The sequence below is a fragment of the Symsagittifera roscoffensis genome, chromosome 9 (genome assembly GCF_963678635.1).
Source record: "Symsagittifera roscoffensis chromosome 9, txSymRosc1.1, whole genome shotgun sequence".
NCBI classification, from domain to species: domain Eukaryota; kingdom Metazoa; phylum Xenacoelomorpha; order Acoela; family Convolutidae; genus Symsagittifera; species Symsagittifera roscoffensis.
This window is the reverse complement of record NC_087070.1, coordinates 46,165,234-46,237,322: the sequence shown is the minus strand read 5'-3', so window position 1 is coordinate 46,237,322 and position 72,089 is coordinate 46,165,234. Positions and strand designations below refer to the sequence as shown.

The following is a 72,089-nucleotide window of genomic DNA, read 5'->3' as shown; positions in this document are numbered from 1 at the left end:
GAAAGTAAATTGTTCAGTCTATAAAAATCCACAATTTTTTTGAGCCGCTCCTAAGTGAAATATATTTTATCTCATTTGAAAAGGTTATGGTTGATCGTCAAAAATTGGACGTCATTATTGACAGCTGAAAGGAGCAATTTGGATTGCGAGGGTGTCGAAATCTTAAGGGAGGAGCGTTGGCTTCTATGTTATTTATAACGTATAAGCATTGATAAACGATACACAAACACCGTGATTTTTTTTATTGAGTAATAATTATAATCACACGCACCTAAGTTTTTTCTAATAAATCTTCTCGGAATACCGATTAGAGTTTGAGCTTACCTGCATAATAGTTGACGCTTGTATGGTTACTATTGAACACTTCAGCGTATCTTGGGTTCAAAGTTTCATGCTTTCTGTTGTGTTGGTCACGTGGTTCGTGTTCATTGATATCCGAGGCCCCAAATCTAAGTAGAGATTCATCAGAGTGTGAAGTGTCGACAATTGTTTCCTGGGAGCTATGGTAATCCTGATATTCAGAACAATTTTGTTCGAAGTTTTCTTGGTCTACGTCTTTTTTGCCCTCGAAAAACTGTTTTCTCTTTTCTTCAATTCGGTTTTTCCAGTGTTGAGAAGATTCGTTGTATTTTGATGGCATAAAACTCTTCAAACTTAACGCTATTGAGCTTTCCAAGGTGCTGTGAGAGAACTCCTGGATATTAGGCGCTATATTCGCTGCACTAGGGAATCCGCCGCCCAAAATTGACGATTTTGGGTTTCCGTGAGTCCAAAATTTGTGAGCAGTTAATGAATCATAAGTAGCATTCCGCTTACTTTCTGAGAATCTCAGCAAGAGTTCACTTTGGCTGACAGAGTTAACCTCTTCCTTTCTCGGCGGAGTGGAACTTGAATAAGTTTTTGGTTTGTTCATCACTTAATAGAGTCAATAATTGGCTGAAACAAAAGTAACTTGAGTGTAATTTTGAGCCGTGGATAAATACTAACCCATTTAAAGACCATCGAAGTTTTAAATGGAAGTACAATCAAATAAGGCTTGCCTAATGTAGTCGTTGAATAATTATAAATTCACAAAACTACACTAGTGGACAAAAATTAAGGAAAATTTCAAGTTTTTTTTTCTAAAATCCGTGTTTTCAAGAATTATTTTGGCCAACATACAATGGGAAATCCAACAACATCTTGGATATACCCAGTGCAAATGATCAGAGCTACGCTCTATGAAGAAAACTTAGTTTTCAAAGACTTAAAAATATTGTTTTTGTCTGAAAATGCCAGTTTTCACCATCTTAATGGTTTGTTCAAAACGAGTGAAATTTTAAGAAACAGTTGAGTTTAATATAGTTGTCATACTAAACAATTCACAAACATTGCAAAAGAGTTCGCTCCCATGCAAAACTTAGTGCAGTTGGTGCAAACTGGCCTTTTCAGACACGAAAAAAAAACTGGTAAGCCTTTGAAACCAAATACTGATAGTTTCATGGAGGGTAGATCTGAGCAGGGCAGGACCTAGGATATTTCGAGCTGTCCTAAATTACTATGAAGAACCCACCCATTTTGACCAAATTTTCTGCGCCGTAGGTAAATTTTTCACAAAACAGGCCAAAAAAGGTGTTTTTAGGCACTTTTTGGAAAATTTCTACCAAAAAATTGCGTTTTTTCGGCGCGCGCTCCCCTCTCAAAATTAGCATAGATTGAAGCCGAAGGCGCCTCCTGAAATTTTTTAAGGTCAGTCAGCCAGCCAAAAATGGATATCTCAAAATAGTACAAAGGGGAACCTTTGGGTCGGCAGGGGGTCGAATTCCTGAAGGGAAAGGCGTCCCCCCTCCTAAATCCGCTGGTGGATCTAAGGGTAGTTTTTCTGGTCGATGTAAACTTTTGCTGAAAATCGAAGTAAATGTTGTCTAAAACAGATATTGAAAAAAAAGCGTTTTAGAGAAAAAAAACTGAATTTGCATTTAATTTTGTCCACAGGTGTAACATATCTTTAAATGAAACAGCAGCTGTAACTTCAAAGATATTATTAAAAATCTGTTCAAACTTCAAAGAAGTTTGTTCAAAACTTGTTCACATTGTAAGCTTGAAAGCTTAACTGAAAAAAAAACATTACTGCGGTTTACATGCCAAGTTGAGATCTCAATTTGTACTTCTATGCGTGAAACGTATGAAAACAAGCAGTTCGATCTAGTTCATCACGACGGCAGTCTCAGCCTTGCAACAGTGCACGAAAGTTCCAGAGACACACCCTTTATATGTGTCAGAGGCTTTTTATATGATGCATACGTTTTAACAATTAATTTTTTGTTATATAATGAATCTGACGATAAAGTTGTTTTGACCATTGAATCGAATTTTATTTAAAAGAGAGCTATTATGCTGTTTTTATCGCTGAAGTCCAGAATTTTTATTGGATTTTGGATTCTAGCATTTTTCAGTGGATGTCAGAATTTGTTATGGGTCACATAGGCATACTTTTGAATTATGAATATACTCGTGCAAAATGGCTTTGAAAACCAATGAAAACTGCTAGAATTTAGCTACTCTGAATAAACATTACTTCAATTGAAAAACGCGCTTACCCGTGGAACCCAATACAACCTCGGCTAAGCATTTGTCTTTAAAATCATTTTTATATCTGTTTCCTGATTGTGCTTGCTTGCCAAAGCCTTTGACTTGCTTAAGCATTTGACTTGCGATTCTGCTTCTCGATATTCTATGGAATCCAAACCTCTTTCAAAGTACCCGCATTTGGCATCGTAATATTGTAAATGTGAATTGTATTAGAAAGTAAATTTTAGCGAAAGGTTTTGTATTTGAGTTTAAGCTATCACCAGAACAAAACAGAATTTGTTTTTATTAAAGATGTATTTATGGATTTCATAAACTAAGAGTCCTCGTGATATTAATGACCAAAAACTTCTACTGGCTCAATGTGAATGAAACATTCCGTGAGATTTGGTTCCATATTGAAGCCTTTTCATCCACAAATATGGTTTAGAAAAGACCTTCTATGTAGTTTAATGGATAACAAATGAACCTATTGGATTCAAAATTTGAATCTAATCGACTAAAAATAGTTTTTAATGCGACATTTTGCAAAGCAGAACATGCCATTACGACTATAATCATTCGTTCTATTGTACGCTCACTTTCTCGATTTTAATCAATTACAGACGATTCCGTTCAACGTTTTTGTCATTTGTTTTTTTTCTTATAAATAATTTTAAATTAACCGGAACAACATGTTCTGCTCAGAAATATTTGAGCAATTGATTTGATCAATTAACATCCTATAAAAAAAAGTTAATTTAGTAAATCAAATATCCAGGCAGCAAATAAATGCTCGACTTTACAAATAAGTTAATTTACATAGTATATACTTTATGGGCAACACATTTTCTTTTTACTAGTATAACTACTTACATTTCTATAAAATAAAGTTCAAATTAAAACCATTGTTAAAAGTTACATCATTGTTAACCTCGAAACTACTAAGAATCGTCAGCTGAGTTGCGAATTAAAAATACAAAACTATCGTCAAATTACGATGTCTTTAGAAGAAAACTTCGAGCACGTCATTTGCACCTTGTACATAGTTGTCTGAAATTTTTTTAAGTGTCCGTTTTTTGATATATTGGGATGAGCTAGCCAACGGCAAATTTTCTAGTCCGTGGAAATTGTTGAAAACTTTAACAGCTCTATGTGCACTTCCTTTTTTTCCTATTCCAGTTCAACAGTAAAAACAAGGTTGCATACACAATTTACAATTTGGAGGAACAAAACAATCGGAGTTAAAAATACGAGGTGTGATCGTTTCTGCTGTGTTTTGTAACTGTTTACCAGCATATAGTTCAAAAATAGTGTACATTTTTGATTGCTGGAACAAGCTGTCAGTTAGAAACCTAAATGGTTTATGGTAAATTATGCGTTGCGTGCGTTTTTGGCAAAAAAATAGGTTCTAGAACATTTTTAGAAACGTTACCACAGACAATTATACCATACTCTATAATTGGTTCAATGTAGCAATTATAGTACTTGAGTCTCTGAGGTTCATTTAGATATTGTTTGGAAAATCTTAGAAATCCTACCAATTTCGAAATTCTGTTGCACCAGTTGAGACGTGGCAGTAAAAATTCACTCGATTATCTAGATGTAACCCTAAATATTCTACTCAATCCACTTCCATTATTGTGTATCCATAAATAACATTTTTATTTTTTGAGTGTTTTCCATTAAATTTCACAAATTAAATTTGCAAAATAATTGGACTCAGAAGATTGACTTTTAACCAAGTAGAAAAAATTGAAATCACTTCTTTCATCAAAATTTACGGGTCCTAGTTTGAATAAACAGTTACACTGCTATCAACTGCATACAAACCCACATATGCATTTGTTGTCGAAAAGCCATATCATTATTGTATAATAAGAAAAGTAGATACCCAAAATTGAACCCTGCGGAATCCCGATTGATATTTGTGAAATCTTAGAAGTTTTCTTCTCAATAGCAACGAATTGTTTACGTTTACTGAGATAAGAACTAATTAGCTCGCCAACAATTCCTCTGATGCCCAACATTTAAGTTTAAATATCCGTGTTTTGTGGTTGCCTGTATCAAAAGCCTTACTTAAATCTAAAAAAGTTGCAAACTTTATAACCTTCGTCAATTGTCATATTGATGGACTCTGACAATTTCAGAACTGCTTGACCCGATGAACAGTTTTGTCTAAACCCAAACTGGGAATTAAATAAGATTTTGTTCTTATCAATAAAGGATGTTATTCTGAGTGATATTGATTTTTCTAGTACTTTACTGCGGGCAGTCAGAAGAGATATTGGAAGGTAATTTGATATCTTCGACTTGTGGCCAGGTTATTGAATCGGAAAATTTTTGCAAATTTGAAAAAAGCGGGAAAACAACCTTGACTAAAGCATTTATTAAGAAGAACAGATAAATATTCCGATAAAACAGGAGACGAAAGTTTCAAAAATATGTTGTTGATGCCGTCAACACCTTCAGCGATTGAGTTATTTGATGAATTAATTATTTCAAAAATTTCTGTAAATCCTACAGGGAAAAGGAACATGGAGTTTGTTAGTTCTGGCATATTGGTTGATAACGAAACATTTCAGAATTTTTTGTTCATGTCCTTTCCTACGCTTGAAAAAAATTCGTTTGTTTTTTCTGCATCTAACTGACAGTCTTTAATTCTTATGTTAGGTTCACGCAGTCTCATAACATATTTGAAGAACTTCTTGTTTTTTCTTTAAGTACTCTATCATTTTTAACAGGCTGATACTCTTTTTGAGCATCAGCTATCAGTTTAATTGTCTGACTTCGAACGCTTTTGCAGCGTTCATTGTTAGCCCTTAGTTTACAACGAAAAAAAATTTATGCGTTTTATGCCTTTTGCGAACAAGGTTTTATCGCGCTGTTGAACCAGGGATTTTGGTAAAAATTTGGTTTTGCATTATATTTTCTGATAGGGAAAAACCTATTTATTTTGGATTGCAATTCCTTTGTTGTTAAATCAACTAGACAATCTATATCATTAAAATTCCAATCAACTTTTATCCAAACAAATCTTCAATTTGTACAAAAATTTGCAGACTGTATCATCATCCGAATTTTTTCCAATATTCCTACGCCAGACAAAAGGAGGTCTCTTTTTGTCAGGTATTAGAACTAATCTCATTGGTCAAAACACGATTAGTTATAACATGGTCAATGCAACTCTCTCGAGTTTCCCTCATTCTCGTCGGAGCTTTTAAGTTAGTTATAAAAACACCCATAAGACTGATTCAAATGGATAAGACTGCGTGTTACTTTGTTGTCTTATTTTGTGCTGATATTAAAACCTCCCACAATATAACTTTAATTTTTTTTTTTCATTTTATTTCATTTGTAGTAAGGTAAGGTCAAAACATACATTAAAGCCCAAGTTGACATCAATTACATCTAAGTAATTTTTGACAAAAATTGCTACAACGCCCGCGATGCTTTGTTTTTAAAAGATGATGAAAAGAATGATTGATAGCTATCGTCTTTTAAAGAATTTTGTTTCGTTTGTTTGCCAATTTTTACTCGAAACAATAACTGTCGGGTTAAAACTATTTGATTGCAAATAGCGCAAGGATTTAAAATGTGTTTTCTGAACTATACCAAGGTGTTTTCATAAGTTTAACAACTATGTTATTATACAGCTTCGATACAACACAAACACAGATTTTAACCGAGAACAAGAAAAGTTTCAATAGAGGAAAACACATCGAAAAACAGAATAGCCTTCGTTAAAAAAGTTTCAGAAACATTCATGGAGAAACAAATTATCTGACAAACTTTAAGATAAACTCCGGTTGAGCGGGTGGCAAAAATTATACAAGGCAAATTTTCGATTGTTCAGATATTCAGAAGTTTTGCAAACCCGGAACTTTTTTGAACATTTCCCGTTGAAGTACGCAAAAATTTATCAATAAAGCTATGAAACACGAACTGAAATTGTTGAGGTAAATGTCGAAAATTCCTCTAGCCCATATTGACACCTTAAACGCGTTTTGTTTTTCCATTGAATTGTCATTGGACGAGTGTTGATAACAACAGTCGCTGAGACCTTCATCAGTGTTAATTGAGGCTCAAAATTTTACCATTGAATAGGGTTTGTGTTAGAATCCTCTGCTGAATAAAAATTACGGCAAAGCAATCAGATTAAATACTGAGCAAACAATATTAAAATGAACCGTTCATGTAGCTTAATACGGCTGAAAAAAGTTTTAAAAATTCCACTTTTCGTGCAAAACAATTTCTCTTATGTCAATTCAATTTGAGAAACACGCGCTTCAGGCTTACAATGTTATTCGTTTTGTCCTATTAATTTAAATCAGCACTGTATGTTAAACAATCGACGTTGAGCAGTGTCCGGAAATGTCAAGAAACAAAGATAAAGAAACTACTTTCCGGAATTGTGATTCAAAACCAAATGCGTACAATTCTTCATATCACGGTGTTCAAAAACGGGCAACATTCGAATCAACAAGTCAAAAAAGGACACTTTCAGTAGTTTTGGTTTTAAAGTCGACAAAATATCAGCAGACTAGCAAAAGCGCAACAATTTCTGGAAACGGGTTGTTTAATTTTTGAAAAAGAAACTAGTGTTGGTTAGATTCAAACCCACTAAGGCTTTGCCGCTCAAAAGAAGTTCTTAGCCTTTGGTCCAAGAGTTCCAGATAAGCTGAGAACATTGAATTTTTGGTAAGTCAAGCAATTATATGATTTTGTTAATTGATGTCAAAAAAGTCTACAGCCCGATTTGATAACGCTTGCTAGTCATAAGCACAATTGTTCTAGTATGAATTTAAATTATTCAAGCAACATCAAAAATAAAAACGCGGTTTTTTTAAAGGGGATCTGTCATTGGATGTGTGATGAGAACAACTGTCGCTTAGACTTTCATCCGTGTTAATTGAGGCTCAAAATTTTACCTTGGATTTGTTTTTTTTAAGCCCTCTGATGAATAAAAGTTACACTAAAGCTACCAGATCAATTACTGAGCAAACAATGTTAAAATTAACTTCTCATGTAACTCAACAACGCTCAAAAAAGGTTTTAAAAATGCTATTTCGTGCATATCAATGAAAAGTTGTTATAAAAATTAAAAAATGTGTTCTAAGATTTAATGGGTTCTTCACTTTTTGTCTCTAATGTCATTCCAATTTGAGAAAATAATGTTTGAGGCGTACAATGCTATTCATTTTGTTCTTTAGTTTAAAGGTCAAGAATGTAAAAGCTATTCGTTACTAGTCAAGAAACATAGATAAAGAAACCCCTTTCCGGAATTGTGATTCAAAACCAAGTGAGTACAATTCTACAACGCACAGTGTCCAAAAACGGGCAACATTCGACACAAAGAGCAAAAATGGACACTTTTCAACATTTTGGGTTGTAAAAATTTTTGAGAATTTTCGCCTGGGGGATTGAATCGTTTAATAACCATCGCCATTCATTGCAAAAACAGGGAAGGAGAAGATTCGTTTGAAGGTTTAGTATTCGACTATGCATACCGATGAATGAGTTCAAAATCATTTAGTTATTCTTCCTTGTGTGAATTTTAAACCATGTATTTGATAATTCAGCCAAAAGAAGACTGCTCGTATCAGGGCGAAACCCTGAATGATCCTACTGCCTTTTAAGGTCTATGCAGCAGTAATAACATGGAAATTTTAAATGTAATCAAATAAAAATAATTTTTTTCAATTAGAGATTTTTTGTGAAAACATCCCCCCACACCTTATATTTAGTACAAAGTGATAGATTTTGCTCCTATTAACAAATCAGTTATGGCATATAATTTTCCTTGAACCATTTGGAACGATTTCTAAGACGTACTAAACCTCGCTTACGCGTTAATAGCTCGAAATATATCGCGAGTTATTTGTCATAAATTGGCCAAAATGGTAATCTTTAAACCCCCATAACTTTACGAAAAATGATCACCGGTTTCAATTTTAAGCTTAGGACAACAATAGCTTTCGAATGATCTTAAAAAATCCCGTCAAAAATGGCTAGTTAAAAAGTCAAAATTTGTCTGAAGAAAAAAACCCACCCCGAGCACAACTAGTCCGTGACTTTCGTTATTTTTCTAGAAAAAAGAATTCTGCCAAGTTTAATTATCAAGTAAGCATGCCAGATTCAGATACAAGTCAAAGACAACGAGTCAAATTAAAATATAAATTTTGCTGAAATTCTTGAACATTATTTCCCAACTGACCTATAGTCGAATTTTAAACGTGTTATTACAGTTCCTATTAATAAATAATGTGTATATTATGGTTTTGTTTTGCTCTATTTTCCTTAAAACATATTTTTGACAAGATTTTCCTAGGGAGAATGTATTAACCGAAATTGACAAGTGCTTTGTTTGCTCGGTCGGCTCTAAGAACATTTCTTCTTTTAAGTCAAAATCAACCAGAAGGTTTGAAAGAAAAACAGAGTAACTAAGCTGTGAGTTGATTCAAATATGAGATTTTAATTTCTTAGTATCGAATGTTCTTTAAGCGAGCACGGTACTAAGGTACAAAAGAAGCGAGAAAACGTCCGAAAAAGAAGTGCTTTTTACAATTTTAGAGCCTAATATTTGCATGTTTGGACTTAATTTGCTAATTTAAAGTCATCTTGTGTCCCAAGATGACTTTAAATTGCTAGCAACCTTTGATAACGGTTGCTAACAATTCGTTTTGGATCCGTGTTGATCTCACCCAGTCCATCGGTTCCAACGGAGTCTTAAATTTTTATGAAAAAATTCAAGTTGACTTTACCTGAAAATGAAAACTCTTTTTTTTTTCAATAACAAATAAACCGATTGTTACAGTAAATTTTTATACTTTTCTTTTTTGTTGGAAATATGCAATAAAAGAATAACATTTTGCTCTTGGTATAAAATTGAGAACCAGGATTTTAATTCAATGACAAACTTGAAGAAGGATTGTTGGTTATTCGGTTTTTTCAATAAAATGACTCATAAAAGTGGACCAAAAGTGGTCTTGAAAAAGTCAATTAGGACTCAGTTGACGCACTTGGAATTCATTTCCGGATCGACCAGCGGGTGACCCTTAGAATTGAATCAATTACGATCGAATCAAATTCGGAGGCCCCGTCCCATTAAATGAGGATATTATATTTACTTATGGTCAATAAAGACTCATTTATTTGCAAGGAAAAGGTTCAACATACGAGCTACTTGGCTCACCTGTAAAATACATATGCTTTATTCTTCCCCTTTGTTAAAATGCATATTAGGTTTTTTTATATACTTTTACTAGGGTCTTTTTGTATTCGAATCAAACTTAATAGCTGCAAGTTAACTGCGGTTTACCATTGCGTAAATAAGGCGCAGACTTTCAATTCTTTTTTGAAAAAATTTTTTTGTTCCGGTATTTGAGAACCATGTGATTTTTCTTCAGTCAAAATTCAATTTTCAAAAAAAAACTAATTTTTGAGAGAATTTGGTTTTGGTTAGGTTATGTGATCAATCATACAATCTTCAGCTTAAGTTAAACAAGATTGCTCGTATGGCAAAGCCCTGAATGTTCCGACTGCCTTTTAAGGTTAATGGAGCAGTAACAACCTTAAAAAGTTAAATGTAATAAAACAAAAAGAAATTTTTCTCTCTATAAATTGAAATTTTTTATAAAAATCATCCACCCACACGCCATCATAAGCACAAAAGGATAGGTTTCGCTGTTTGTAACAATTCATTTATGGCAAATAAGCTTCTTTCAACCAATTTAGAACAATTTTTAAGACAGGATAACTCTCCGCTTACGCGTTAATAGCGCGAAATATATCGCGTTAATTGTCCCAAATTGGCCAAAATGGCAATCTTTAAAACCCCATAATTTTACAAAAAATTATCACAGGTGAAACATCTTTTCAATTTTGAGCTCAGGACAACAATACCTTTCGAATGATATTTTAAAAGTTCCGTCAAAAATGGTTAGCTAAAAAGTCGAAATTTGTCTGAAGTCAAAAATCCCACCCCGAGCACAAATAATCCGTTTCTTTCGTATCGAAATTCGGAACAATTAGCAAAAATCCCAAACATGATTTAAGGCTGAAAAATCATACTTTATGAAACATGAATTTTATACAAAAGCACAGAAAAAAATCATTTGGAAGTTAATTAAATAGTTTGTGTTTCATAAGCTATACAAATGAAAAAAGACTGCTCGTATCAGACCGAAATAAGTTCTATGGAGCTGTGTTCTTTTTATAACAATTAAAGAAATTTTCAAAAAAAAAAGATTTTTTTAACTTTGAGATTTCCTTAATAAAAATCACACCATATAAAATTAACAGTGATAAAATTCGCTCCTAATAGCCTAGCAATTATGACAAATAGCCTGCTTCAACCAATTTGGAACGATTTTTATGATGGATTAAATCTTCGCTTACGCGTTATTAGTGCGAAATATATAGCACGTTAATTGTCCCAAATTGGCCAAAATGGCAATCTTTAATCCCCCATAATTTTACGAAAAATGATCACAGGTAAATTATCTTTTCAATTTCAAGCTCACGACAACAATAGCTTTCGAATGATATAAAAAAGTTTGTCAAAACCGGCTAGTTAAAAAGTCGAAATTTGTCTGAATTCAAAAATCCCACCCCGAGCACAAATAATCCGTTTCTTTCGTATCGAAATTCGGAACAATTAGCAAAAATCTCCAAACATGATTTAAGGCTGAAAAATCATACTTTATGAAACATGAATTTTTACAAATGCACAGAAAAAAATCATTTGGAAGTTAATTAAATAGTTTGTGTTTCATAAGCTATACAAATGAAAAAAGACTGCTCGTATCAGACCGAAATAAGTTCTATGGAGCTGTGTTCTTTCTATAACAATTAAAGAAATTTTCAAAAAAAAAAGATTTTTTTAACTTTGAGATTTCCTAAATAAAAATCACACCATATAAAAATAACAGTGATAAAATTCGCTCCTAATAGCCTAGCAATTATGACAAATAGCCTGCTTCAACCAATTTGGAACGATTTTTATGATGGATTAAATCTTCGCTTACGCGTTATTAGTGCGAAATATATAGCGCGTTAATTGTCCCAAATTGGCCAAAATGGCAATCTTTAAACCCCCATATCTTTACGAAAAAAATTCACAGCTGAAATTGTTTTCTTAAGTTGAGCTCCAGACAACTATACTTTTCAGATAGCATTTTTAAAAAAATTTTGCAAAAAGGCTAGTTAAAAAGTCGAAGTTTTTATCAAAAGAGAAAAACACCCCTAGCACAATTATTTCATTACTTTCTTTGATTCTTCGAAAGTCGGAACAGAAAATTGTGCACAAAAAACTCATATTCCAATCATATTTCATAACTGATATTTAGATTTAATTTTGAATTTTTGCAGTCAGACCACTTTCATTTTGACAGAAATAAAGTTAATTTCTCACTTATTGTTCCGACTTTCGATACGAAAGTAACGGAATATTTGTGCTCGGGGTGATTTTTTTTTCTTCAGACAAATTTCGACTTTTTAACTAGCCGGTTTTGACAAACTTTTTTATATCATTCGAAAGCTATTGTTGTCGTGAGCTTGAAATTGAAAAGATAATTTACCTGTGATCATTTTTCGTAAAGTTATGGGGGATTAAAGATTGCCATTTTGGCCAATTTGGGACAATTAACGCGCGATGCAGACAAGTAAGCGAGATTTAATCCGTCTTGGAAATCGTTCCAAATTGGTTCAAGGAAGCTTATATGCCATAATTGATTTGTTAATAGCTGCAAAATCTATCACTTTGTACTTAATATGACGTGTGGGGGGATGTTTCTTAAAAAAATCTCAAATTTTTTCAAAATTTTTTAATTTTTTTTATCACATTGAAGTTTTTCATTTTATTAATGCTCCATAGACCTTAAAAGGCAGTCGGACTTTTCAGGGCTTCGCAATTATAGTACTTATTAGAATTTTTTGAGGCCTAAAAATAAAATTAACAACAATAAGATAAACTTTACACTGAGAAGTTGCACAAACTTATCCCTACGAAAATAGATAGCATAACTAACAACGGCGTACTTTATCTGAAATTACTCAATGAGTTAACCATGAAACGGTTGAAACTCAAATTAGTTTGTTATTGGCTTCTTTGCTTAATGAGTAGGCTGGTTGATTAGGAGATTTATAATTCTCTAGTCAATTTTTACTCGTATCTCATCTGTTTGTTTTTAGCATGTTATGTTTCTGTTTCCATTGCGTTATAGCTTCAGCTTCCTGTGAATCTGAGCACGAGATGTGAGTCCGTATAACTTTTACTTATTGAACTCAAAATTGTTTATCAACTGCAGCTTTTCAGTGGCTGAAACATATGGTTTTTGACATGAAACAGTCAAGTTTTCGAAACTTGTTTTCAACAACCTTTATGCTTGTTTTACACAACAGGTATCCAAACAAAGTCGATCACCTTTTTCTTAGACTTCCATTCAGAACCTAAATTTGTAAGCAAGCAAAAATTATATCGGTTTATTTCATTGGATCCAGTGGCCCTGGCTAGTTCAACCAGTCCGTTCTGGAAAACGCCCCCGGGTTTCTTAGAAAAAACCATTGGCTGTGGTTGGTTCAACCGACCTGTAAAAAATTCTCTGGATTGTAAAATATGAGGCAGTGGCTCTGACAAGGTCAATCAGTCTGATTTGGGAAACCTCGGAGGTTTGAGGCACCTTTTCCTTCAGCGATTGGACACCCTGATCATCCAAAGATTTTTCAATTTCGTACTACTTTTCGATATCCAATTTCCGCCGAATGAACCTATTTTTTTATCTGGAAGTGTCTTTGACGCCAAGATTTACCCTTTTTGAATTTTGTTCAAAATCCGACATCACTCCATCCCTCCTTTCCTCTTCGATACCCGGTTCCTTTGGACTTAAAACAGTTTGCGACCCAGATTTTAATTCGCTGGATTATCTCATTTTCCAGCCAAAACAGCTTGACGACCCTGGCTCTCAATCAAGCGCTAGTTTTTTTAAAATTCACAACAAATTAAAGTTCTCAGTGTCCATTTTTCCAACCAAAGCGACTTGCAAAAAGGTTCTAGGTTTGTTAAAGGTGAAACATAGACCCAGAAAAACGTGCCTGGGTTGATAAATTTCAAAGAGTAGCTCTGGCTAGCTCAACCAGTGTGACCTCTAAACGTTCCCGGTTCGTAACTGTGAATTACTGGATTTCGCTATTTCCATTCTAACATCTCAAACGTCTCCAGGTTGTTAACTGTGATCTAGTATACCCTCTGGTGGTGAGGGTATGCAGCGTAGCATTTATTTGGAAAAACTTTTGGGTTTTTGGGTTTGTACGTTTGGGAGCACGTTTGGAGATTAAAAAATAGGCCGTCTAACTTTTGAAAATGCGACACTCCTCTATTGAACTCTTTTTTCAAATCTTACTATTCAGTTCATAAGTTATAAACATTATTAAAAATATTGCAGGGCATTAAAAAGTTAAGTAAAGTCTTCTCATTTTCAAGACTAGCTCTCATTTTTATAGCTTATTGTGCAATCAAGCTGAAATTTTGTCTGCGAGAAAATTACCTCCAGACGACAAGGGAAAGAAGGCTGGACTTTTAAGATAAAATATCAGGGTTTTCAACAGACTGGTTTTTCCGGCTCAGAGTAAATGATGCCAAAGCTGTAAATGAGATTTCTTCTGATCATTAGTAAGAACTAAATGCCATGACATATGGTCGTTTTTAAAAAATAGTGTCAACTTCATTGAGCACGACTATTAGCACAGCAGATTAATATTGTGATTTAACTTGCTAGTTGTGCAATAGAAGTAACCATACGTTGCCCTTTTTGGTTTCGTAGATTACATTACATGAACAGGAGAAAGAAGCAATCATAAACTGGGCTACCCGGGAGACTGTCCATGTGAGCCCATCCCTGGAACCATCCCCGGAGCCAGGCCTGGCCAGGTGAAAAACCATATCAAAGTCTTTTAGGGATTGCCCTGGACTAACTGGAGCATTCCAAGAGTGCAGGGTCAGTTTTCAAGGAAGTTTTGCCACCAACCAGGCCTGTATTTTCATTTTGTTACATACCAGAAACTGCCCATAAACAAAAGTAACCATGGATGTTCTCATGAAACAAAACCCACAAAATAATATGCAATGATCCGATAAATTGTTATGGTAGATTCACCATTGAACATAATTTTTGAACTTGTACAGATTTATGATTATAAAATCTATTTTTTTTATGTGGCTAGATAGTTTCTTCTTCAGGAAATATTGGAGAAATTTTTGCGTCATATTTTAGCTTATTTTACCATTTAAAAGAAAAAAATTAAAAATATGGTTTCACACGAAACATTTGCTTAGGTTTTTGGATATTTGTGTGCAAAAATTTGAGTCTGTGTAACGTTATACACAGAAAAATTACATTTATGCATGGAATTTTTTATTAAGAAAAGTTTATTGGAGCAGAAAAATGATTTTGCGTTGAATAAAACTTTAAGGAAACTTTTTGGTAAGAAAATGTTGATTTTATGGAAGGATAGCTAGCAGGTGAGCAGGCCTGGTACTCAAGAAAATAAATTTTTATCTAGCCAAGTAAAGTGAAATTGTAACAAGCACGAGCATTATAAAAACCCAACAGCTTTTTAAAAAAATCCTGGCGACTGGCCTAAAAAATCTCGCATAAAAAATATGACTACTCAATGCAAACAAAAAGTCCAGCTTTGTAACGTTCTCATATAAAAAGTCAACTTTGCTGAAGTTTTCTGCTTGATGAAACCAATGTGTGAACCTTTTTGTTCCGACTTTCGAAGAAAGTGAGGAAAAATTTGTGCTCGAAGTGCTTTAATTTTCTTCAGACAAATTTCGACTACACAGGTAGCTGTTTTATATCATCCGAAAAGTATTGTTGTCTTCAGCTAAAACTTAACGGAAATTCCCCTTTGACTAATTTTTGTAAAGTTATTACGGCTTAGAGGTTGCTAATGTGGTCAATTGGGGACAATTAACACGCGATATTTTTCGCGCTATTAACGCGTAAGCGGACGTTTATCAGTCTTAGAAATTGCTTCAAAACTAAATTGGGTGAAGCAGGCTATTTTGTATAGTGGCTAGGTTCCCAGGAACAAAATGGTAAGTGGCCTACATGCGGCTATCAGTGCATATATAATTGATTTTTTTTTCTCAAATTTGCTACTAAAACTCAAATGGTTGCATGCCGCTTCGAAGTGAGTACCTAATTCAAAAGCGCGTGCTTTGTGGCGATGATGAAAAAAAAGATTGTATAAAAAATATTTTGGATAGAAAACAATTTATGTTTAATCAAATTTCTGGCCAGAGTTTTTTAAAGAAGCTCATAAAATTATAATTCTATTGTGCTCTCAAATATAGACTTATTAAAGGTATCAAGCTTCAACTGACAAACTTTCTTAAAAAACAGCATTTTGATTGATCAACTACCGAAAACAACTAGATTGCTCCAAAAAATTACTCCACGAAACCATAGCTTCATAGCTTACCTCTTTTCATCAAAACCTGAAAATTGCCACGTCACGCCAAAGAAAAAAAATTCCAAGTTATAGGTCTTTTTAATACGGAAGAACCAAAATTCATAGATTAAATGACGTATGCGCTGTGGAAGGGTTTCTACGAGAATCTAAAATTAACTCACGATCGCAAGTTAAAGAAATGTCAATTTTGGAGACTGAAAAATTTGCAAAATTATTTTGTAAATAAGACTAGAACTCGAAGTTTCTTGCAGGCAAATTGAATTCTCTTCACCATCTGCTTAAAAAACAAATTTTTATGCCACAAATTTTTATGCCAGTTACAAATTTTTATGCCAGTAAAAAGTTTCAGTTTCGAAGAAATGGAGGCAACAGTTCATTGATTTATTCAAAGAAAATTCTTAAACAAGAATTTGGTTTTCTATTTTAATCATCTGGTTCATGAGTGAGTTCTTTGGTCTGATTTTTTTTTCACTGATACACACGAAACTGTACGAACATTTGAATAAAAGACGAAAATCAGAGATGACGAAACATAAGGATAAAGTCAATAAACGAACAGGTCTGCAAAAATTAAACAAATATAGAGATTACTGACCCAGCAAAAACATACAAATCAAATGAATTGCAAAATTCTGATAATAACTTCTCCAGCTCTGTAAACTTGGGCAAAGAGGGTAGGGCGACAATTGTCATTAAGCGACCCAATTGGTAACAAGCGATAAGTCGTAACAAGGCATTGTTAAGTAGAAAACGCTTGCTCCGCTTCGCTCCACTGCGCTTGCATCCGACACTAGAGGAATACTGCGCGTGAATCATTTTTATCCGCTTCATCTACTGTTCGAATTGTCGCTTCTTACGAATTGTCACCGGTTACGAATTGTCGTCTGACTGGGAGAGAGAATTGGAATTTTGACATAAGATAAGCTGACATTTGAATCCGCTTAGGCATGCGCTTGCCTCCAAAGCCGCTTTGATAGACACCAATGATCCTTTATCGTTCGGCTGGTGCAGATTCTAGTGGAAGACAAAATGCGCATTGAACCCGTCATTAATTCGCTCTCGCTTTCTTTAACCCGTTTTGTAGCTCAAAGTTAATTTATTTTTTCGTGCATGTTAACGATCATTCCTTCAAGCAGGCTCAATTCTGACACCATCACGCTCAAACTGCTTCGCTCGAAACCGGCCTGAAACTCGATCGAAATTTCTGTCTGGTCTTCTGTAGTGCAGATCGCCATGTTGTGATTGTATTTCTATTGTTTTCTAATGGACACTGCTAAGTATTACTCAATTTTCTTTAAGACCTCAGAATTCGCGCTGAATTTTACCATACTCGGCTCAGCTGCCCCGTCCCTTTTGATTTCTTGATGCGAATATTTCTTCCCACCGTGGGAGTTTCCCGTGAGCCGCCAAAAATTTCTTCACAATTTTAAAACATCAGCAATTTTCTTCGCCATTATTCGATATGTCATTCGGATAAAAATTCTTCATACGTGTTGTGATTCTGTCTAATGTACGACATGTAACATCGTTCTTCTAGTGTTGTGCCTGGTCACATTGATGCTTTTCCAAGTCAAATTTCGGATTGCCCCAGCTTAGCTACAAAAACTGTGAATCTGCTTTCTCGACTGCATTGGATGCGTCCGCTGGGCTGCTCGTTGCTTCCCTCTGTGGTCTTCTTATTGGCTTCCTGTGGGTGCAGGCAAAATCTTCATCTCGACGACCGGCGGTTTGTCTCAGATTCGGTCTATAACACTTGATCTCGAAATCAAAGTCATATGATAATCCCTCAAGTTGCTTTCAAATGGAACTGCTTTTGTTATTTCTTAGGAACTTCGACCAATCGAGATTGAACATTTTTTCATTTTTTGCAATTTTAGTTGCTTTCAAATAAAATTTTGTGCTCGGTCATGCTCTGATCTTTTTGCATGAACTGGTTAATTTTTTGGATTATCGGATGAACGCATCATATTCTTATTTGAAAGGTTCTATGCCAGCCTTCTAATGATTCATTAGTCTTCTGTCGGCCATTCTTTGCGTTTTCGAATTGATTCCAGAAATATTGGGAAAACTGCGTGTCCTATGTGAGAGGACCGAGGTGGCTAAAGAGCGGGCTGAGCTTTCTCTTTGATAGCCCGTTAGACACTGAACAAAAACACTGATGAACAACCTTACGGGAAAAACTTTTTAGCCCCCCGGAAAATGTTATTTTTATGTGTGGCAGCGGAGAACTTTGAAACCGTTTGTAAAAAGATTTTCGAAAAAAAAAAAGATTTTCGAAAAAATTTATTAGTTTTTGTAATTTTTGCTAGCTTTCTAACTTTTGTGCAACTTATTCTGCCCGCCCGTATTTAACGAATTGAGTATTTGGCTGAGGATTCTCCTCGTAAATAAACATAGATCAAGGGGTTTAGAAGTAGCTTGATAATGGAATACTTGGTTTTTCTATCAATTTTTTTTAGAAAAACGCTCAAAACGTCATTTTTCACCTATAGTTTTTTGAAAAAATTGCGGGCGGCGCACAAAAATGGTGTTTTTGACGAGCCAAGAAAATCAAATTGGTCGACTTAAATAGTTCCCTACCTTTTCCGAAAAAAAAAACACCACGGCATTGGGCTTGTGCAAAAGTTTCATATTCTTTGAAAGCTTAGCGCCAAGGGTTAAGTAATCTTGCTCAAAAATCAATCGAAATATAATGACTATGGTGATCCTAAGTCATCCTAGGTGTGCGTGAATAGGAGCAGAACGTTTATGACTCTAAACAGGGCATTACGACATCTTTCTTACAAAAAAAGTGAGACTTTTTTCGACGCTCAAATTATTAATTGGCAGTTGAAACATTCAGGGCCTCACCTTTGACGAAAGAATATAAAATTCAACATATGAATTGCTGAGTTCTTGTATGTTTAAAATTTTCAGGTCTGGTTGTATCGACTATATAAGAAAGGATGAAATATTTGTGCACGATTTAGTTTTCTTTCAAAAACAAACCTACGATTTGTTATCAAGCCTCTTTTGAACGTAGTCTTTTAAAACTATCTGAAAAATTCTGACGTCTTGAGCAAAAAAATATTTAAAAAATTATTATTGATCATTTTTTGTAAAACTTTTGATGTTTGAAAATGGTTAATTTCATTATTTTGGGACAGTTAACGCCCGACATATTTCATTCTCTTGAACGGTGAGCGGCGACATTTTCCGGGTCTAAAATTGATTAAATTTGGAGTTGAGGCAAGCTATCTGTAAATATTTACACGTTGCTGAATACTAATTACATATCATTGTACTCAAAATGGCACGTGAGGTCTTTTGAAAACAAATCTGAAAAAAAATCAAAATTGTTCAATTTTTTTGAATCTTTATTAAAATCAAGGTTTTTTCAAGGTTTATAAAAACATTTTGAGAATAAAAATGCAAAAAAAACTCTTTTCTAGTTCCCCCCCCCCCCCACCTTTCAAAATACCGAGTTTTATGTTTGTTTTACGGGTTATTACGGCTAAATGAGTGATGTTACGCTTTAAAGTATAAGAACAAATCTGTTCACAGTTGTCGATTTGTTTACCACGCCAAATTTCATTGCATTCTGACAACATTAAATAAGCTTTTCAAAGTTGAATTTGAAAGGGGGGGAAACCGGAACAGAAAAGTTTTCGTAACAAAAAATCTTATCTTACAACTTTATTGTAAGAAAAACTCCACATTTTTGAAACATTCAAAGAGCTGAACTTTGTAAGAAGTTGTACGATTATTATAAAAAAAGTTCTACGACGCAACTTCTGGTCAACCCGGAAAGGGTTTTATAAATGTTTTCTGCTGTAGTATATTATTCAGTATCTTGTTGACAGGAGCATTTGAAGAAAAGAAAAAAATTAACCACAATTTTGTCAGTTAGCTTTTTAGTTTCACGCTCCCCCGTAATTTGTATCAAAGTTTTCTGATAATGATTACAAAAGACCGTGAAACTAAAAAGCTAACAAACCAAAATATGGTAAAATAATTTGTTTACAAGTTTTTGAACAGTTTACTACAGCAGAATTATTTTGGAAAACCGTCCCTCGCTGACCAAAAGTTGCATCTTAGAACAATCTTATAAGATTCTTACAATTTCTTACCAAATTAGGCTCTAGGAATGTTACAAGATAGGAACTTTTTCTTACAAGAAAGTTGTAAGGTAGGAATTTTTCCTTCAAACACTTTTCAAATATATCTTTTTTCGTTTCTTTTCTAATCAGTTTTGACTTTTTGATTTTTTTTTTCAAAATTTTTCCAAAGTTTACCGTTCCAATGGTTCAAAACTAAATGGGTAAAAGCGTTTCTGCAACAAAATGGAACGAAAGCCGTAGTTTCTGTGGAATCACTTATCTTTGATTTTTAACATTAAATCCGCGAATCATTCGAGCTACAAAGCGGTAATATTGTTTTTGAGCATAATGGGCAAGAAAGAGTCATTTCAATTTCAATGATTTGTAGTACTACTAAAACAGCTTTTGTGAAATAATTACTTTGCCAGATCAAATGCTATTCAAAAATAATAAATTTTAGAATTTTACCGAAAAAATTGGGCTTTTAAAATAAATTGTCTTTCTTTTTTTCTCTCTCTCTATCTCTATTTTTATCTCTCTCTATTTTTATCTCTCTCAAGAAAAAAGGAGGTGCAGAATTGCACATAAAATTACTTAGAATAAGGAAAAATAAACCTTAAAGGAAGTAGTGAAGAAAACAACGAAAGCTCACATACAAACTTTAGCAATGAAAAGAAAAAATAACAAAGTGTTGTAACTGATAACGATTTAATACAGATCGCATAAATTTTCCATTGAAGGGACTAGAAATGTTGTTCCGGAACACATGCTTTGTTTGAAACGGTAAATGTCATGAAAGCCTATTTTTTGAGTCGACATAAACATTGATTTGCAACACCTTAATAAGGCAAGGGCTCTAAGCTTGCTTGACAGAGAACCCTACGATGGAAACAGATAGGTCAAAACATCGATCAACAAGCTTTCACAAAATTTGAATGCGCAACTAACCGTATAGTCAATGGAACGTCAGACCACCAAGAAGTTGAATTAAATGTCTACATTTTGCTTTCCAAAAAAAATGAATAAAGAAAAAAGACAAACAGACCTCGTTTTACTAATAAAAAGACTGCCTGTATCAGAGTTAAGCCTTAAAAATACAGAATGCCTTTGGAATTTCATGGTGCAGTGTTCGCTCGAAAAAAATGATGAAGTTTTCAAAAAAAAAGAAACAAATGTGATACAACGAGATGAATTTTGCACTTACTACCGTAGCATTTTTTCTTATGACAAATAGCTTGTTTCGGAAAAATTTGAGCGAACTCAGGCGAATTAAATCTCATTTTACGCATTAATAGCGGGGAAAACATTGCGCGTTAACGGTTGCAAATTAGCCGAATTGGCAATTTTAAAACCCTCGTAACTTCACATTCAAGATCACAGGTGATTTTGTTTTCAGCTCAAAAGAATAATCGTTGGATGATGAAAAATAGTTGGTTAGAAATTCAAAACTTGTCTGGCTCAAAAAACACTCCGAACACAATTATTTGTCTTTTTTTCGTCAAATCCAAAAAACAAGATGCAACAAAACTGAAGAGAGTAAGAAACAATCAAGACAGCGGATCATAAGCAGTTCAACGGGAAAACGTGAGTACTATTTTAAAACATTTTTTTCTAACCGAAATCTTCGAACTCGTAGCGAATAGGAGAATAAAGTTTAAATAGCAGTCAAAGTCCCATAATATGTGACTATTTCTTAGAAATATCAATTAGAAAATTTTTTTCTCAATTTCCAAAACCAAAGAAAAAAATTCCAATTCTTGTACTTGTTTTCAGTACTAACTTGCCCTGTGTTGCCATGAAGAAGAGGTTTGAGCCCAAAACAGTACCTAAAATATTGAAATACATTGAAATAAAAAATCTGAAGATTAATCAGATTTGATATCGACTGTTGATGACCCCGATAGAATCAGCAGATTTTTTTTACAGGTTTATTTCGTGGCGTGGTATGTTTTGTTCTTTATTCTATCCAAGCACTTCTCGAAAAAAGCAGAGGAAAAAAGGCGTGCTCGATAACCGCAGCGAAATTTTCCTCAAAGTTGAAGTTTTCAAAATATCGCACAAAAAGATTTCTTCATAAAAGTACAGATCAAACAAATCTTGAACACCAAGTCATAGATCAGATAAAATCTGAAACTCAGCGGACTAATCTCAGCTTCGAACCAAAACTTTTAAAACATTCAAATTTGTGTTTTGTGCTTCTAAAATCCGCTCCTGGTTTAAGCTGCGAGGTCTCAAGAAGCGTAAATTGTAAGCATCTTCATTATATTTCACAAAACTGTTAGTGTCATTGCATTCATTTTGTTGGTAAAATAAAACAATTTGTCCAAAATCAAATATCTATCTATGACTCTCCTTTTAAGCAAGAGACGAGAAAGTGTTTATTTTTACATGGAACTTTTTTTAAGAATAGTAAAGAAAACAACAAATGAAATTGTGACGAAAACAACAAATTTCAATTCTAAATTTCAACAAGGAAAACAAAAACTAAGAAAGTTATATAACTGATAACAGTTTAGTACCGATGGCATACTTTCATCATTGAAGGGGCGGTAAATGTTGTTCAAGCCTTTTATTTGTAAAGACCCTATGAAGGATTAAAATTAATAATGGTAGCCGGAAGTCTAACAACATCTTAGTGAGGAAAGAGAACTCAACGCAAGAAACAGGTATACATCACAAGGCTTCATTTCACATATTTTACAAGAAAACTTCCAATCGGCAATTTACATTGTAGTAAAGGAAACTTCAGACCACCTTGCAGTTGAATTAAGTACCTACATTTTGCTTTTCAAACTAATTGAATGAAAATGATGAAAATCACATGGACATTTTAATCAAATTGAGCAAACCTGGAAATAGAACATGACCTAACCACGATGTTTTTCTTCAATTGGTTGAACTTATGTTGTTTTTGGTAACGCACTGTGTACGAAGTGATAAACGCCGCACTAGATGTAATAGTTTCAAAGAATTGTTACACAAACTTACAAAGCAAATTAAAGAAAGGGATGAAAAATTTTATTAGAAAATAGGAATAAAAAAACTGCACTTCTTAGTGAGTATCTTGAAAAAAAAAAGACACTACGTGGCAAAATTACGCAAAATGATTAATTAAATTTAAGGCGGTAGTGTAAAATGTCAGAGCAGATCACTACAAAAGTTGAACAGTCACGCCAAAAAAATTCAAATTAATTTCTTCTACTAGTCAAAGATATAGATGGAAAAATTCGACTTACCGATGTTGTTAAAAAGTCAGGAAACCTTGATTCAATTAAAACAAAATGTTTTTATGACAATAATTGATATAAAAAAAATAATTCGAAAAATAGAATCCTAGCAAAGCGCGACTACCGAGCAGGTTTTTTCTTCTGATGTTTTTGGATCCAAGTCATCCTGGTACACTACAAATTGCTAAAATTGTCCAAAAATTTCAAAATAGCGTTTTTGCTACTAGTGTTGTAATCAAAGTCTTCGAGAAACTAATTGTATCAAAAAAATGAGTTTGTCACAAGGAAAAAACAAAATACCGCATCAAATTGGTTACAGAAGTGAGAGATCAACAATAGATGCGATATGAGATGTTGTAAGAAACGTAAGTGTTAGGCTTACAGCTCGCAAGATTCTTGCAAAAGTGTTTGTAACTTTTCAAAAATTTTGAAACGGTAGATCATGAAAAGGTTTTTCAAAATTTCGATGCATTCGGTTCAAGACACCCAAACTACAAATAGTCAATTTTTACCTGACAAACAGAAAAGAAAAAATGTAACAGCCGATCAACAGCAGAAATTAATACATGAGTTTCGGCGGGTATCAGTTTTGGGATTTTTGTTTTTTTCTTGTATGTGAATCATCTGCCTTGTGTTTGTTCAAGCAATCGTATGACCTTTTTTTGATACCAATTTACTTAGTTTTATTTTGAACCTAGTCGTGCAGGACAAGAAAACAAAATTGATGGAAAAAAATGAAATTTCAATTTGATGAAGTGCAAATTTTTTTTTTTATGGAAAACAGCTTTCCTTTAGCATTCTGAAGAAATATGAAGATGACTGAAACGCTTTATTAAAATCAGCGTATAGTTTAACGTAATGAAAAGCTTTCAACGCTCACAGATAAAGTTTATCAATACAGATACTAAGTCAATCATAAGAACCTAGTTACTTTTTATAATGCAAATATGGAACCCGTTTTGCAATATGGAATTTTATCATACAAACTGGGAAATAAAATGTTGAAAAAAAAATTTGAGGAAAGCATGTTCTCAAAATTGCTTCATTTCGAATAAACAGGTAGCTTAAAAATTCAAAAAATAGTCAGATGATTTACTCAATCAAAATTTTTTAATTTAACAAAAATACCAAAAACAACTTCGTTGGAATGAACGTTCCTGCTCCAATTTCATCATCAAAAGCTTAATATCAGATGAAAAATTGAATCAATGGCTCAACCTCGAATCAAATGAAAAAATTCGAACCAAAGTTTGACGATCAGTGAAAAAATCACTTCAATTAGGCTGAGAGAAAAATGTATAACAATGAGAAAAGGTTTTAGACCAATTTTGTTAAGAAACTATAAAATTTTAAAATTGGAGCTATAAAAAAGAACAAAAAAAACCAATTTGAAACATCAGTTTCGAAAACTGTATCTACATGAAATTTTTTTTAAACACATGCAGTACTCAGAAAGATTGCAAATTCTTCTTTGCTCTTACAGTGTTTTGACGTCCCTCTCAAATGTATAAGTGCACTTCTGTAAAAATGTTTGAAAAAGAAATTATTTGGGATTGTTTTTTTACTTTTTAGTTTTCAATTTTTCAAAACCTAAATTTTGCTGTGTAATTCAGCATTCTTTGTTTTAGTTTATGGAAGAGAAAGAATTTTAGCAAGAGACGAGAAAATGTTTATTTTACATAGAATTTTTTTAAAGAGTAGTAAAGAAAACAACAAATCGAATTGTGAAGGAAACAACAAATTTCACTTCCAATTTTCAACCATGAAAACAAAAACTCAGAAATTTATATAACTGATAACAGTTTAGTACGATGGCGTACTTTCATCATTGAAGCGGCTGTTAATGTTGTTCAGGAGAACATGCTTTGTCTGAAACGGCGAATGGCGTTCAAGCCTTTTATTTGTAGAGACCCTATGAAGGATTAAAATTAATAATGGTAGCCGGAAGTCTAACAACATCTTAGTGAGGAAAGAGAACTCAACGCAAGAAACAGGTATACATCACAAGGCTTCATTTCACATATTTTACAAGAAAACTTCCAATCGGCAATTTACATTGTAGTAAAGGAAACTTCAGACCACCTTGCAGTTGAATTAAGTACCTACATTTTGCTTTTCAAACTAATTGAATGAAAATGATGAAAATCACATGGACATTTTAATCAAATTGAGCAAACCTGGAAATAGAACATGACCTAACCACGATGTTTTTCTTCAATTGGTTGAACTTCTGTTGTTTTTGGTAACGCACTGTGTACAAAGTGATAAACGCCGCACTAGATGTAATAGTTTCAAAATATTGTAACACAAACTTACAAAGCAAATTAAAGAAATGGACACAAAATTCTGTAAGAAAGTAGGAATAAAAAACTTCACTTCTTTGTGAGTATCTTGAAAAAAAAGACACTACGTGGCAAAATTACGCAAAATGATTAATAAATTTAAGGCGGTAGTGTAAAATGTCAGAGCAGATCACTACAAAAGTTGAACAGTCACGCCAAAAAAGTTCAAATTAATTTCTTCTACTAGTCAAAGATATAGATGGAAAAATTCGACTTACCGATGTTGTTAAAAAGTCAGGAAACCTTGATTCAATTAAAACAAAATGTTTTTATGACAATAATTGATATAAAAAAATAATTCGAAAAATAGAATCCTAGCAAAGCGCGACTACCGAGCAGGTTTTTTCTTTTGATGTTTTTGGATCCAAGTCATCCTGGTACACTACAAATTGCTAAAATTGTCCAAAAATTTCAAAATAGCGTTTTTGCTACTAGTGTTGTAATCAAAGTCTTCGAGAAACTAATTGTATCAAAAAAATGAGTTTGTCACAAGGAAAAAACAAAATACCGCATCAAATTGGTTACAGAAGTGAGAGATCAACAATAGATGCGATATGAGATGTTGTAAGAAACGTAAGTGTTAGGCTTACAGCTCGCAAGATTCTTGCAAAAGTGTTTGTAACTTTTCAAAAATTTTGAAACGGTAGATCATGAAAATGTTTTTCAAAATTTCGATGCATTCGGTTCAAGACACCCAAACTACAAATAGTCAATTTTTACCTGACAAACAGAAAAGAAAAAATTTAACAGCCGATCAACAGCAGAAATTAATACATGAGTTTCGGCGGGTATCAGTTTTGGGATTTTTGTTTTTTTCTTGTATGTGAATCATCTGCCTTGTGTTTGTTCAAGCAATCGTATGACCTTTTTGTGATACCAATTTACTTAGTTTTATTTTGAACCTAGTCGTGCAGGACAAGAAAACAAAATTGATGGAAAAAATGAAATTTCAATTTGATGAAGTGCAAAATTTTTTTTTATGGAAAACAGCTTTCCTTTAGCATTCTGAAGAAATATGAAGATGACTGAAACGCTTTATTAAAATCAGCGTATAGTTTAACGTAATGAAAAGCTTTCAACGCTCACAGATAAAGTTTATCAATACAGATACTAAGTCAATCATAAGAACCTAGTTACTTTTTATAATGCAAATATGGAACCCGTTTTGCAATATGGAATTTTATCATACAAACTGGGAAATAAAATGTTGAAAAAAAAATTTGAGGAAAGCATGTTCTCAAAATTGCTTCATTTCGAATAAACAGGTAGCTTAAAAATTCAAAAAATAGTCAGATGATTTACTAAATCAAAATTTTTTAATTTAACAAAAATACCAAAAACAACTTCGTTGGAATGAACGTTCCTGCTCCAATTTCATCATCAAAAGCTTAATATCAGATGAAAAATTGAATCAATGGCTCAACCTCGAATCAAATGAAAAAATTCGAACCAAAGTTTGACGATCAGTGAAAAAATCACTTCAATTAGGCTGAGAGAAAAATGTATAACAATGAGAAAAGGTTTTAGACCAATTTTGTTAAGAAACTATAAAATTTTAAAATTGGAGCTATAAAAAGGAACAAAAAAAACCAATTTGAAACATCAGTTTCGAAAACTGTATCTACATGAAATTTTTTTTAAACACATGCAGTACTCAGAAAGATTGCAAATTCTTCTTTGCTCTTACAGTGTTTTGACGTCCCTCTCAAATGTATAAGTGCACTTCTGTAAAAATGTTTGAAAAAGAAATTATTTGGGATTGTTTTTTTACTTTTTATTTTTCAATTTTTCAAAACCTAAATTTTGCTGTGTAATTCAGCATTCTTTGTTTTAGTTTATGGAAGAGAAAGAATTTTAGCAAGAGACGAGAAAATGTTTATTTTACATAGAATTTTTTTAAAGAGTAGTAAAGAAAACAACAAATCGAATTGTGAAGGAAACAACAAATTTCACTTCCAATTTTCAACCATGAAAACAAAAACTCAGAAATTTATATAACTGATAACAGTTTAGTACGATGGCGTACTTTCATCATTAAAGCGGCTGTTAATGTTGTTCAGGAGAACATGCTTTGTCTGAAACGGCGAATGGCGTTCAAGCCTTTTATTTGTAGAGACCCTATGAAGGATTAAAATTAATAATGGTAGCCGGAAGTCTAACAACATCTTAGTGAGGAAAGAGAACTCAACGCAAGAAACAGGTATACATCACAAGGCTTCATTTCACATATTTTACAAGAAAACTTCCAATCGGCAATTTACATTGTAGTAAAGGAAACTTCAGACCACCTTGCAGTTGAATTAAGTACCTACATTTTGCTTTTCAAACTAATTGAATGAAAATGATGAAAATCACATGGACATTTTAATCAAATTGAGCAGACCTGGAAATAGAACATGACCTAACCACGATGTTTTTCTTCAATTGGTTGAACTTCTGTTGTTTTTGGTAACGCACTGTGTACAAAGTGATAAACGCCGCACTAGATGTAATAGTTTCAAAATATTGTAACACAAACTTACAAAGCAAATTAAAGAAATGGACACAAAATTCTGTAAGAAAGTAGGAATAAAAAACTGCACTTCTTTGTGAGTATCTTGAAAAAAAAGACACTACGTGGCAAAATTACGCAAAATGATTAATAAATTTAAGGCGGTAGTGTAAAATGTCAGAGCAGATCACTACAAAAATTGAACAGTCACGCCAAAAAAGTTCAAATTAATTTCTTCTACTAGTCAAAGATATAGATGGAAAAATTCGACTTACCGATGTTGTTAAAAAGTCAGGAAACCTTGATTCAATTAAAACAAAATGTTTTTATGACAATAAATGATATAAAAAAATAATTCGAAAAATACAATCCTAGCAAAGCGCGACTACCGAGCAGGTTTTTACATCTGATGTTTTTAGATCCTAGTCATCCTGGTACACTACAATTTGCTAAATTTGTCCAAAAATTTCAAAATAGCGTTTTTGCTATTAGTGTTGTAATCGAAGTCTTCGAGAAACTAATTGTATCAAAATAATGAGTTTGTCACAAGGAAAAAATAAAATACCGCATCAAATTGGTAACAGAAGTAGGAGATCAACAATAGATGCGATATGAGATATTGTAAGAAACGTAGCTGTTAGGCTTACAGCTCGCAAGATTCTTGCAAAAGTGTTTGTAAACTTTTCAAAAAATTTTGAAACGGTAGATCACGAAATTGTTTTTTTAAATTTTGATGCATTCGGTTCAAGACACCCAAACTACAAATAGTCAATTTTTACCTGACAAACAGAAAAGAAAATATGTAACAGCCGATCAACAGCAGAAGTCAATACATGAGTTTCGGCGGGTATCAGTTTTGGGATTTTTGTTTTTCTTTTGTATGTGAATCATCTGCCTTGTGTTTGATCAACCAATCGTATCACCTTTTTGATAACAATTAACTTATTTTATTTTGAACCTAGTCATGCAAGAAAAAAAAATAATTGATGGAAAAAAGATGATTTTTCAATTTGACGAAGTGCAAAACCTTTTTTTATGGAAAACAGCTTTCCTTTTGCATTCTGAAGAAAAATGAAGATAACTGAAACGCTTATTTAAAATCAGCGTATAGTTTAACTTATTGAAAAGCTTTCAACGCTCACAGCTAAAGTTTATCAATACAGATACTAAGTCAGTCAAAAGAACCTAGTTACTTTTTATAATGCAAATGTGGAACCCGTTTTGCAATATGAAATTTTATCATACGAGCTGGGAAATAAAATGTTGAAAAAAATTCGAGGAAAGCATGTTCTCAAAACTGCTTCATTTGGAATGAACAAGTAGTTCAAAAAATTTATAAAATAGTCAAATGATTTACTCCATCAAAGTTTTTTAATTTAACAAAAATACTAAAACAACTTCGTCGTAATGAACGTTCCTGCTCCAATTTTATCATCAAATGATTAATATCAGATGAAAAATTGAATCAATGGCTCAACCTCGAATCAAATGAAAAAAAAATTGAATCAAAGGTTGACAAGCAGTAAAAAAAATCACTTCATTTAGGTTGAGAGAAATTAGTATAACAATGAGAAAAGTTTCTAGACCAAATTCGTTAATAAATTACAAAATTTTATAATTGGAGCTATAAAATGAACAAAAAAAGAATTAAACCAATTTGATACATCAATTTAGGAAACTGTACCTACATGCCATTTTTGTTTGTTAAACACATGCAATACTCAGAAAGATTGCAAATTCTCCTTTGCTCCTGCAGTGTTTTGACGTCCCTCTCAACTGTATAAGTGCACTTCTGTAAAAATGTTTGAAAAAGAAATTAGTTAGGATTGTTTTTTTACTTTTTATTGCTCAATTTTTCAAAACCTATATTTTTCTGTGTAATTCAGCATTCTTTGTTTTAGTTTATATGAGAAATTGGAAGATCTGAACGAACCAGGAACTTTCAACTTTCACTAGTTTTGAAAAATTAAGAAAACACAAGAGAAAGACCGACCAACTTGAGAGCTAATCATTTATTGATAACGACCAGCTATTGAGCGTTAGGGTCGATAGTGTTAACAGGTTTTAGTCATTTATACGGATTGTGCTTTCTGTCTCACCCTCAAACACGAAGCACGGTTCAATGATGTTTCTGTAGACACCAATTGCGAAAATGTTGCTACCTCGCTATCATTTTTTGTAAAGTTGAAAAACTAAAACTGTCTTTGATCTGTTTCAATTTCGATGTTCTATCCACTCTAAATATGTCAAAAAGTAGATAACTTTAGACAGCTTGTTGTTACAACGTTATTTTATGGAATCTCAAGTAAAATTAAATCTGAAAGTCGGTCAGTTGCATTTTACAAAACGGTTGGTGGCTGTTTTGAGTTTCTATTAAGTTTTGCGACTTAACCTATGTGAGAAACAACGGTCGATTGTAGTTTTTGAAATCATCACACTTAAAAATCAAAATCAAATAACATTCCACGAAACTGAAAATTAACTCACATTGCATCAAAACTTCTACTAACAAAAACTTTTTCTCAAACAGTTGAGTAAATATTAGTTTGAATCGTCGTAAAAGTCACGTTCTCATTGTAACAATATTTAAGCAAAGCCTTGAGTCTTCTGATTTTCATTTAAATTTTAAACAAAGTTTGTTTTTAGAGAGAAGATAAAGCTTTAGAATATAGATATTTGAATTTTAAGTAGGTAAAAATGAAAACTTTTGTTAAATCAATTTAGGGAAAGTTGAATGAAAAAAATGCAAGATTCTATTAATATTTGCCTCAAGTTTGGGGATTGAATGAAACGATTGGTTACTCTTTTACTTGATCTAAACTGGAACACGTTGATCGAGCTAGCTATTGCGATCAGATTTGCTTTTAAAAAAATGAAAATATAAAGTTTGAAATGAGGAGGGTGGGAAAAATTCTCGTTTCAAATACATTTTGCTATTTTTGTTAAAGAAAACTAACGGTTAAAGGATCAACAGTAGAATTTTTCCCTATATCAACTTAGAGGTTATAAAACACAAGTTTTTCGGAAATTAACTTTGAGGGCAAAATAAATTGATTTTATTGATAAAAAAACGGAAGAATCGCTTCAAACTATGATTAATGTTTTAAGTTATTACAATATAAAAAATTTTCTCGAGTCGCATAATCTGCGCGCTTGTTTGAAATGAATTTTTTATGGTGAATTAATTTTCAGAATTATTACATGCTCATGGAGTACATTCAACGATAGGTTTTTATGAGGAGAGATTGTGAGGTTGATCCCAAATAAACATAATCTTAATAGAAAAATTGCAACTTACAATAGCTCATGCTCTAAAAATCGAAAAACAATTTAAACAGCCGCAACGCATATTGATTACCAAACCTTTGTTGCCGTTTGTTTTTTCTTCTAAGCAACTCTCTTGTAGCTTAATTGTGACTGATTGAACTAGAGCTTTTTGAAGTTTTTTATTAGAAAGCAACGGAATATATTTTTAAATTATCAATGCTTTCCAATTTTTGAGCTATTTTGCAGTATATAAAAAAAAGTGTTTTGGTACTCAAAAAACTACAAAAAGTTTAAACTTTTTTTTATTTTGGATGTTTGAGTTAATAAGTTTATTTCGACTATGGCGTTTTGACTGAACCAAAGCTTTTAACGTCATATTTTGAATTTTGTGAAAAAATTCAAAATTTTCATATTTCAAACTATAAAACAATTAAGAAGACTCTTTGGTTAAATTGTTTTTCCTGGAAACAAACTTTGTCTATTTAAATAGAAAAAAAATATCACAAAAAACTGACTATTTTATTTAGTCAGTTGGGATATAAAATTACCTATTAAATTAATTTGGTTTATTGATGTGATTTTCTTATTTTCCATTGATGTTTTGCGTGGGCATAGTTTTAATTTTTTAAAAATTTTTCAAGGGATATTTTTCTAAAACTCTACTTGGCACTTCCTTTGCTTTTAAGAATTCCAATCTGCCCACTGTCAGTGTTTTGTATCATAATATGAAAAGTGAAAAAGTTAGTTTTCTTGTCTAGAAATTGTTGTTACTAAAACTGGTTTTTAAATACGAAAAACTCCTGGAACAAAATTGTACTGTCCAATAACCTTTTTGGCTCCCTAAACTGTTTAGGCACCTAAAGTTCGTTGAAAATTTTTATTGACATTCTAAATTCCAGAACAAAAAGCAAATTCAAAAAAGCTGCAGAAGGCAAAATATTAACTGGCAAAATTTTGTCAGTTAAAAACTTCTTTTTCAAAACTATTAGGAGAATTAAAACTGTCTTGTCTATCTTTCTTGATTAACAAATTTTCATGAGAAACGATGTCTGAAAAGTGTTGTTTTCGGTGTTGATTCAGCATAATGAGTGATTTTTTCTGCTCTTGTGGAATCAAGAGAACTGGTTTTAAGGTAGCGCACCTCCAAAAGCTTGCTTAATCAGGAAGAGTTTTGGAATTCAATACCCTTTGCGGAATCTGATCACAAATTGCAGCATCGAAAACTATGCAAGAATTTGGTGAGTGGATTCCATTATCATAATTTAGTATATTTAAAAGCTTGTCTCTGGACTTTACATGCATCAAATAACAACACAGTTTGGTTTTGTAAAGAAAAATGGAGAATTTTCCCAAAACAAACTCTGAGATTTTTGGCCTCATGCTCCAAAAAATGATCATATTCTTAATTTTGTTGCTTGAAGATTGAAAATTTATACTATGTGATACGGTTTACAACCCCCCTCCTCCAAAAGAGAATTTCGATATGTTTTTCCATGTCAACCCAGTTTTATAGAAGAAAAAGAAAAGATTTGAAGAAGATGAGTGACCAAGGCCGGGAAAAGACTTTAGGGCAAACGCTCAAATTGCCCTAAATATTGTCGCTATTTTCGTTCAAAATACAAGAGCTCGAATTTTAACCAAAATTGGTTAACTTTGAGAAAAAACTCAAATTCATGTTTTTTTTACAATAGAGCAATTGTTCCGGTTTTGTTAATTTTTAATTAGTTTGAAATGTAATTGCGTAAAAAGTCAACAGCCGAATAAAATCATCTGAATGGCTTCCACTCTTTGAAAAACAATTGGTTGGCACGCAACTTTCTGAAATACTCCCATTTTGGGATTGAAAAAAATTGAATGAAAAAGTGCTTATGGAAAAAACATAACCTTCAATAATTTGAGAATGAGCAAAACAATGTCTAGATCCTTTAAACCTAGCATTCACTAAAAGGAGCTAAATTAAGTGAAAATATGCAAAAAACGGGGCAAAGTTTATTTGGTTTTAAATTGGGATAGGAAAATCCGAGAATAATTTCTGAAATATATACTTGTACAATCTTTTGTTTAAGATATTTCAATTATTTTTGAACTTTCAACTATTTAGAACAAATATTCGAAAACAAACAAAAATTGATTTTTGAAAAAAAAGACGGAATCATTTGTCGTGCAAATATCACAAACTGTTCCAATGAGGCTTTTTTAAAAAAAATCTAACTCAAAACAGTTTTTTCAAAACAACAGAGAAAAACAAAATTTCAATTTTTTTTTTCACTTATAAAAAAAAATTTCTGCTATACTTCCCGGTAAATTACCTGCACAAGAAAGCAAATAAGAAGTTAAAATTACTGAAAAACAAGGAAAATTCAATAATAAATCCAAGTTAAAAACTAATGAGGGTTCCATCTTCTCAATTTTCGTCTAACTTAAAAATAATTTAGAAAAACAAAGTATATCACTTTTTATTAATTTTATATTTAGTATTCAATTAACAACTACTAGGGCTGGACTACACCTGAGTCTTTTCAAACGTTCTACGAGGAAGTCAAACTTGACAGAAAATAAACACAAGACTGCTCGTATCAGGGCGAAGCCCTGAATGTTCCGACTGCCTTTTAAGGTTTATGGAGCAGTTAAATGTGAGGAAAAAAATAAAATGAAAAAATCTTTTTTTCTAAAACTTGAATTTTTTTAATGAAAATCATCCCCCCACACGCCATACAATGTACAAAAGGATAGACTTTGCTCCTTGTAACAAACCAATTATGGCGAATAAACTTCTTTTTACCAATTTGGAACGATTTCTAAGACGGATTAAATATAATCGATATAATAGTTTCAAAGAAACGTAACACAAACTTACAAAACAATTTAAAGAAATGGAAAAAAATTCTGTAAGAAAAAAGGAAAAAAAAATTGCAATTCTAGGAGAGTCTCTTGGAAAACTGACACTACGTGGCAGAATTACGCGAAGTGATTAGCCAAATTTAGGGCAGTAGTGAAAAATATTAGAGCAGATAACTACGAAAATTGAACGGTCACGCCAAAAACAATTCAAATTAATTTCTTCTACTAGTCAAAGATATAGATGGAAAAATTCGACTTACCGATGTTGTTAAAAAGTCAGGAAACCTTGATTCAATTTAAACAAAATGTTTTTATGACAATAAATGATATAAAAAAATAATTCGAAAAATACAATCCTAGCAAAGCGCGACTACCGAGCAGGTTTTTTCATCTGATGTTTTTAGATCCTAGTCATCCTGGTACACTACAATTTGCTAAATTTGTCCAAAAATTTCAAAATAGCGTTTTTGCTATTAGTGTTGTAATCGAAGTCTTCGAGAAACTAATTGTATCAAAATAATGAGTTTGTCACAAGGAAAAAATAAAATACCGCATCAAATTGGTAACAGAAGTAGGAGATCAACAATAGATGCGATATGAGATATTGTAAGAAACGTAGGTGTTAGGCTTACAGCTCGCAAGATTCTTGCAAAAGTGTTTGTAAACTTTTCAAAAAATTTTGAAACGGTAGATCACGAAATTGTTTTTTTAAATTTCGATGCATTCGGTTCAAGACACCCAAACTACAAATAGTCAATTTTTACTGGAATTTATAGCATTTTGTCAAAAAAATGATAGCAAAAATGTAGATACTGATACAATAGTAATTAATGGGCATTATGTAGCCAAAAAATCAGAATGCAAATATTTAGGCCTTATTCTTGATTCAAGTTTATCTTTTCATGCTCAATCCAAAAAAATTCTCCAAAAAATTGCGCAAGGAATTAAAATTATAGATACAATTGGACAACAACTGCCGAAATTATCATTAGTTGCCTTGCTTCATTGTCTTGTTTTATCACATTTAGATTATTCAGCAATTTTTTTTAAAACAAATTAATGCTATTTTGATGCTATCTCTAGAGAAACAGTTGAACTGGGCGCTAAAAAGAACATATTTCAGATCGAAATTTAAATCTTCTTCCCTTCTTCGCATTAGCAAATTGTTTATTGGAATCGAGAAAAAAATTGAGTTAAAGTGTATAACATACTTATACCAATATCTTTCAAACAAAAAGAAGGCTTTTCAAAATACATTGAGACTACCGACTGCCAATTATAGGCTCAACAAAAGAACGAAACAAACTATTTTTGACAAACATTGTTCAACCGCTTCTCTACAAAAATCATTTTTTGATTTGACTTCTAAAAAATGGAATTCACTGCTCATAATTCACTGCTCAGAAAAATCGAGAAGAGGTTTCAAGAAAAAATTGAAAGAATTTTACGTGAGTGAATTGAGAAACAATCCAATATGTAAAAATACAAATACGTGGCGTGATTTCCGTTTTTGCTAGTTCTATATTTTTTAATTTAGTTTAATTTTCCAGACATTGTTTGAAAGAGAATCTGTATACACTACAAATAGTCAATTTTTACTGGAATTTATAGCATTTTGTCAAAAAAATGATAGCAAAAATGTAGATACTGATACAATAGTAATTAATGGGCATTATGTAGCCAAAAAATTAGAATGCAAATATTTAGGCCTTATTCTTGATTCAAGTTTATCTTTTCATGCTCAAACCAAAACAATTCTCCAAACAATTGCGCAAGGAATTAAAATTATAGATACAATTGGACAACAACTGCCGACATTATCATTAGTTGCCTTGCTTCATTGTCTTGTTTTATCACATTTAGATTATTCAGCAATTTTTTTTAAAACAAATTAATGCTATTTTGATGCTATCTCTAGAGAAACAGTTGAACTGGGCGCTAAAAGAACATATTTCAGATCGAAATTTAAATCTTCTTCCCTTCTTCGCATTAGCAAATTGTTCATTGGAATCGAGAAAAAAATTGAGTTAAAGTGTATAACATACTTATACCAATATCTTACAAACAAAAAGAAGGCTTTTCAAAATACATTGAGACTACCGACTGCCAATTATAGGCTCAACAAAAGAACGAAACAAATTATTTTTGACAAACATTGTTCAACCGCTTCTCTACAAAAATCATTTTTTCATTTGACTTCTAAAAAATGGAATTCACTGCTCATAATTCACTGCTCAGAAAAATCGAGAAGAGGTTTCAAGAAAAAATTGAAAGAATTTTACGTGAGTGAATTGAGAAACAATCCAATATGTAAAAATACAAATACGTGGCGTGATTTCCGTTTTTGCTAGTTCTATATTTTTTAATTTAGTTTAATTTTCCAGACATTGTTTGAAAGAGAATCTGTATATACTCTGTATATACGCTGTATGTTTGGACTATCTATTAAATTTATGTAGAGTTTTAATACCAGCTCGTTCTTAATTCTTAAAACTGATGTTTCTTTCGTATCCGTAACTTCATATATTTTAATCGACCAATTTCTGAACTGTAACCCAACTTGTTTTGTTTTTTTTTTGTTTTGTTTCTTGCTTGTCTTCTGATGTTGTGTTTTTTTTGTTTGATGTAACCAATGAATTTTAACCAACTTTATTATTTACACTTTGCTATACTGATGCCTCGGCTGTTTACTGTCTAGTAATTTAGGTGTTCTTTCTTCTTCTTCTTCAGTGTTATGATCAAAGTCTTCGAGAAAATAATTGAATCAAAATAATTAATTTGTCACAAGGAAAAAAAATAATTGAAAATAAAATACCGCATCAAATTGGTTAGAAAAGTAAGAGATCAACAATAGATTGGATATAAGATATTGTAAAAAACGTAAGGCTTAGGCTTACAGCTCGCAACATTTTTGTAAGTGTATTTATAAATTTTTCAAAAATTTTGATACAGATAATCCTGGAATTGTTTTTCAAAACTTCGATGCATACGGCTCAAAACACCCAATCTACAAATATTCAACTCTTACCTCACAAACAGAAAACAGAAAATATGTAACAGCCGAGCAACAGCACAAGTTAATACAAGGGTTTCGGCGGGTGTCAGTTTTGGGATATTTGTTTTTCTCTTGTATGTGAATTATCTGCATTATGTTTGTTAAAGCAATCGTGTGACCTTTATTCATACCAATTTATTTAGTTATATTTTGAACCTTGTCGTGCAGAAAAAAAAACAAGTTTTTGAAGTGCAAAAGTATTTTTTTTTTTGATAGAAAACAGATTTTGATTTGAAATCTGATAAAAAAAACATCATCGTGAATATAAAGATAGAGGAAATGCTTTATTAAAAACAGCACATAGTTTAACTTAAGGAAAAGCTTTCAACGCTCACAGTTAAAGTTTATCAATAAAAATATAAATTCAATCAAAAAAACGTAGTTACTTTTTATAATGCAAACATGGAACCCATTTTGCGATGTGGAATTTTATCAAACGGATTGGCAAATAAAAAGTTGAAAAAGAGTTGAAAAAAGTATGTTCTCAAAATTGCTTCATTTTGAATGAACAGGTAGTTTAAAAACGATCAGATAATTTACTCAAGCAAAAACTTTTAATTTAACAAAATGACTAAAAGATTGATAAACTTAGTTGAAATGAACACTCCTGCTCCAATTTTATCAAATATCAGATGAAGAATTGAAACAATTTCTCAGCCTAAAAAATTGAATCGAAAAATTGAATGTTGGTTTTTCTTCTAAGCAACTCTCTTGTAGCTTAATTGTGACGGATGGAACTAGAACTTTTTGAAGTTTTTTTTTCGAAAATCAACGGAATATAATTTAGATTATCAAGGCTGTTGAAAAATAAAAATACTACTATTGTTTTCTATGCTGAGCTGTATAGCAGTATAGCTGCAATATTGAGTTATGTTGCAGTATAAAAAAATTAAAAGTTTTAATTTTTTCTATTTTTGATTGTTGTTTTGAAAAGAATAATAATGAATATTGTTTAAATATTCCTGAATTGAAACAATGTTGTTTATTTAGACTATGGTGTTATGACTGAACTAAAGTTTTTAACATCATGTTTTAAGTTTTGCGAAAAATTCAAATTTCCAAATGTTTCTTACTTCAAACCCTAAAAAAAATAAGTAAGCTTTTTTTGTTTTTCCGGGAAACAAAATTTGTCTTTTTATTTAAATAAAAGATATCAAACTTCATAAAAAATTGCCGATTGTGTTTAGTCAAAATTGCTTAACAATTTAATTTGGTTTATCGATGTGATTTTCTTGTTTTCCAATGATGTTTTGCATAGACATAATTTTAATTTTTTTAAAATTCTCTAGCATTTATTAGTTTAAATTTTTTTTCATTTCTAATTTTTCTAAAACTGCACTAGGCACTCCCTGTGCTTTCATGAATTCCAATCTACACACTTTCAGTGATTTGAATGACAAAATAAAAAGTGAAAAAGTTAGTTATCTTGTCTATAAACTGATGTAACTAAAATTGGTGTTTAAATAGGGAAAAACAATTGGAACAAAATTGTACTGTCCAAGTACCATTTTGGCCCCGTAAATTGTTTAGTGACCTGAAATTCCTTGAAATTTTTTTGTTGACATTCTAGTTTCCAGAATGAAAAGCCAATTCAAATAAGCTCCAGAAAGCAAAATATTAACTGACGAAATTTTGTGAGTTAAAAACTTCTTTTGCAAAACTATATGGAGAGTTAAAACAGTTTTGTCTGTCTTTCTTAAATTAACAAATTTTCATCAAAAAACGATGTCTGAAAAGTGTTGTTTTTGGTGTTGATTCAGCAAAAAGAGTGATTTTTTTTGCTCTTGTGGAATCAAGAGAACTGGTTTCAAGGTAGCGCACCTCCAAAAGCTAGCTCAATCAGGAAGAGTTTTGGAATTCAATACCCTTTGCGGAATCCGATCACAAATTGCAGCATCGAGAAATATGCAACAGTTTGGTGAGTGGATTCCATTGTCATAATTTAGTATGTTAAAAAGCTTGTCTCTGGACTTTACATGCATCAAATAACAACACAGTTTGGTTTTGTAAAGAAAAATGGAGAATCGTTCAAAATACAAGAGCGCGAATTATAACAAAATTGGTTAACTTTGAGAAAAAACTCAAATTCAAGTTTTTTTTACAATAGAGCAATTGTTCCGGTTTTGTTAATTTTTAATTAATTTAAAATATAATGTCAAGTAAAATGTCAACAGCCAAATAAAATCATCTGAATGGCTTCCACTCTTTGGGTAATTTGAAAAACAATTGGTTGGCACGCAATTTTCTGAAATACTCCCATTTTGGGACTGAAAAAAATTGAATAAAAAAGTGCTCATAGAAAAAATATAACCTTTATTGATCTGAGATAGAGCAAAAAAAATGTCTAGATCCTTTAAACCTAGCATTCACTAAAAGGAGCTAAATTAAGTGAAAATATGCAAAAACGGGGCAAAGTTTATTGTTCCGACTTTCGATACGAAAGTAACGGAATATTTGTGCTCGGGGTGGGTTTTTTTTCTCCAGACAAATTTCGACTTTTTAACTAGCCGTTTTTGACGGAATTTTTTTATATCATTTGAAAGGTATTGTTGTCCTGAGCTTAAATTTGAAAACATATTTTACCTGTGATTATTTTTCGTAAAGTTATGAGGGTTTAAATATTGCCTTTTTGGCCATTTTGACCAATTTGGGACAATTAGCGCGCAATATAATTCGCGCTATTAACGCGTAAGCGGAGAGTTAATCCAGAAATTGTTCCAAATTGGTTGAACGAAGCTAATTTGCCACAATTGACGTGTTACAAGGAACGAAAACTATCTTTTTGTGTTTTATATGGCCTGTGGGGTGATGATTTTCATAAAAATTTCAAAATTTAGAAACAAAAATTCATTTTTTTAAATTTCATATAATGTTTTTATGTTATTACTGCTGCTCCGTAAACCTTCAAAAGCAGTCGGAACATTCAGGGCTTCGCCCTGATACGAGCAGTCTTGTTTGGTTTTAAATTGGGATAGAAAAATCCAAGTTTAATTTCTGAAATATATACTTTGTACAATCTTTTGTGTAAGATATTTCAATTATTTTTGACTTTCAACTATTTAAAACAATTATTCGAAAACAAACAAAAATTGATTTTTGAAAAAAAGACGGAATCATTTGTCGTGCAAATATCACAGACTGTTCCAATGAGGCTTATTTAAAAAAAATCTAACTCAAAACAGTTTTTTTAAAACAACAGAGAAAAACAAAATTTCAATTTTTTTTCACTTTTAAAAAAAATTTCTGCTATACTTCCCGGTAAAATACCTGAACAAGAATGCAAATAAGAGACTAAAATTACTGAAAAACAAGGAAAATTCAATAATAAAATCAAGTTAAAAACTAATGAGGGCTTCATCTTCTCAACTTTCGGTTAATTTAAAAATAATTTAGAAAAACAAAGTATATCACTTTTTATTGTTCCGACTTTCGATACGAAAGTAACGGAATATTTGTGCTCGGGATGGGTTTTTTTTTCTGCAGACAAATTTCGACTTCTTAACTAGCCATTTTTGAAGGCATTTTTTAAAATCATTCGAAAACTATTGTTGTCCTGAGCTCAAATTTGAAACGATATTTCACCTGTGATCATTTTTCGTAAAGTTATGGGGGTTTAAAGATTGCCATTTTGGCCAATTTGGGACAATTAACGCGCGATAAATTTCGCGCTGTTAACGCGTAAGCGAGATTTAATCCGTCTTAGAAATCGTTCCAAATTGGTTCAAGGAAGCTTATATGCCATAATTGATTTGTTAATAGGCGCAAAATCTATCAATTTGTACTTAATATGACGTGTGGGGGGATGTTTTTACATAAAAACTCAATTTTTTTCAAAAAAGTTTTTTTATTTTTTTTATTACTTCGAAATTTTTCATCTTAATAATGCTCCATAGACCTTAAAAGGCAGTCGGAACTTTCAGGGCATCGCCCTGATACGAGCAGTCTTGTTAATTTTATATTTAGTATTCAATTAACAACTACTAGGGCTGGACTACACCTGAGTCTTTTCAAACTTTCTACGAGGAAGTCAAATTTGACAGAAAAGAAACATAACTATCGCTTCAATAGAACTTCAATAGAAACTTCAGCAATAATTATCCTGAGGATTGCGGTTTTTTTTTCAGTTCTCACGTAATAACGAAATAAAAATAGTTGTCTGCATATAAAAAGAATTAAAGACAAATAAATTCTAACAGTAATTGCTTCACAAAGGAGTGTTTTCGAGTAGACAAATGCTGTCAATTTTCTATTCACTCCCTGAATTCAATTATGCGCTGCGAAAAATAAACTCAAGTCCTTCTTAATTGGTTGAATTTCTCCAGCAGAGTAGCGCCTCACATTATTACTTTTTATCTAAATGGCGATTTACACAGCCAGATCTAACTCTTCTTTTTAAGAGTGGAAAAAGCTAAACTTTAATTAATAATTTCAAAATATCATTTTTTTTCTTTACTCCAAAATAGTAAGCTTGGGCTTAGAAATTTCAAGTTTATTGAATATTGTTTTGTTTCGACTCTCGGAGAAAGCGAAGGAGTCTTTGCGCTTGAAGCGAGTTTTTACCATTTGTTTTATCCAAATTTTTTCTATATAGTCTGAAAAATATAAAAATATCAAAAATATCAAAACTCTCTTAAATTATTTTTCAGTAAAAATTTTTTTCGCAAAATGTCTTTTTTTCTAACAAGGCATAAATTTGGAATTGATCAACCTCTAAAATCTGTCTACACATGAACCAAATATTTAAACCAATTGATGCGTTAAAAAACTAAACGCATATTTTTTGAACTTTCATTGGTGAGAAGATTTCAAAAAAAAATAAAACTTCAAAAGCTGTTTAGACATGTTAAACATCAAAACGAGCATTCAAAATTTCAACTTGATACGAAAAAAATTGTTCCACTTCCAGATTTTTGAGAGAATGGTTCTGCATAGTACCTTTTTTCTCCAGATAAACTAAAACAGTTCTGACGAATTCGTTTTGTAGCATTAGAAAAACTGTCCCAGATGTTGAAAATCAAACCAATACTTCATTTTAATATTGTTTGTAGCAAGCCTTAGAAGTTCAGAAAAATGTCAATTTTTGCCAATGGGGAAAAATAACGCGGGTTACATTTTCAGTTTACTGTCAATGTGTTGTCGGTAAATTAACCATTAATCTTGACCTTTAAAATTGGGACAACTTATCAGGTTTTGTGTCAGTTAATGTTATATGCTTCATAATTTTTTAACATGAAAACATTAATAAAAGTTTTTTGAATATTGGTTCAAACTTGTAGCGACAATCGGAACACGCAGATGTTTTTTTATACAATCAGTCTAATTTATTTTCAGGCTTCAAAAAATCACAAAAGTCTGAAATTTCAGCATTCGCAAACAATTTTTGATAGCAAATTGCTCCCATGAATTAGAATAGCTGGATTGAATCCTATTCACTTGGCGAAGAAGAACCTATGGGAGAAGGCTATGCGGCTCTCAACGGTAGAAAAAAAACTTTTGGGCAAATAACCAATTGACAGTTCCTTAGTAGACCGGCAAATAAACAAATAAAATAACAAGTGGAGACTAAATAAACAATTTCGACACAATTTGGTTGGCAAATTTTAACAACAGTTCTTAGATTAAACTTGTTTGTTTTATTTCTGGCATTTTTGTTTTTCCAGCTAGAACGTCTGGTGACGACACTTCTGTTTTTTGTTCACTTCAATTAAAAAAAAAGCCTTACTGAAACTCAAAAAATGATTATTAAAATATAGTTGAAGAGGCCCCAAAAATTACTGCTGCCCAAAGTATAGAGCGAATTTTGATGAATCACGCGTTTATTACAAAAAAAGCTGTTCTTTTCAAAAAAAAACTTTTCAAAAAAAATCATTTTGTAAAACAAACAGAGCATTTTCAGGAAGCAAAATTGTAGATCGGAGTCGCGAATAGATTCAATTTTTGTGCTTCTGAGAAATTGAGCAATTTTTGTTTAAAGTTTAGGCGGGTAAAACATAGATGCGTACTTGTTATTTCCGAGAAATGGAATGATAGCTTTCGTTTTATTTTTTTTATAAATAGATTTTAAAAAAACTGACAAATTCTCCTGTATAATCGCAAGTCTGCTGTATCTTCTGCTCTATGAAAAAATACTACCTCATAACTAGAATTCTGCCAATTCTGCTAAATCATGCTCTTAGCAGAATCATTTGGTGCCTGGTATACGACGTGTCAACAATGTTGCGCTGGCCTTTCTTCGTGCCGAAAAATTTAGTTTACCAAAACTATTAAGTGTGTCAGGTTACCTTACTTTGGCTGTTTTATTGCTTAAGTCTTGCGTTTTTTCTCATTGGACAAAACTTTTGAAAATGCAAGAAAAATTCAAACTACCTCCTAAAGTGAAGTGCTTATTCTTCCGACTTCTGAAGAAAGTGAGGAAAATATATGCTCGGGGTGTTTTTTCAAACCACTTTTACAAAGCTCTGGTCACTCAGAGATATATCTTGATCTACATATGGACCTCGGAGTGTGCACACCATTGTAAAAACCTGCCATGGGCATATCTAAAACTTATTACTACGCTCTACAAAATTGTTCAAATTGAACTGAAGCAGCTCACCGGGGCTTTTTTCCACTCCCTCCACTTTTGAAATTCAATTTGGAAACTATTTTATCCTAGTCATAATGCAAGACCGTTTAGCATGGTGAACAAACTAATAATTTTGAACAGTTTTGTTCTTCATACATCACATCGAAACATCACGCATTGAGCCATATGAAACAAAAAAAACGATAAAAATAGCAAAAATGAAATGTGGGGGAAGTAGAAAAGAACCCTTATTGTTCCGACTTTCGATACGAAAGTAACGGAATATTTGTGCTCGGGGTGGGGTTTTTTTTCTCTATTTACCCCTGTTACTTGCTATACAAAAACATAACCTCAGATGGCAATATAAAGAAAGTTTTCTGCAAACTGACATTTCGGCACGTTTTTTTTTAATCAGCTAACAGTCATTTCTGAATCACTTGAAAAGATTTAAGTTATGCTAACTAGTTTCGTTTTCAAAGGTTAAGTCGAGTTCATAAGCAAAAAAATATATAAATTAGAAACTCTTATGTTCTTTAAAGGAGTAATATCGTTTCCATTTTTGTTTAATTTTTTGGCTCACTGATTTGGTGCGCCCGTTCTCTCTATAAGGACATGTCACCCTACTGGTATACCAGCACAAATGAAATTCTGCTTCAAAGATTGAAAAAATGGTTTTTTGATTATATTTGAGGTAATATATTGCTTAGAAGTAAACTTAAGATATTTCCGTCTCAGACATTATTTAGTTGGTTGAAAGAAATTTATCCTTGCAGCCTTCGCATTTTAAACTAACTCAAAAGATTTTTTTTGCATAAATATCGTTAAAAAGCAATAAATTGTCCAGATATGATCTAAAAAAGACAGATTAGAAATAGTAAATGAACTTCAAGGATTGTTAAAATTGCAAATGAAGTTTCGCTTTCTGAATATAAAAAGTATGAAAAAAATAAAGAAGGTTTCCAGTATGGTGTTTTTAGGAAAAGGCTGGGCCAAGCCAAACTTCACAGCTCAGACGAATTGGTTGTCAAAGCTTACTTAATTCTCACTTATGGCTCGTGGAAATTAGGAACGTTGAAATTAAAAAAAATCAACAAATCAAATTTTACGATTTAGGTCTTATTACAGTTTCTTTGAAGTCAATTTTGTAGCATTTGAACCAAAAGGATATCTGACCTTCATTTTTTATTAATTACCATTGGGATTCAAGCTACAAACGATTCATTCCATTTTTCCATTAGCGAATAGTAGCATTTTAATTCCTTTAGTTTGAATTAAGCCTTTCGTTATTTTTATCATCAGATCATGTGATGTTACCCTTTGATGCAATAAATCATTTCCTTTGCAAAACCTAAATTCATCCAATTCAACTTTTCCATCCTTACAATTCATTTGCCTATATGATAAATAATAATTTAACTTTTTCGATTGAATAAAGAAACCTCATAGGCTGAAAAACCTTCTCGGGCTAATCACTGCCTGCAATACATTTTTTCCAAACAACGAAGCCAGAAAAAATAAACAGCAACCTAAAAATTTTCAAATTTGCACTAGAAATGTACCTGATTATAATTATTTTAAACTCAGTTTTGGCCCTTAGCGAGTCTTTACTTCCTGTTGAAAATGATTTTCTTGGTATGAAGCTAGACAAGCGGAGCAGAAGAGACGTGCAAATATATCCCCCTGGCTGGAAATTTACAACTGTGTCGCCAGAGGACGAGCCTCCTTACAACAAATACGTGCAACCAGACAAGCCCAAAGTGACATTTGGATTTCACATTGAGCAGATGCGAACTGTATCCGAGATCGAGAAAACCTTCTCCTTTGATGCAATTAGTACGGTATGTTATATCATCTCTAAGGGTTACGCTGCAATTAAACAGTCATAAAATAGAAATGTCACGCCCGGGTTGAATTGTCATAGATGCTAGCGCTGGTTCAGAGATGTTTAACTTTTATGAAGTTTTTAGGGTCATTTCATGTTTAGATTTGTCAGCAATAATTAATATAAATTAGCTTTGTTATAACTGTGAATCAGTGCTGAAAAAGTTTTTCAAAACTTCGAGTCAGTTTCTAAGTTTGTTATGTGTCTTGATTTCGTAAAAATGGCCATTTTAGCTGAAATTTAGCCAAAAACATTGAAAGTTGTTGCAAATCACGCAATTTATTCCATTTTTGAATCGCACGTATAAAAATAAATTCTGCAGAGGAAGAGCTTTTGAATGATATTATTACAAAATCTCTGGGAAAAAAATAAATACTTTAAATAAAAACCTGCGTTACAAAATCTAATTTTTAAATTTTTTTATAACACAGTGCTGAATAAATAAATACTTTAAATAAAAAGTATTTTATTGAATAAAAAGTATTTATTAAATAAAAAGTATTTTATTTTATTTCTCGCTTCGACGTTTGAATACTTTGAATAAACACAGTGCTGAAAAAAATAAATACTTTAAATAAAAACCTGCGTTACAAAATCTAATTTGTAAATTTTTTTATAACACAGTGCTGAGTTGATTTAAAATTATCTGGACGAAACAATAAAAACTTGAAATATGAAACGCGTTTCCCTCCAACTTTGTCAATTTAAGACAAAAAGTGATGTAGACTAAAATTGCTTAGAATTTCAAAAATTCTTTGATGGTATAATTTGTTTTAAGAAAATCGGGCCACAAAATTTAAGCCAAAATTGGGTCATTTTGGTTTGTTAGGTCAAATCAAAATTACGCCAAAATTACTGCATCAATTGTTGAAAAAACTATACCAAAATGAGTTTCTCATCAAATTTTAAAAAATGATAAAATTTCTCAATTTTTTAAAATAAATTATTAGTTTTTGTTTGATATGCAAGAAACGTCAAAATTACAATCTAAACATTGATAGTTTTGATCAAACAATTTGTGCACATTTTTTGAGATTATTCCCTTCTTAAGTTTTTTTAAGATACGTAGGATGCTCACTTCGATGCTCACCCGAATTTGTAAAACAATTTGCAATATATCATTTTTGCTAAAATTTATCTACTGATAGAATTTAACCTTCACTCAGTACAAATTGATAAAAGCGCGTTCTAAAGTTCAAATTTTGTTATGCTTTTTGTCCGGATAATTCTAATCAGCACTGAATAGCAAATTATATTCCCCACGGCCTGTAGAAAAAAGAGCCCATCCCTATCGAGAAAAGAAGGTAATTTGTAGCATTGTTTTCTCTTTTCTCATTTTGATTCTGATTGGCTTACGACGTGTGAAACTTAAAACATATCTACTTTTTGACCGCACTCCGATCTCAAATTATACAGTTGATACCGACTCTATTTATACAATTGGTTTTTAGAGCAACAGACTAGTTCAGAAGAAGTGCAAGCTTTTGAACGTGTTAATTTGTAGCATTATGAAAGAAAGTCATAGGTACAAAAAGCCTATTTTTTTTTATTTTTGTTCAAGTAGCTTGCAATGAACGTTCGAGGCATAGTTTTTGTTGCAAAATTTTTAAAGATTTATTTCTGACCGAACTTTTTCGTTATTTTTTTTATTCATTGTCAAATAAAAGAACTACGCATTCAACCCCTATAAACAAGGTAAGTGATATCAACCGCGAATGTATGATCAAAGTTGCTCAACACAAGTCTGCATTATACACTGTTTCGCGAATTGCTAGGTAGAAAAGATTATAGTTGATAAAATTACGCGTAATTTTTAATTCAAAAGTAGTTTGTAGTTGCTTGTTCATTTATCCAACCAAACTTATCTATTTTTACGCAAAAGATCGCAGTTCAAAAGTGTCTTTCAGTCAGAGATAAGAAAATAGCAAATCGCTAAAAATAACTCAAATTAGTTTGATAGCTGGTAATCATGTGTAACTTTCAATCGATTTTCCGAGATGGAATATTTGTATGGTTTTGTTATGTTTAAACATTATGTCATGCATAATTGCTTGACAATGATAAAATGTTACTTTTTAATGAAGCAACCAATGATTTTGATTTTAATAGAACAAGACTGCTCGTATCAGGGCAAAGCCCTCAATATTCAGACTGCCTTATAAGGTTTATGGAGCAGTAATAACATAAAGAAAGTTGAATAACAAAAAAAAAGATTTTTTTTCTAAAATTTAAGTTTTTGGTAAAAACCATCCCTCCACACGCCATATAAGGTACAAAATGATATATTTCGCTCCTATTGACAAATCAATTATGGCATTAAAGCCACCTTCAACCAATTTCAACAAATTCTAAGACAGATTAAATCCCCGCTTACGTCTTAATAATTCGCGCGTTAATTGTCTAAAATTGGCAAAATAGCACTTTGTAAACCCCCATAAGCTCGCAAAAATTGATCACAGGTGAAATATCTTTTCAATTTAAGCTCAAGACAATAATAGCTTTCGAATGATTTTTTGAAAAATTCCGCCAAAAGTGGCTAGTTAAAAAATCGAAATTTGTCTGAAGAGAAAAAGCCATCCGAGCACAAATATTCCGTGTATAAATTCGGAACAAAAAACACTTTCCACTTTATTTTGCGTGTGGGGTGCTTGACTTTCTTTTATCAGAATTTTTTCATTTTTCAAAGCAAGCACTAGTTTTGAAATATTTATACGGCAGTCGCAGCACTCAGGGTTTTGCCTTTATACAAACAGTTTTGTTGGTATTTCCTTAATTCCATTTGTGACTCAACTTCGATCATTTAAATTTTGAAATTATCAGCATAAAATTCATGGCTAATCATATGTTAATATACCTAAAACTAGCTGGTTGAACAAAAAAAAATATCATACAGTTTTGGTACTGAAAATTTTTTAAAAATTCTTCGATAAATACTTTTTTAGGTTTGGAAACTGTATAATAATCATTTTTCTAACCTTAAATGAAAACTATACGAAAAATAATTTTTCCCAAATGGAAAATGTATAATAGTTCTTTTTGTCATGTATGAAAACGCTATAGCAATTATTGTTTCATAAGTTTTTCAAACTCAAATGAGGCAAAAGTTGCGTTACAGCCCATCCCATAAGAAGAGCTCTGTAGATTGAATTCAAGCTCAATATGTAGATTGAATTCTTTTCACCTCATCAGCGAAAAAATTGATTCCGAATATTTTTGCAAGATGACCTGTTGAGACTGAATTTTAAAATCGGAACGCTTTCTTTTATATATATATATATATATATATATATATGATTCCAATCAATGTTTTGCAGTTGGGAGGCCAATTTTAGGAAAATTCAATTACGTAATAGTGTGCTGAAAATTAGTTTTAACTGAAGAGTTAGTACACTTTTCAATAACTAAATTAAGACTATTTATTTGGGACGTTGATTAAAGTCAAGAATTTTTTTTAGTAAAAATAAAATCATTGGTATTTGTTTTACTTTCTCGAGGAGGAGCAGTTTTTATTTAATTTTATTAGCACTTTAACATTTTAATAACTTTTCAATAACTTTTCACTTCAATATTTTTTACTTCAATATTTGGCAGACAAAAATGTTTGATATAATTAACTTAGTTTTATTTTTTTAGGCTAACTGGACTGAACTCCGTGTGGCTGATTTCCTCTCTATAATTAACTTAGTTTTATTTTTGTAGGCTAACTGGACTGATCTCCGTGTGGCTGATTTCCTCTCTATCAGCAAGGATAGCTGGAATTGGGCACGTGAGATAGAGCTCAAAGCGGATACCCTGGATGACATCTGGCATCCGGACATTAATTTCGACCCACTAGTCTCAGTGGTGGAATCAGAAGCAAGCAGTAAAATGTTTTTGGGTAGGAGAGGAGAAGTTCGGATGTCTAAATTTGGACGCTATACTTTCTCGTGTGACATGGACTTGCTGTATTTCCCGTTTGATCGACACAAATGCTTTGTGAGCGCAGTTTTGTTTTTGAAAAATTAACTATATTTCTTTTTTTTTTCGTGTAAGGTTTTCAATTTTTTGAGAAAGTTCAAAAAACGGTTAGATTTAGAAATTTTTTTAGGATATCGATTACCAATATGTCGGTTATGTAACCGAAATATAAGTTAATAGTGAAATTAAAAAGAGCTCGCGTCTCTTTTTTAGTCAGCATTGAGTTTAAGTTCTTTCAGTCAAAAAAGATTTTATGAAATGCTAACAGACAAGCAGAGGGTAATCGTAGTGAATATTCATAGTTCTTGATGGCAAAATAATTTTTCTGCATTCTTATTCAGTTTTCGGATCATCAAACTCAAAAATACCTTGATTCAATTAGCAACGTCTAATAAATTGTAAGGTAATTTCAAAATCACGCGTGCGCCCCTTTTTTTGGTCGCCCAAATTGATTTTCTGAGCTCTCTGAAAACACTATAAAGAACCTATTTTGACCAAATTTTCTGCGACGCAGGCAAGTTTTTGAAAAAAAAACAGGCCAAAAAAAGCGCCTTCAGAAAAAATTAAAGATCCATCAGCCAAAAAAGGCGCTTTTAGAAAAAATATAGGATCCATCAGCCAAAAAAGGAGATCCCAAATTGAAACGAAGGGGGGACCCTTCGGGTCGGCATGGGGCCAAATCCCTGAGGAAAGAATGCGTCCAACACCCCCCCCCCCCTTTAATCCGCTACTAATTTCTTTCCAATTATAGCCTTCCAGCCTGGTAATAAGAAAAGTATAATAATCTTCAGAGCCTTTGTAATTTTTTTTATTGGGGGGGGGGGGCGACTATAATTTGCTTGAAGCTTTAATGTGAAAAAAGCGAAAGCTGAGCAGAGAGATCTTACTTGTTGTTGTTTAGATTATGATTTCCGCCTACAGAATGGATGTCGACGTGGGCAAGATGAGGAAAAACACGGAACTGTTTTTCAGTATGAAGCCAGGTCAACTAATTGGCAACTTGCGCTTCAATGACCTCAATCATTCCACGGATTACAAGTTCAACGTGGCAGCTGTCGTCGAATACACACATTACATGCAACACGCACTGTTTTTGAAAATGAGTCGCAACCCAATGTATTATATGCTCACTCTTTTTATTCCAAATACAGTCCTCACATGCCTAAGGTGAGTTGCTTTTGCCGTATAGCTATTTTTTAAGAAAAAAAACATGAATCAGTTGCTTAGTTTTGACAGAATTTGTAGAGATCATTGATTTATAATGTTAATAAAAGAATTTTTTTTCACGAATAAGCGAATTATCTGATAGTGAAAAAATGACAGTTCGTATAATGTCAAAAATTTGACTGTTCCCACTTCCATTTTTATTCTCTGGGACAAAATTTTGAAAAAAGTTTTCTTGATTTTTTTCAGTCGTTTTGCTTATTTCCCTCCTCATGCAATACCAAGCACCTGCTGTTTTATTTTGAACCTAGTAAAATCAAGGCTTCTCCTATCAAGGCAAACCTCTGAATGTCCCGACTGCATTTTAACTAGCCTCGAATAGTTTTTGGTTCATGAAATACTGATGAAAAATGAATTTAAATTCATTATGCAAAACTTTAAAAATTAAAATTTGAGTCGTAAATGAAGCTAATAATTAATTAGCTTGCCCCAATTCAATTAGGATTGATTTTATGGTGCAGGGTATTTTTTTTACCTTTAAACAATTATTTGCCTTATAGCTTTCAGCAGAAAAAAATATAAAACGAGCGGTTTAGCAAGACTCGGTTCAGTTTAATTGGACAGTCATTTTAATATAGTGGTAAGCAACGGGACTCACGAAGCTCCAGCAGCCAAAAATTTGAGTTTAATTTTTGTTTTTCTTGTTATTTGTCTTCGAAAATTGTTTTCCAATTTGCTTATTTTACATAACTGACGAAACAAAAAAACGACACAAATTGAAAAAATATTTTTTTGTAAGCTTTAACGACTGGTGGAACATTCTGTGCTATTAGCCCTGTAACCAGCTAGCCTTGTTTAAAAAATGATTTGAATGAAAAATACACCAAACGCATATCTTTGAAAGTCGAAACAAAAAAAATGCTCGTATCAGGGTGAAGCCCTGAATTTCTTGACAACCTTTTCACTGGTCTCGAGTAAATTTTGGTTGATGAAATGAAAACATCAATTTTATTTCAATAATGACAAAACTCAAGTGTAACAATTGAGTCGTACATGAAACTAATAAGAACAATTAGCTTGCGTCAATTAAATTAGAAACAATTTTATAGAGCAGGATTTTTCTGCACGCGTAGAAAGATTGTCTTTCAGTTTCAGCATCAAAGTATAAAATGAGCGGTTTAGCAAGATTCGGTTCAGTTTGATTAGACAGTCAATTCAATATAGTGGTAGGCAGCGTCCAGCGGTGCCCATGAAGCTCTAGAAATCGAAAACCTAAATCACCAAATATTGTTTTACAAACTGGTTTGACTGAAAAAAACTCCAAGCACATATACATTCCTCACTTTCTTCGAATGTCGGAACAACAAGATTGCTGGTATCATCGCAAAGACCTGAATTGCTCGCCTTTTTTTAAACTAGTTTCGAATAATTTTTTGAGAAAAAAGCAATTTTACTTCGATAATGCCAATATTCATGTGTTGAAAGTTGAATCGTTAATGAAACTAATATGACCAAATAGCTTGCCTCAATTCTTTTAGTAACTATTTTTTAGTGCAGGATATTTACTTATGCATACATAATTTGCCTTACAGCTACATCATCAAAGTATAAAACGAGCAGTTTAGCAAGGCTCTTTTCAAGTTGATCAGACAGTCAATTTTATATGATGGGAAAACAAACTAGACGGCGTCGATGTAATTTCAGACATCGAGCCTACAGGAGTGCAAAAATTCTGTTAAAAGTTGTCGGAATTAAAAAGAACCACTTCAAGCATATATATTCCTCACTTTTCTGAACATCCGAACATCGAGACTGCTCGTATCATGTCAAAGCTTTCAATATTCTAACTTTGCTTAACATCCATGAAGCAGCATTTGCATTAGAAAATTGCAGATGACTTTTTTCAAAAAACAAAATTTTTTTAAAAAAAATTTGTTTAATTCACCCCCGTACACGGTATTTTAGACATAAGTTATAGATTTTGCTTTTAGCAACGTAGCATTTACGACAAAACTTATCTTAAACCTAGTCTTAAGCCCCCCATAACTATGCAAAAAAGAGATCAGAGGTAAAAAATCTTCGGAAATTTGAGTTCAGTACAGCAATACTTTTTGAATGATACTTTAAAAAATTTCAAAAATGGTTAGTTAAGAAGTAAAAAAATCGCCCGACACGAATGATCCTTTTTTTTTCTTTCGAACGTCAAAACAGTAATGTACAAGACTGCTTGTATCAAGACAAAATCTTGAATGTTCTCACTGCTTTTTAAATGGTTTCAAGTAATTTTACTATAATGAAAAAGTTACAAAATTTCATTTTTAATTTGATAACGTCAAACATTCAGTGTAAAAAAATTGAGACGTTTATAGAGCTAAAAAGATCAATTAACTTGACTCAATTCAATTTTTGTTGAGAGATAATTTGTCAGTTTCAGCATAAAACTATAAAACGAGCAGTTTAACAATACCCGTTTCAGATTGATTAGGCAGTCAATTTAATAAAGTGGTAAGCACTCCCGAGGGGTCCACGTAGTTCCAGAGATCGAAAAGTCAAGTGGGCAAAGATTTATTTTTTAAAATTAATCTGAATAAAAAAACCACCCCAAGTATATATAATCCTCACTTTCTTTGAAAATCGGAACAAGAAGAGTGCTTGTATCAGGGCGAAGCCCTAAATGTCTGACTGCTTTTAAGGTCAATGGAGCAGTATTCGCATTGGAAAACGGTGTTTTTCTTTAATTTTTTTTTTCAGATTTATTTTAAAAAATCCCCCACACGCCATTTTAAGTAGGAAAACTTTGATTTTAGTAGCCCAAAAATTCTAACAAATAGTCTGCTTCAATTTCATTGGAACGCTTTGTAAAACGGATTAAATCTAATAATTAAGATCACAGGTGAATTGTTTTCCATTTTTCATTTCAGTACAAGAATACGTTTTGAACTATATAAAAAATATTGGCAAAATGGCTATATAAGAAGTCGAATTTTGTCTGGAAAAAAAACCCCCCGAGCACAAATATTCCGTCACTTTCTCCGAAAGTCGTATCAAAAACTAAGACTCATTAGTTTGCCTCGCAATTTATTTTAAAATGGTTTCTTTTTCGCTTTGAAATTAATTTCGATCAGCCTGAAAATTGCGCCTTTGAGCGCTGAGCAATGCGTGTAAATGTTTCATAAGCGCGCACAATTTGGTCCTTTGATTGAATCAAGTACTTCGTTTGAATCTATTAGCCTCAAAAAAGTCAAGAGTTGAAGAGGAGTTAAAGTATCTTTTTAAGTTTGAACAAAAAGTCTCGATCATTTTTTACTACTTGCAGAGAAGAATTTTTGTTCTGCTCACAAAGTATTCAAGGCCAATTTTCACCGCGCAACTTTTGAAATAGCTTTCATTACTTCGCATCTCGTATTTTTACTGGGTCATAGTTCTCTCACATAACTTTTTGACATTTTTAACTATTTTTAATCGTTTCGCTTTTTCTCCCACCTTCACAAGTCGTAGGTTGCCCTTGGGTGAACTAATTGACTGCTTCGGTGGCCGTATTATTTTCTTGTAGTACTTTTACTAGGGCGAACATTTTTTCTTTTAATTCAAGTAACACTGTATTTAATTTAACGTCTTTAAAATCAACTGAATATTTTAATAGCCTTTTTAGCAGCTAACAAGAAAACAGTCAAAAAAATTTCCGTGTTTATTGAAAAACTATTGCCTAATTAAAAGTTGACAATTTTTGTTTTATTTTCAATTTTGTAAAAAAATTTAGTATTGTGTGGATGTATAGATATTCTATATTCAGCTGTTATGATTTAAGTTTGCACTCTCGTTTTTTAGCTCTAAATTATTTGTTTGAAACTGTCGATTATAATGAAAAATGGCATGCTGGCATTTTAATTTTCCCTGAAATTTTTAGCTCACAAATGTTTTTGTTTGAAATTGTAGGTTATAAAGAAAAACGACATTTTGCCATTTTAAATTTCCCTGACATTATTTTTTAGCTCATAACTATTTTGTTTGAAATTGCCGATTTTAATGAAAAATGGCATGCTGGTTGATTAACTTAGTCCAGGCATACTTTGTTTACAAGGGCCGGGTTTTCAAAAGCACTTAAGGTTTTGAATTTTAAAGTGATCAAAATGCCACCGCTGCCGTACCAATGCTGTCAATGTCCATTATAGGAAGAAAAGCAATAGGTGAGAGGAGTTTGAGGTGAGGACAAACTCGACTTACACCTCCTGCAGGGTCGAAACAAAAAGAAATTAGGCCAAACACGGTCGAAACATACCTCAGGCACGGTCAAAACATATAAAAATTAGGTCAGACACGGTCGAAAGATACCCAATCCAGGGGCGGAATTAGGTGGGGGACGTTTTACCCCTCAGGGATTTGACCCCCTGCCGACCCAAAGGGTCCCCCCTTTGGTACCTTTTAAGAAATCCATTTTTTGCCGACCGACCCTAAAATTTTTCTAAAGGCGCCTTTGGCGCCAAAATAAACTTATTTTGAGGTGGGAGGGGGGGGGGGGGAACGCGCGCCAAAAAACGCAATTTTTGGTCAAAATTTTCCAAAAAGTGCCTAAAAACGCCTTTTTGAGACTTTTTTTTTCAAAATTCTGCCTGCGGCGCAGAAAATTTGCCCAAAACAGGGACTAAACTGTGCTTAGGGAGAGCTCGGCTCGAAAAATCAATTCGGTCGACCTAAAAAAAAGCTGCCCCCCTCGAGAAAACCCTAGATCCGACCCTGCCCCAATCATTTTAGAAACTTACTTCAAACTTGGTCAAAATGCGGTATAACAAAGTAAGTTTATTTAAGTTTTCTACGAGTTTTTTCTGACATATATGACGCATATTGATAATAGACTTTTCAAAAAACGGAAAAAATGGATTAAAAGTAACTTTTTTCTACAGAGCAAGTAATTCACAAATGGCTTTGATAACCTAATTTTGTCAAAATATGTCCATGAAATTTTAACTAACAAGCATTGATCATTTGAATCATTCATGTTGATTGAAATTTTTGTTGATTTATTTTTGCAGGTTTGATTCATAACAATTCAAGCGCATTTTTTGATCGAGACAGTCAGAATGTATCTCACTTGGATGAAACAAAATCGGGCACTTTTTTTGGTCAATTCAGTCGCAACTTATCTGAATTAGGTCGAGACGGTTAAAACTTATGCAAAATTTGCCAAAACGGTCAAAACATAGTAAACTTTGGTCAAGACTGTCGGGTTGAAACAAAAAAAGGACCTTGATCTAATAAATAATCGTTACGCCGTAATTGATGATGGTGCGAGCTCGATAGAAAATTAGACAAAAAACGCAGAGCAAAAAAAATCCAGTAATGCAGTTGCACGCGCATAGTTCTCATTGTCTAATAAAAACAATCTGCTAAGTGAAATTTACATCAAACTGCAGTTGCCAAACCTTTTTGCCGTTTTGCTGGATGAAAGATATGAGTTTTTAAAACTAATATTTACACGTTAGAGATTGCTTTTTTTGGAAAATCACTTCTACTATGCAAGCTTCGGTTGTTAAGTTGTTAGGCAGTTAGTTTTTTAATTCAATTTTTTTTTGTTTTTTTTAGCCTAATTTCAAAGTGAAAATAAAATTAATCTGTCTTCAACAGCACCTAATCATATAAATGAACTACAAGAGAACGAACGACGGTAAACACCACTGATATCAATTGTACAGTCCTTTTTGAAAAAAAAAGTGATCATTTTCATTGAATATTAGACCAAGCTCAGCATAGGACAGATAATTATCTATTAAGACCAGTTTCGTTTGTTCAGTCAACTGAGAGGAGTAGAAAAAAATTATTTCCATACCTAGACACACGAAAATTTTTCAAAAATTAAGATTGAAATAATCTCTCGCAGATTTGCCTGTGTTTGCATCGGTGTACATGTGTATGTACAGGGGCGGATTTAGAAGGGGCGGGGGGGGGGGGGGCGGACGCCCCTCCTCCTCAGGGATTCGAACCCCTGCCAACCCAAAGGGTCCCCCCTTTGGTACTTTTTAAGAAATCCATTTTTGGCCGACCGACCCTAAAATTTTTCTAAAGGCGCCTTTGGCGCCAATATATACTAAATTTGAGGGGAAGCGCGCGCCAAAAAAACGCGTTTTTTTTGTCAAAATTTTCCAAAAAGTGCCCAAAAACGGCGTTTTTGACCTGTTTTTTCAAAAAATTGCCTGAGGCACAGAAAATTTGGTTGGCCAAAGCAGGGTCTTTTTATTGCTTTGGGAGAGCTCGGGAAATCAATCTGATCGACCTAAAAAAAAGGTCGTCAAAATTTTCAAAAATTTTTTGAAAATCCGCCCCCCCCCCCCCCCCCTCGAGAAAATCCTAGATCCGCCCCTGTGTATGTGTATGTATGGTATAGTTTATGCTATTTACCTTATGCGATCCAAAACTCCAAAATTCATGGCAAAAAGGTTGTTCAGTTTTTTTTTCATATGGAAACAAGACTGCTCGTTCGCATATCAGCGTAAGGCCTTGAATGTTCCGACTACCCCACAACTGGAATCCAAAATTTTAAACCAAAAACTTCCCATAAACTGAAAGTTTGATCGAAAACATCAAATTTAAAAAAAAGTGAGAAGAATATGACTGGCATTCTTATGACCAAATATTTTGCCTCAATTCAATTTGAAATCATTATGAAAGAGAGATACTAGAAAAAACTACCCATATACTATTTAAAATACTATTATATGCTTTTGACCATGGTCCTCTCAAGTTAAAGAAATTGGAGAAAAAAAATTTACAAAAACTCTGCGTTTTAATGATATCTTGTTTGTTTCCCGTTTCCGGTCGGAAGACAATTTTCACTGGTCTAATTTTTGCCTTTTTTCATAATTTTCAGATTTTAAAATTTTGAAATTATTCCCAGAAATTTTTATGTTTTTCCTTTCCTTTGTCTCATTAGTTTTGTAATTTTGTGCAAACTTCTAACCTTTTTTAAACATTTTCTGTCCCCCTTCAACGTAATGAATATTTGGCTGTGGAATCTACTGGCGAAATAATTACAGATCAATGATTCTAGAACAAAACCCACTTGGGCAATGCAATTATTATTTGAACTTAAGCGGCATCGCTGAAATAACCCTTCTCAAAAATCGCTCGAATTAGAATGAGTCCAACTAAATGATCTTAAAATGGCGTGAATAGGGGCAGAAAAAACTATCACTCTCTACAGGACACTGCGACATCTTTCTTACAATAAAAACTGATATAAAACTTTTTTCCAGCTCAATTTATAAAATGGAGTTGGAATTTCCTCACTTTTGTCAAATTATTTAAAATAGGGGATCTCTTTAACTATATCCCCTTTTGCAAAACAAGGGATATTCGTTACTAGGTATAAAATTCTGATATACATAACTTTTAATTAATTTTTTTTATAGGGGGGATAATCGTTACTAAGCACCCTGATATCATTAACTTTTAATTTATTTTTTTATAGGGGGGATTATCGTTACTAAGCACCCGGGATAATCGTTACTAAGCACCCGAGTGAGAAAGTTGAAACAATCAAAAAATACAATATGAGGCGCTCTGTTGTTACGACCATTAAAAATTTTTGGTATATTTTGTATTCAAGGGTACTTTTTTTGTTCCAACTTGGGGAAGAAACTTTGTATTCGGGTGTGTTTTAGAGTTTTTTCTTTTTGATTTTCGCGCAAAATCAGCTACCAGAATTAATCATCGGACTGGGTTGAGTGAATATCATATTAAAACCATTTCAGTCGCAATCCGAATGTATTAAAAATTTTAAATTTATTTTTGAAAAAAACTTCAAAAATTAATTTTTTTTGCTCAGATTCCTTTATCACGCCACGCCAAAAAATTAGCATTAATTTGAAAAAAAACTGTTGTAATTTTCTAATTTGTTGTAGTTTTTTGGTCGGAACATTCTGTGCTGTGCTACTTGCACAGTAACCGGCTATCCTTATTTCTTTTTTATTTTTTTTTGTTTTCCACGCATAATCAGGTACCACAATGGGCCGAGTGATATATCATACTAAAACCCCTTCAGTCGAATCGAGAAAAATCGGTTTGAAAGTTTTGTTCTGATTTTTGTTCTAATTTCAAGCTAAGAAGGTGACATATTACAATAGCTTATTTATGCTTGAATTAAGGCCATGAAAATTGCCTATTTACTTTATTGAAATTTGTGTGTGGTGTTTCCTAGCGCCATTTTGGGAATCCAAATTTTTGGGAATCAAATAAGATTAAAATATTTTTCTTACACATTAGTTTTTTCGTTTTTCTAGTTTTTTTTCTACAAAATTGCTTACTCTGACCGTCAATTGTGCCTAAGCTTTTTTGTTCAGTCTTTTTTATCGCACCACGCAGAAAAAACGACAAAAATTTGAAAAAAAAAATTTTTTTTTGTATTTTTTAAGACTATGGTCGGAACATTCTGTGGTAAAAACCGGCAATCCGTGTTCTTTTTTGTGTTAAATTTTCAGGTCCTGGTTGTTTTGACATTTGAAGAAAGGATAGAATATTTTTGCAATATTTTTTTTTTCATCATACAAAACTCGACTTATTAACTAGCTTTTTTTTATATGTAGTTGTCATACCGCTACTGCAGTAGCAGTATTTATTATACGTATGTACATCTAACCTCTGGTGCTCAATCATTATTTTATGGTATTCTCAAGGTCATACGTAAGTGTTGACACTGAGATTAAGCGAGAGATCAGAGTACTTAACAATGATCTATCTCTCAGTACATAAGAAACCAAGAAAAGAGAAAATCTAAATTCAATATTCAGAATACAGTATTGAATTACAACTTGTTTTCAATTGATATCGCAACGCATATCACAGTAGTCTTTAATTACCATCCGAAAGATTTTGAAGTCTTGAGCCAAAAAAAAATATTTCTCTTATAGTTAATTTAAAAAACATATTACGGTTTGAAAATATCCCAATTGATTAATTTAGGACAGTTAACGCGAGATATATTTCATTCTCCTAAAAGGTGATCGGCGACATATTTCAGGTCCGAAATTGATTAAAATTGACCTGAGGTAAGCTATGTGGAAATACTTATACTTTGCAAAATCTTAACTACGTTACTTTGCACTGAACATGGCGCGTGGGGGCTTTAAAAAACTAATCTGAAAAAAATCAAATCTGCTTATCTTTTTTTTGATTTTTTTAAATAATTTTTAAAAGTTTTCCTGACTCCTTGGACATAAAAGAGCAGTAGAAAAATGCATGGCTTTGTCTTGATACGAGCAGTCTTGTTTGTTCAACAATTAAGATTGGAGTTAGTTGTTTCTGTGTTCTCTGCAGCTGGGTGGTGATGTGGATAGATCCCCTTGCCCTGCCTGAAAGAGCCAACATCTGCATCGCCCTCATCCTCGCCCAGGTCATTCTCATCATAGGCGAAGAGCAGAGTTTTCCCCAATCGGCTGACTTCAAGGTACTATAGAATTCTACATTTCTTGTGGATAAAGAGTGCCCTAAATCAGCCCAACTGATTTTTTCAGCTTTTCATTAAGGCTCAAAACCTTTGATTTGGAGCTTGCCCAAATTTGGAGCTTGCAGCCGCCATGATAGAAAATGAACTGAAAGGTGTCACTCTAGGCGAAACTTTTCAACAAAAGGGGCTCCTCGAGGGGCGGATCTAAGATTTTCTCGAGGATTTTCGAAAATTTTGACGACTTTTTTTTGTTAGGTCGACCAAATTGATTTTCCGAGCTCTTCTAAAGCCCCAAAAAGTTTTTATCGCGTTTTTTTTTGGCGCGCGCTCCCCCTCAAAGTTACTATATATTGGAGCCTTTAAAAAAATTTAGGGTCGGTTGGCCAAAAATGGATTTCTTAAAAAATACCAAAGGGGGACCCTTTTGGTCGGCAGGGGGTCAAATCCCTGAGGAGGGAAAAAGGCGTCCGAGCCCCCCCCCCCCCTAAATCCGTCCTAGGGCTCCTCGTTTTTTTACTTCCCGAGTTGAGAAACTTCATATTCGCTTCAAAATATGGGTAGCCAAGCTCCAGAAAGTTGGGACTTGAACCCAATGCGGTTAGGCAAAAATACGGCGCGACCAAAATTTCGTATGCAAGCAAAGTCGACACTCAAGTCTCAGTTATCAGGAAAAATGAGCATTAAGTTTCAGTTATCAATTTTTCTTGCTAGCATGCATTTCGTACAACAGATGCAAAAAGCAAATTCAGTCAGTTGTTTATAATGTGCAGTTGGCTTGACCAGCATATTCGCTGGTAACATACAGGACCGTCTCAAGAAAGCCTACACATGTTCCCAAAGATTAAGCAAATTTTTTGGGAGCAACGACTATTTCGTCATCATAAATTGAAAACTAGTAGACATAAATCTTACAGATGAAATTAAAATTAATTAAATATACCGATCAACTAAATGACGAACACAATAATTCTTGACGCTTAAATTAGAGCAGACTTTTGTCGGATTTTTTGCTGGCAAAAACAAATACAGAGGCAAATTTCTGTATTGAAAGTTTTGTTAAAATAAGGTTGTTATATTGATCTGGGAGTGCTCGGAAAATTCATTTGGTCCATTTAAAAAAAGTCCGGCACATATTTCGAAAATCCGTATTCCCCTTTCCACATCCCCCTCGTGAAAATCCTAGATCCGCCCTTAAAGAGGACGTTTGGATTTTTTTGTTATCGCAAAATTGAAAAATTAGTATATCCAGTTTTCTTGTTGGGTAAATGGCCCTATTTTAGTTGAACTGAACTAGATCAGTGATTCTTATCGTGTAAAACTGTCCTTGAACTCAAAGAAAATTTAGATCATCGATGCTTATCTGATTGTGAACTTTTTGATGAATGTGGCTTCTCTGATCGAGACTCTCTTGGCATCCTGTTCCGGTAAGAAATTAATGGCAAAGAGAAATCGGGAAGTCATCAATCAAAAACGAACTGCAAGTACCCATGATAACGAGTCAGAAGAGAAGCTTAAAAACGTAAGTTACAGAAGTTTTTGAAACCCTTTTCAGACAAAAACAAGACTGCTAGCATATCAGGGCAAAGTTCTGAATATCCTGACTGCCCCTTTAATGACAACAAATATATCAAACATTAAGTGTGAAAATTTGGGTAGTAAGATTAATGCGACCGATTAGCTTGTCTCAATTCGATTTCGAACGGTTTTGTACAAAATTTTCAAAGGGTTAAATTAAAACTTTAGTTAAAACTACTATTTCGATTGCGAAAAATTTGCCGATTAATAAAGCCCTCAAGCATAAACATTTCGCAGTTCAAAATTCGGAACTGAAACAATAGCAACAGTATACAAAAAATTCCAACTAAAATATAGCAAAACTTGAGAACCTATGTTTAATTGCACGTCTTGAAAAACCCTTACATATTAACATTAAAAAAATAACAGTTCAGAATTCCTAACTACTGCATTTTTGAAAGCCTGTGCTCTTTATGGTACAAATGGAGTCACCAGATATAGCGTTTGTTTAGGAGTCATCTGTTGAAGTTATGGACCAAAATGGGACAAAATCGGACCATTCTCAGCTGGCATTGGACCCTTCATCTTCTCTGGGAATCGAAATAGTCGGACATGAGTTTAACTCCTACGTGCAATCCACTGAAGATTATCCAGACAGAATTTGCAGAATTTTGTCACCTGTGTCTTTCTTGATTTGGAACGTTTCCTTCTTCTTTCTGTTCAAATATTTCGCAAATATAGCTTATGACAAAAATGATCCGCAGCCACCGTTTTTGCATTATTAAAACAACAAAGAATTGGTAGTTTTCTGACATTTTCTAGATGAAAATCAATTCAGTCCAACTCATATAACTCTTTGATATCTATGATTCTTTTTACAAACGAAAATTTTTCCTAAGTTCTGCAGATTTTCTAAATACAATAACTCAGGTCACCGACTTGCAAAATTAACGCTCTATAAATTGTCCCTAATTGGGTATTGTTTTATGACATCCATTTTCGGAAACAAAAGAAAAGTGCTTTTGGCGCCGAGGAGAACTTGAGGGACTTGAACGCAAATCTTTCTAATTTTTGCAATGGGAGGATGCAACAGGGGATGATTAAAGATATCCGTTGCTTTCTCAATATTTTGTTAGTGAATGATGACGTTTTTTGTATTCAAAATAAAATAAACAAAATTTTTATATAGTGTTTGAAATGCTCGTTAATGATATATGCTTGATTGTTTGAGTTATCACATGACTGGTAAGTTTCAAATTTTGTATAATTTGATATTTTGATGATGCTCATAAATGGTGCTTTGATTGAAATTTTTTTTTGTCATTGGTTTTGATTATGAAGTACACGTTTCTACTGAAACCTGCGAATTGAATGGAATGAAAGATAACTCTCTCCTATTGAAAAAAAAACAATTGATAGTTGTAGACTTTTTATCACTAAGGAAAAGACTGACGAACAAGCGATTGATCTATTTACTATGAACAACTCTAGTGCCCTTTTTTAAGAACTGCAAGCAGCTTTTTGGTCTTTTTTTTCTGGGCTGAAAAAAATTGACTGCCAGTATATCAGGGCAAAACCCTGAAAGTTCATACTGCCCCTTTATCCATATCGATTAGTTTTTACGGAAAAAATATTAAAAAAACTATCAATTTTGGACAATATCAAAGATCAAGATTTAAATTTCAAGTTACGAACTCAAGGGAACCGATTAACTTAGCTAGCCTTAATTCAATTTGGAACGATTTTGTTGTAGGGGATAGTTCGTCACGCATAAATAGTTTGCGTTACGCTTTCAGCATCATTGTTACAAGAATGCTCGTATATTAGGGCAAATAACTGAAAGTGTTCCGACTACCCCTTAACCCATATTAAATAGAATATTGGGAAAATAAAATACTGAAAAACTATAAACCTTGGACAATATCAAAATTAGCTACAATTTAGCTAGCCTCAATTCAGTTTGGAACGACTTTGTTGTGCGTAATAATTCGCCATGCATAACTAATTTGCAGAAAGTTTTAAGGGTTTTTGATAAAATTTTCAAAGCGCGCATAAATTAATCGAGAGAATGGCCAAATTGGCAGTTTTTGAATTAACAAAGTTTTCAAAAAATGATCGGAGATTACAGATTTTTTTTTATTTGATATCAGGGAGTCGATATGCTTAATGCAGCATAAAGTATTTTGTTGAGATATAATTTTAATCGTTGAATATTGAATCAGTGAAAAAAACACACCAAGCATGAATCGAAAGTCGAAACAAAAATCTTCAAAACGCGCATAACTTTGTCCTAAGCATGGCAATTTTCAAACCCACAGAATTTTGGAAAAAAAACGAACGGAGGTAGAATATCTTTTTTAATTTAATTTCAAGGAGTAGATATCTTTAATGGGGTAAAAAATGTATATTTGTTCGACCCTAGTTCGGCACTAGTTCGACCCTAGTTCGACCCTGATTTAACCCTAGTTCGACCCTGATTTGACACTAGTTCGACCCTGATTCGACTCTGATTTGACCCTGATTCGACTCTAGTTCGACCCTGATTTGATCCTAGTTCAATCATCACACTGAAGATCAGTATGATGCTTCGACCACCAGACCGAAATAAGGTATGTATTTTTGGCCTGGAAAAATTCGCTGTTCGACCGACTTCGGTCTGATCATCTTTCAACCAGCTCGATCCGGGTATGGATCAAGGATTTCATTGCGACAATTTTGAAAAATCTCGATCAAAACAGTTTGAGGTGTTGTCCCAGACTGCCTCTGTTATCACATTTATCCAAAAACTTCTACCCCTACGAAAGTTTTGAAAAACGGTGCCTAAATGTATTGCAGTTATTTGCTTGAAGTCAAAAATAACTATCGAAATAACTAAATTATATCTTCAAAAGTCGAGAGAGGTAAAAACAGTAAAACAAACCTGTTGTACAGTAGGTTCCAAGCAATCACAACATATTTAAAGATAATGGTACACAAATAGTTAGCTGAAGCTCACATTAAACTCCTTATATTAGAACTTCCATTAATGATTATTTTTGTATGGATTTTACAATGGATCAAGGCTGGTTTTCTGGGAAAAACCTTATCGCTGTTTGTAATCATTTGGCTATTTTTTTCCAAATTCCAGACAAACTCAAGGTACCACATACTAAGAAACTGCATCATGACAAACCTTTTTGGTCCTGGTTCCAGTTGAAATGAATAATTGCCAAAAGAATTCGTTTACTGTCGAGAAAGACAGTTTTTGTAATTACACTTAAAAGTTTTCAGTCTAAAGTATAAAAGCTGTCTGATTAAAAATCAAACAAAATTGATTTAAAAAAAAAAAACTTTTCATCATGTGAAAACCAACAGCGTGAAAATTTTTGAAAAAAATGGGCAAAAGGATGTTTTTAGGTTTATTTTATTTGGTCTCGATCAAAAAACTTCAAATTCACCATACATAAGAGCCAAAATAAAATAGTCTAATGACTCATGTAAACAAAACTTAAAGCAAAAAAGTTAAAGAATAAAAGAATTGTGTTGAAACACTGTGTTATTTCTATCGAAGCAAATAACAAAAAAGTTGCTCACTCCGAGTTCGCTGCTCAAACCTGAATTGTTACGGTAATAAATCTGAAGATTAAAAATAAAAACCTTCACATTTTCCCGACTGGGAAAAATCTTAAATACTGAAATTGATTTCAATCCGACTCCTTTTTCACTCAAGCGAGAAGTTTGAGAAACAGTTTATAAACTGCATGTAATCAGACCAATTAAACGCGTAGTTGGGTATGGCGCTAATTGGATATTCAAGAATACGATCAATTTGAGAAAAAAAAACGTTCCCACAAATTGACGCGAAAATGTCGAATGAAAAAATAACTTTTGATAATGACAATGTTATGGGTCTAAGTAAATTTAGACAATAGTTGAGAGGACTTGTTAAGAACATATTTTTTCTAAGTTAAAGTTTGATGAAGATTCATTCAGTAACTTAAAAAATGGATCAGTTTTGAGATTCAGAAAAACTTTTTCAAAGGAACCTGTCTACTTGTTGGAATGTTATTACACTGTCGAAATTTGAGTTAACTTCGATATCATCGTTTTTGCTGGTCTCGAAAGTTGCCAGGGATGTCACTAGCTCCTAAACTTAGAGAATGGTAGAGATGTAACTTGCTCCTGCTTCTTAAAAAGAGAATCTACAGCATCTACAAATAATCCTTGACTGTAAAACTTGAAGAAGAAAAAAGATAAGGTCTCGAATAAAACCGGTTAATTTTACGTTCAGATTCGGCTGTCAGTGATTTTAAAAACCTGCCAATCAGTCGTCATCACTTTCAACAACTTGAGGGTTTGATACTTTCTGGTTGACGGCTGCCATCGTATCATTCGAAGCGTCGGATTACTGAAAAAATGAAGGTTGGAGTCCTGAACCCGCATTACGAGGCCAAACTGTGCGCTGGATAGGCGCACAGTTTTGTGTCTGTATGTTCCTGGATTCCATAGACAAGTCTTTAAACATGTTAAAGTTTTGTCGGAACGATCAAAGAAAATGAAAGAACAAAAGAAAAACAAAGGGAGCGTCCTTGTTGTGGAATCCGCTTACAATGCACAAAATGCACAATTTGGCCTCGTAAAGCGGGTTTCCAGGACTGTCGAGGGTTTTTAGAGGGACCTTTTAAATACTAATAGGGCACAACGTTGATGATCCACTTCGAAACAAATCTATATCTAAAAGGTCTATTTCTTTAGAAAGGTTTGACGGCACTTTATTGGTGTCCTACCAAATTTGTGGGTTTGATTTGTAGAAGCCGGCAATTAGTCTTTTCCGCCCTAATTTCCTGCGAGGGAAATCATGCACCGTTCATTCCTAACTGTTTAAATTTGAGACAAATGTCAGAATCAAAACTCGTCCTCAGCGAGGTAACTTGGTGAGTTTTTTCAATTTCTTCGTTTGCTGCCATGTCTTGATAGCCATGGGTGTAGTCGTCTTCCCGGGTTGACCTCCATACACCGAAAATGCTTATCATACAATTCCATACATCAAGTGTGTGGAAAAATGCTTGTCATACAATTTCTAAAAATGGTAATTAGAATCAAACAGCCACAGAAATAAGTTTATACCAGTTTTCAACTGGTATAAACTTATTTCTGTGGCTGTTTGATTCTAATAAAACAGTCTGGTGATAAAAAAACTGAGGTTTTCGTTTTTTGAAAAAAAATGCTTATCATACAATTCCCATATATGGAAATTGTATGACTGGCATTTTTTTGATGGCGACACAAAAGTAATTTTGCAAATTTGACCCAAAAAATTTTATGTTTTATTTCAACCGCAAATCGAATTTCGTACGCAAACAAACATTTTTCGAAAAAAAGTTTTGCATGCAAAATTTAATATTTTGTGTGCATAACGTAGTCTGGATACGATAAAATTGGCTTTTATTTTCTTTTCACTTAAATTTTTTTTTTCGAAAACGCTGAAAATTCCTATTTCTTTTGTATGGGGTGTTAATGTATGCCTTGATCAATGTCTGATAATTTGAAAATTCACAAATTTGAAACAATCATCATTAACAAATTTTGCCAAAAAAGAAAAGTTTGTTTCTTTTGTTATATTAATTGTGAAAGACAGCCAAATTCAGGTCGTTTTCTACGCATTGTAAATGCAAGACCGTCCAATCTTTGGCGTTATGAGTAACCAAGGTCTTTGTCACTTGTGATCGGTTGCAAACACAACCGAAAATTTTTCAGAAACTAAATTCAGAAAGAAAAAATCGAAATTTTTGGTTTATGGGAAAACACCTATCATACAATTTTCATATATGGAAAAATGCCTATCATAGAGTTTTCATACAATTTTCTGTACGTATGGAAATGTATGACAAGAAGTTTCTCATATATAAAAATTGTATGATAAGAAGTTTTGGTCAACCCAGGTTTGTAGAATTTCCAAAGTGAATCCTTGTCCGAACGAAATATGAGCACGTCTTCATGAGATGGTAGTTCGCGCTGCCAACCGTTGTTTATTCGGTTCACAAGCTTATCACCCCCTGTTTTTTAACCCCTTTGTCTTAAGCCCCTCTCACATAACCCCAAAATTAGATAACCCCACTACAATTTAACACCTTTTTAATACCAATTGTTAGAATCAAAGTGAAACTTACTAGAAAAGGGATTAGGAAATATATCGTCGGTTAACATCAAAGCTTTAATTGCGAAAAATTTTGCGAACCAAAATGAATTAACAAGCACGCTGCAAAATGCGTTTTAGATTTGAACAAAAATGACCTTGTCGATAGTTTAGACTTTGGAACGAACTTGAAAACGAAACTGACCGATATAATTCAAATTAGTTATCAAAACTGATTAGATTTTTGCAAATCTGAACTTAATCTTGAAACAATTCCTGCCATCTAAAAAATTAATTGGCTGAATTTAAATGAAATATGGAACGAGAACTGGTTGTGACCCAAAATTTGATCTAAACGGACCATTTTAAATTAAAATACCAATACTTTTAGGTAAAACTTATCTATTTTTTGGAGCCATCTAAACTTTGTCAACTTTTTTGAACTGTCGGTATACAACGCAAGGTCTAAGTTAAGTTTTTGGATGGAAGCGTCTTTTTGCAAATTCAAAATCACCTTCCATAGACCGGGATGCTATCCACTGAAAAATGACTGTATGCCATAATGCCAGCCCTCTACACCATTTGTCGTTCTGACCAAACCCGATGATGACGGATCCCTTTGTTATTTTTTCTGTTTTATTTGGCAGGAACGTAAAGCGGAAGCTATTCCTGAAAGACTAAGGTGCATAGAGTAAAGTTGATGAAACATTTACGGGGTGACTTTGAAAGTTCCATCAGCCAAACAAAAAATGGATTTTTCAAGCAAACGTAGCATTTCAGGGTCGCCGAAAAAAATAATCCTCTGGTGACCACTTTGCCCCCTGTCAAATCGTATAAATTTTTTGAAAAGGTTTTTCTCGCGATCGTTGAGGGGTGCGAACTAAATTTTGTTTGATTGGTAGGGCTAGTTGAGTGGCAATATCCTCTGTTAGGGCTGAATGGCGGTTGCGACTGATCCTTGATGTTTTTCAAAACTGGTCGACCATTATGTCACCCCTCTTTTCAATGAAAATTTTTCCATCCGTAATTGCCGTTGCGCGGCATTTATGAGTTTGGTACTTCGAGCAGTTCCAATTTAGAGTTGTCTTGTTTTTGTGTTTAAGTCAATACTCGTGGCCTGATACCACTAGCATTTGTTTGTATTTTGAAAATAAAGTAAAACAGAATGACGCTTTAAACTTTTTATCTGATCTGATAGAGAGGTATGACAATGGTTAACCAAATAGGCAGTACAAATTTTTTCAAAAAACTCACAAACACCTTTTGTTGCTTTCAATTACCACCATGTAGGTTATCTCTGTTTTAAACGCGTAAATGAAGGATTATTTTTTAAGCTAACTGAAATATAAGTATTTTTAAGCGACAAATGCATGAAGTGAATTAAGAATGGCTTCTCTGGCCTCAACTAGTACACCTTATTGGAATACTACTATTAGTGTAAAAGGAGTAAATAAAAAGAGTTAAATTGAAACAAATTATCGTCAGTAAAAAGCGGTTAGGTTTTTGTGGGGTTATCTTGTTAAGAGGATATATAGGGGTTAAATATCGTGGGGTTAAAGAGTGAGACACCGTATAGTGTAGAGGTTGTTTTATAATTACGTTTCTTTGATATAATGTCATATGACCATCAATGTCAACATTCTAATGAATGTCTTTTGTTCACACAGCCAGTGTGTTAGCCTGTGACATTGAATTTCAATGGATTATTTAACGTACTGTTTTTACGTTACCATTTACGAAGTAGTGCATAGGTATACTTCTACATGGCGCAGCCAAATACGAATTCGGCCTACCGTGGGCTAGATGTATTCTGGGCCGGCCCTTTACAGGAACTTCCGGTATCGCGGGAGGAATGGAGCCAGAGTTTTCAGTTAATCGTTATTGCTAAGGAAGAAATTGATATTGAGGACTTCTTGCAAGATAGCGGTTCACCTGAGAATTCCTACCCAGTACCGGAATAGCCGGTGGGAACTGAGGATAAGCATGCACGAGCTGATCGTGGGGCATGGAATGCGACGGCCGTAACGACATGGCGTGACGAATAAAACCGACGGGCGGAGGACGAGCGTCAGACATTCAGAGAGTCGACTCGGGTAGAAGCGGATAAGCGGTTGAAATCGAAGTTATTTTTGTCCTTGGGGAAACAGGGACAAAAGTAATTCAATCAAAAACGTCCATATCGTAAAATTGTTGACTTGACGTTCATAGAACTGTGGAAGACTTCGACGGATGCCTTTCAGAAAGAACCGAGCGTCACGAATAAGGGATTCGTATTCTTTGGTCGCAGGCAAAGGGACAAGGCAATTTCGGGGACCGAGAGACATCGATCGTTCGCGAAGTTTTTATATTTAATAAGAAAACCGACGAAGTGAGCAAACGGCTATGCATGGAAACAATACGCCCGGGGAGACACTTACTTTCGCGGTCGTTCGATAACGAGGTGAATTTTCAACCGGCCAAATAATACAGGCCCGAGTATGTTGAATCCAGGGGGAGGTTTTGTTAACCGCTAAAAACGTTACTAACGTTAATAAGTAAGTCCTGGATAAATGTCACAACTCTGGAAATCTGTTGAAGCCGAATCATAGGGATCACTGTGAAGCAAGGAAAATCGTTTGTTATAACTGTATTTGTAGCGGCAATTTTTCAAGGTTCTGTAAGAAATCGCCGGTTGACCAAGTCGAAAGTGGGTACGAATTTTTACAATTTGAAACAAATTAATCACGAAATTAGAAGAAAAAGATAACGAGGAGTTTGGAGTCTTCGTTATCAAGACGATTATGGATAAGAAAGTCAAAGAAAACAAGATTATGCTGGAAATTGCCATGGACAATAGCCGGTTGCAGACAGAATTCCAGATAGATTGTGCAGATCATTTATTTCGCCAACGAAGCTCAACGAGTTGCAGATCCAGGATCGATTACTGGGGGTCAGAAAAGTGTCCGACGAGATTATGAATATAATTTAGAGTGCGACGGACGATGTGAATTGGATCATTGGGAGAATTCTAGTGGACGCTCAGTCTGAAGGTTGGGTGGCTAAGCAAGCTGATTTCTATATAACCGAAGGGGGCCAGAGATATATCCTCGGAAATAATACCTTGTCAGCCCTCGGAATCGAAGTTAGGCAGAAGAGGGTGGAGGCCTCGCTTAAAAAGGTGGTCGAGGACGGCATTGAGTCACCAGTGGGAAATTATTCCTTGATTCAATGTATGAGACTTTTAGAAAAAAGCATTTGCATAAAAAAAGTAAACGCAGTGTAGTTAATTGGTTTTTTACTGCAGGGTGATCCGATAGACTAAAAACACTTGTATTTACAAATTCCTTGCCTTCGACATTTTCCATCTGGATATACAATTTCTGGAAAAATACTTTAAAGAAGAGCACCAAAAAATGAGATGCGGTAGACAAAATTACAGATAGATTTTCTTGAACTTCACACAACATTTCATACACGAGTTTTCAGTATCTACAACTAATGCGAGCGCTCCTTTTACACACCTCCGATAAGTTTTCATAAAAATAGTAGGCTCAGTATGTGCAGTTTCTAATTTGTTCGTCGTTTCCAAAATGATTTACTCTTTCTTTCTCAAGCATATGGGTCTAAGCTCAGAACTTTTGTTGTGGTATTGAATTTTCTAAATTTTCCTCAGAAAGTCGTTTTTTTTTTGAGATAAAACAATTCTAAGCTAATTCAGCTAAACCTGATCGGAATTTGTTCAGACTCTCCTTGTCTCTCTGGCATCTGTTTAGACTTTTGTGGCGTTCGAATGTGACGTTTGGTTTTCTAGTTATTGCCTGATTCTAGTAATCTCAAAAGTCATCAAAACAAACCTGTAAAATTTTTACCTTAGTAAATTTCTCAGCGTTTTCTTTTGCACTCCGGCGCCAGATAAAGCAAAGAGCAGATTTTTATCTGCTTCCTGTATACAGGTACCGTTGAAACTATTCGTTTTCAGCTTGATTTTGCGTTTTCTCTATCGTCGAACATTGTAATTGCTTCTAAATTTTTAGTCAAGCGTTCTAATTTTGCGCCCCATGTTTAGCACTCTGGCTATCCTCTAGTTTAGTGTTTTTAAGTATTTCATCGAGTGTAGGATATTTTCAATGACGATTTTTTCTGTAGCT

General features: G+C 33.1%; 2 protein-coding genes across 2 annotated transcripts in view; one reads left to right on the top strand and one right to left on the bottom strand.

Annotated features, from left to right (window-relative positions):
* Positions 1 to 9,478, bottom strand: part of LOC134854389 (uncharacterized) — a gene marked incomplete in the record, with an annotated part of 50,628 nt that extends 41,150 nt beyond the window's left edge. The window contains 2 exon segments of the mRNA XM_063870618.1: positions 325 to 936; positions 9,312 to 9,478. Coding sequence (XP_063726688.1) covers positions 325 to 913 — 589 coding nt within the window.
* Positions 9,479 to 45,099: 35,621 nt separating this feature from the next.
* On the top strand, positions 45,100 to 63,151 carry LOC134854358 (gamma-aminobutyric acid receptor subunit pi-like). The gene is made up of 6 exons (XM_063870580.1): positions 45,100 to 45,731; positions 49,475 to 49,750; positions 50,634 to 50,899; positions 60,203 to 60,332; positions 61,678 to 61,851; positions 62,360 to 63,151. Exons 1-6 carry the CDS (start codon positions 45,447 to 45,449, stop codon positions 62,630 to 62,632), a joined length of 1,404 nt encoding a protein of 467 aa, XP_063726650.1. The 5' UTR covers positions 45,100 to 45,446; the 3' UTR covers positions 62,633 to 63,151.
* The last annotated feature ends 8,938 nt before the right edge of the window (positions 63,152 to 72,089 follow it).

Coding starts and splice junctions, on each gene's coding strand:
- LOC134854358 (XM_063870580.1), top strand. CDS start 45,447: ATGTACCTGATTATAATTATTTTAAACTCAGTTTTGGCCCTTAGCGAG. Junction 50,900..60,202: donor ACAGTCCTCACATGCCTAAG/GTGAGTTGCTTT, acceptor TGTTCTCTGCAG/CTGGGTGGTGATGTGGATAG. Junction 61,852..62,359: donor CAGAAGAGAAGCTTAAAAAC/GTAAGTTACAGA, acceptor GCGTTTGTTTAG/GAGTCATCTGTTGAAGTTAT.